The 60,948-nt window shown below is 38.2% G+C and overlaps 3 protein-coding genes across 7 annotated transcripts; all 3 read left to right on the forward strand.

Moving 5' to 3' along the window:
* The first annotated feature begins 25,720 nt into the window (after nucleotides 1-25,720).
* Nucleotides 25,721-40,121, forward strand: LOC124644973 (phosphatidylserine lipase ABHD16A-like). The gene is made up of 10 exons (XM_047184671.1): nucleotides 25,721-25,793; nucleotides 25,893-26,022; nucleotides 27,219-27,272; nucleotides 27,378-27,685; nucleotides 28,172-28,332; nucleotides 28,584-28,837; nucleotides 30,169-30,330; nucleotides 31,213-31,397; nucleotides 32,462-32,651; nucleotides 36,942-40,121. The coding sequence occupies exons 2-10, from the start codon at nucleotides 25,954-25,956 to the stop codon at nucleotides 37,044-37,046; spliced, it is 1,488 nt and encodes a 495-aa protein (XP_047040627.1). The 5' UTR covers nucleotides 25,721-25,793; nucleotides 25,893-25,953; the 3' UTR covers nucleotides 37,047-40,121.
* Nucleotides 40,122-46,675: 6,554 nt separating this feature from the next.
* LOC124644928 (atypical kinase COQ8B, mitochondrial-like) lies at nucleotides 46,676-55,410 on the forward strand. 4 transcript variants are annotated; one of them, XM_047184617.1, is made up of 9 exons: nucleotides 46,676-46,839; nucleotides 48,997-49,635; nucleotides 49,711-49,927; nucleotides 50,015-50,224; nucleotides 50,338-50,453; nucleotides 52,316-52,478; nucleotides 53,107-53,309; nucleotides 53,849-54,001; nucleotides 54,554-55,410. In XM_047184617.1, exons 2-9 carry the CDS (start codon nucleotides 49,000-49,002, stop codon nucleotides 54,836-54,838), a joined length of 1,983 nt encoding a protein of 660 aa, XP_047040573.1. In that variant the 5' UTR covers nucleotides 46,676-46,839; nucleotides 48,997-48,999; the 3' UTR covers nucleotides 54,839-55,410. The 4 variants fall into 4 exon arrangements, with proteins under 4 accessions (XP_047040573.1, XP_047040574.1, XP_047040572.1 ...); XM_047184618.1 differs by lacking the exon at nucleotides 46,676-46,839 and adding an exon at nucleotides 46,905-47,524; XM_047184616.1 differs by lacking the exon at nucleotides 46,676-46,839 and adding an exon at nucleotides 46,906-47,844.
* Nucleotides 55,393-57,964, forward strand: LOC124644929 (serine/arginine repetitive matrix protein 2-like). 2 transcript variants are annotated; one of them, XM_047184620.1, is made up of 2 exons: nucleotides 55,393-56,453; nucleotides 56,526-57,964. In XM_047184620.1, the coding sequence occupies exons 1-2, from the start codon at nucleotides 55,499-55,501 to the stop codon at nucleotides 57,296-57,298; spliced, it is 1,728 nt and encodes a 575-aa protein (XP_047040576.1). In that variant the 5' UTR covers nucleotides 55,393-55,498; the 3' UTR covers nucleotides 57,299-57,964. The 2 variants fall into 2 exon arrangements, with proteins under 2 accessions (XP_047040576.1, XP_047040575.1); XM_047184619.1 differs by having other exon boundaries at nucleotides 55,393-57,964.
* The last annotated feature ends 2,984 nt before the right edge of the window (nucleotides 57,965-60,948 follow it).

The raw sequence follows: 60,948 nt of genomic DNA on the forward strand, positions 1-60,948 counted from the left end.
TTTGCCGAGCCTTTCCCAACAACCACCCACCCACCTAACATTGTATTGAGGTCTGCATTATATATTATATACACTTTTTGTTTTCAGCATTAGCATAGGCTAGGCTCAATATAATGCAGACCTCAATACAATGTTAGGTGGGTGGGTGGTTGTTGGGAAAGGCTCGGCAAATAATGATGAATAAATGTGAACCACCACAGAAATCGAAAACAAAGTCGTGGAATAACAACATAAGATCTCGTAGATTTAACACAAGTACATTAAAGCAATGCATTTTTTACTGGAATTGATCAAAATACGATATTTAAAGCATTTCCGGTTGATATTACCAATTACCGCAGATACCGTGATTTTAAACCCTTCGATATTAGGTACTTCGGTGTCACAAACTTTCGATATTCCGTACATCGGGATTCAGAACAATCGCAATCACGTACTTCGCTATAACAAACTTTCGATATTCCGTACATCGGTATCATGAACATTCGCAATTCAGTACTTCGATGTAGCGTACATTCTAAGTCACGTGCATCGATCTTGTGTACTTTATGGCTTCAGTACTTCGGCATTTTGAACTTCGAGATTCCGTGATACAGTCCACTTTTTTGGTAGCTTAAAAAATGTGTCCAATTCATTGTAGGCTCAAACTGTTGGCCAGGTTTAAGTTATGAAAGTCGAGACAGATCAATACAATTGTGAAAAGTAGCGCGAGCGAAGCGAGCGCACAAATTTTTCAATTTTGGGACACAAAAAGTTAATAAATTTTTCAAAAGCGCTGTAAAGTAACAAGTAGTCGGAAGCGCAAACTTTTTGTGGTTTTGAGGACTCCATAAAAAACATCCTTTCTACATTTGACTTATAAAAGGTAAGACGGCGTGGACTTAACTTACGAAGTTATCAAGGTAATGTATGTATAACATTTCGCGAGCGAAGCGAGCGCGAAATTTTTCGACTATTGACCTATGACACAAAATTACCTGATCAAGTACACTGACAAGACTCACAAATTAAACTGGGAATTACGTACAAATAAAAAGAAAACGTGATTAGAGACCGAATCAATGAGCGACGACCGAGTCAATAAAAATAATAAACAATCAGAAAAACAGGACATACATTGTCATTTAACCGCGAGCGTAGCGAGCGAGAATTTTTTTACTTAGTTGGAGGATGTTAAAAGTAAAAATGATCAATCAAACAAAGCGAAGGCGACTTTTTTAGGAACTTCGCTTGTCAGTATCGTGATACAATGTGGAACTTCCTTATCAAACGGGTGTAATTTCATCCAAAATTCCTGGTGGTGGGGCGTCCCGGGGCGCCCCTGAGACCGAGGCGCCCGGGTTATTCGCACACCTTGCACCACAGGTTAATATGGCGCTGTAGGTAACTATTACAGTAATCTGTAATGTAGGATTTAAAATAAAAATAAATATGCGATATTCCTGGCTCATAGATGATCGCAAATAATTTTTTAGTTTGCTTTAAAACTTCGCCTCGTGATTAATAAATGTTCGTGCAGTCATGCAGCATGTCTCACTCGGCGCTCAGGGTATCGGTCAAGTTGATATGGCCATGAAATGGCTGTACTTGTGCTATTTTTATTTAACCGTTAATTTTTCCGTGGTCAAAATTAGTTATCCATTGGTCTGTGAAGTGTGAGTTTTGCCGCCCCCTAAATTTGCCGCCCGGGGCACAGGCCCCGGTTTGCCCCCCCCTAGATCCGGGGCTGCTTTTGCGATCAAACGGGATGCTGCAGAAAAAGGGATCCTGCAAAAAACTGGACTGCCGTGTGAAAGGGCTGTGAGTCAGTAACTTGTAGTGTAGTCGGGCTTACTATCGAGTTTGATTTAAAGACGGTTTTGGTGGTAAGTAAACTGTGTTTAATGGGCACATACAACACTTGTTTATGGAAAAAGGACCGTGGAAGCAGAAAAAAACAATTACAATTGCAGAACTTATATACTAGCTAGGAAATTTAGTGTGTACAATGTCAACTATCGGCACGCGAGCGGCGCGGCGTCTGTACGTCAACTGAGCGCGTGCGCCGTACTTCGCGTTTTCAGAGTCACTCTCGGGCACAGAACATATATAGGCCTCGGGCACGCGGCATCAGCCTCGCGGCTGTTCGTCTTTTTCTTTAATGTTATTGTCAAATTGATGCTTTACTGTTATTTTTTAAAAAGTACGCATTTCAGCAATTCATGAGCGTGCACATATCTGATATTTGAAACGTCTCCTTTCCCTGACTGCTGATAAAAAAGGATGGATTGTGGAAGAGCGCATAATTTAAAAGCCAATATGAAAAGTCTCATGAGGCAAAACCGTGAAATAGAAAGGGAAATAAGATTTTTGAAAAAGGTGGCTGAACAGAAAGAGGAAGAAAAGCAGGCCTTGTTGAGAGAAAGCCCATAGACGTAATATAGTAAATGCGTTTATTATCATCATCATCAGCCTATCGCAGTCCACTGCTGGACATAGGCCTCTCCAAGTTATATCAAAGATATTTGAGAAATACATTTATAAAGAACTGTATAATTACATGGAGAAATACGATATACTTTGTGAAGAACAAAAAGGATTCAGACATCACCGAACCATTAACATGGCAATCTTTGACTTTTTGAATAATATTTTTAGTAACATGGATAGACGAAACCCTATTTGTGCTTTATTCTGCGACATGACTCAGGCTTTCGATTATGTCCATTATAATATGCTACTCAATAAACTAGAAAATTATGGTATTAGAGGTAATGTGCTCAAACTTATTAAGTCATATTTAGAAAACAGAACACAAATTACTGAAGTTAGCCGCATTAATGTAGTCAATAAGCATGAAGAGATAGTCAGATCAAGTGAACGTAAAATTTCACTCGGCGTACCACAGGGAAGCGTTATGGGACCATTTTTGTTCATACTATATGTGAATGACATGCCGTTATCCCTTGAACAACCTATAACAATGTTTGCAGATGATAGCACAGTAACGATCCCTTGTAAAAGCATAAGCACATACGAAAATGATATTAACAACACACTTGACTCAATAATTAGATGGTTGGACAAAAATAATTTAAATATAAATTTAAGTAAGACAAAGGTAATGCACTTTAGACAGCGAACTCCTGGAGGAAGTACTCTACACATACATTACAAAAACAATAATATTGAGGAAGCAGGTGATACAAAATTTTTAGGACTGCAAATAGATTTTAGTTTAAATTGGAAAGCACATGTAGATATTTTGTGTAAAAAACTGAGCTCTTCCGCCTTTGTTTTGTATAGATTGTCCTCCATAGTGAATGACAAAGCGCTACTTACGGCTTACTATGGAATAGTTGAGTCCCATTTACGGTACGGAGTCATTTTCTGGGGGAACTCAACTGATCGAGACATAGCTTTTAAGGCTCAGAAAAGGTGCCTTAGATCCATGTTTAAGCTCAAAAGTACAGACAGTTGTGTGCCCTATTTTAAGCAATACAAAATCCTGACACTTCCATGTATCTATATCTTCGAAGTAGCTATGTTTGTTAAACAAAATCCGTCTCGTTTCCAACGTCTAGCTGATGTATGTCCGAGGAATAGACGAGACAATAGCAAATTATGCATTGTGCCGTGTCAAACGAGTCTGAAGCGCAACAGTATCTATTGCATGGCCCCAATAATATACAATAAGTTGCCAAATGCCTGGAAAGACTTAAGCACACCACTGTTTAAGAGTAAGTTACGCCAATTTCTGAATGATAAAATTTATTATACCATATCAGATTTCTTAGCAGAAAAAATATAATTGTATAAATATAAAATATAAATGTATTAGTAGTAAGTTAATTGATCTCATATAATATTGTGATTATAAATAGTAGATTAATAGTGTTTATAATGTTTATAATAGTAGGTAATAATGTTTGCATGCCGAATGGTAAAATATGGCTGAACTTTATAATTATAAGACCTTTTGTATACCCATATTTGCAAAATAAAAAATTCTATTCTATTTTATTCTATTCTAAAAAAAGTGCACTTGGAGAGGCACCTAAATGCGTTTATATTTCTAGAAAATAGCCATTTGACATATTTTACAGATATACACTTTCTAAGTATATCTTAGACACCATTGGCTGTGTTTCGGATGGCACGTTAAACTGTAGGTCCCGGCTGTCATTGAACATCCTTGGCAGTCGTTACGGGTAGTCAGAAGCCAGTAAGTCTGACACCAGTCTAACCAAGGGGTATCGGGTTGCCCGGGGTACTGGGTTGAGGAGGTCAGATAGGCAGTCGCTTCTTGTAAAGCACTGGTACTCAGCTGAATCCGGTTAGACTGGAAGCCGACCCCAACATGATTGGGAAAAGGCTCGGAGGATGATGATGACACTTTACCAAATGATGATAACTGCGAGCTGTCAGTGGAGTTAGGCCGCAGTGGTTCTTCACTACGGCTACGCGATCGTAGCGCTAGAACTGCCTATGTGGAACCGGTGGAACTATTATAACTCCGTTCATGGTTCAATTCATTGACATATATTCTAGCGATAGACAAGAACATCCATACAAATAATTTACCCGCTATGTCGTCTGTTGACATTTCGTTGACGTATTGTGACATGTAGTCATCCTCATTGATGTTAATTGCAGAAGTGTCGCTCGTATTTTGCCTACATTTTTCATTACTCAAAAAGTTTATATCTAAGTGAATTCAAAATCATGTAATATATCAAAAAGTTTATTTATATCTAATTGAATGCAAAATCATGTAATATATTAAGACCAGGAACTTATTTTTAGGGCTGGTCTTAATATATTACATGATTTTGCATTCAATTAGATATAAATAAACTTTTTGATATATTACATGATTTTGAATTCACTTAGATATAAACTTTTTGAGTAATGAAAAATGTAGGCAAAATACGAGCGACACTTCTGCAATTAACATCAATGAGGATGACTACATGTCACAATACGTCAACGAAATGTCAACAGACGACATAGCGGGTAAATTATTTGTATGGATGTTCTTGTCTATCGCTAGAATATATGTCAATGAATTGAACCATGAACGGAGTTATAATAGTTCCACCGGTTCCACATAGGCAGTTCTAGCGCTACGATCGCGTAGCCGTAGTGAAGAACCACTGCGGCCTAACTCCACTGACAGCTCGCAGTTATCATCATTTGGTAAAGTGTCATCATCATCCTCCGAGCCTTTTCCCAATCATGTTGGGGTCGGCTTCCAGTCTAACCGGATTCAGCTGAGTACCAGTGCTTTACAAGAAGCGACTGCCTATCTGACCTCCTCAACCCAGTACCCCGGGCAACCCGATACCCCTTGGTTAGACTGGTGTCAGACTTACTGGCTTCTGACTACCCGTAACGACTGCCAAGGATGTTCAATGACAGCCGGGACCTACAGTTTAACGTGCCATCCGAAACACAGCCAATGGTGTCTAAGATATACTTAGAAAGTGTATATCTGTAAAATATGTCAAATGGCTATTTTCTAGAAATATAAACGCATTTAGGTGCCTCTCCAAGTGCACTTTTTTTAGAATAGAATAAAATAGAATAGAATTTTTTATTTTGCAAATATGGGTATACAAAAGGTCTTATAATTATAAAGTTCAGCCATATTTTACCATTCGGCATGCAAACATTATTACCTACTATTATAAACATTATAAACACTATTAATCTACTATTTATAATCACAATATTATATGAGATCAATTAACTTACTACTAATACATTTATATTTTATATTTATACAATTATATTTTTTCTGCTAAGAAATCTGATATGGTATAATAAATTTTATCATTCAGAAATTGGCGTAACTTACTCTTAAACAGTGGTGTGCTTAAGTCTTTCCAGGCATTTGGCAACTTATTGTATATTATTGGGGCCATGCAATAGATACTGTTGCGCTTCAGACTCGTTTGACACGGCACAATGCATAATTTGCTATTGTCTCGTCTATTCCTCGGACATACATCAGCTAGACGTTGGAAACGAGACGGATTTTGTTTAACAAACATAGCTACTTCGAAGATATAGATACATGGAAGTGTCAGGATTTTGTATTGCTTAAAATAGGGCACACAACTGTCTGTACTTTTGAGCTTAAACATGGATCTAAGGCACCTTTTCTGAGCCTTAAAAGCTATGTCTCGATCAGTTGAGTTCCCCCAGAAAATGACTCCGTACCGTAAATGGGACTCAACTATTCCATAGTAAGCCGTAAGTAGCGCTTTGTCATTCACTATGGAGGACAATCTATACAAAACAAAGGCGGAAGAGCTCAGTTTTTTACACAAAATATCTACATGTGCTTTCCAATTTAAACTAAAATCTATTTGCAGTCCTAAAAATTTTGTATCACCTGCTTCCTCAATATTATTGTTTTTGTAATGTATGTGTAGAGTACTTCCTCCAGGAGTTCGCTGTCTAAAGTGCATTACCTTTGTCTTACTTAAATTTATATTTAAATTATTTTTGTCCAACCATCTAATTATTGAGTCAAGTGTGTTGTTAATATCATTTTCGTATGTGCTTATGCTTTTACAAGGGATCGTTACTGTGCTATCATCTGCAAACATTGTTATAGGTTGTTCAAGGGATAACGGCATGTCATTCACATATAGTATGAACAAAAATGGTCCCATAACGCTTCCCTGTGGTACGCCGAGTGAAATTTTACGTTCACTTGATCTGACTATCTCTTCATGCTTATTGACTACATTAATGCGGCTAACTTCAGTAATTTGTGTTCTGTTTTCTAAATATGACTTAATAAGTTTGAGCACATTACCTCTAATACCATAATTTTCTAGTTTATTGAGTAGCATATTATAATGGACATAATCGAAAGCCTGAGTCATGTCGCAGAATAAAGCACAAATAGGGTTTCGTCTATCCATGTTACTAAAAATATTATTCAAAAAGTCAAAGATTGCCATGTTAATGGTTCGGTGATGTCTGAATCCTTTTTGTTCTTCACAAAGTATATCGTATTTCTCCATGTAATTATACAGTTCTTTATAAATGTATTTCTCAAATATCTTTGATATAACTTGGAGAGGCCTATGTCCAGCAGTGGACTGCGATAGGCTGATGATGATGATAATAAACGCATTTACTATATTACGTCTATGGGCTTTCTCTCAACAAGGCCTGCTTTTCTTCCTCTTTCTGTTCAGCCACCTTTTTCAAAAATCTTATTTCCCTTTCTATTTCACGGTTTTGCCTCATGAGACTTTTCATATTGGCTTTTAAATTATGCGCTCTTCCACAATCCATCCTTTTTTATCAGCAGTCAGGGAAAGGAGACGTTTCAAATATCAGATATGTGCACGCTCATGAATTGCTGAAATGCGTACTTTTTAAAAAATAACAGTAAAGCATCAATTTGACAATAACATTAAAGAAAAAGACGAACAGCCGCGAGGCTGATGCCGCGTGCCCGAGGCCTATATATGTTCTGTGCCCGAGAGTGACTCTGAAAACGCGAAGTACGGCGCACGCGCTCAGTTGACGTACAGACGCCGCGCCGCTCGCGTGCCGATAGTTGACATTGTACACACTAAATTTCCTAGCTAGTATATAAGTTCTGCAATTGTAATTGTTTTTTTCTGCTTCCACGGTCCTTTTTCCATAAACAAGTGTTGTATGTGCCCATTAAACACAGTTTACTTACCACCAAAACCGTCTTTAAATCAAACTCGATAGTAAGCCCGACTACACTACAAGTTACTGACTCACAGCCCTTTCACACGGCAGTCCAGTTTTTTGCAGGATCCCTTTTTCTGCAGCATCCCGTTTGATCGCAAAAGCAGCCCCGGATCTAGGGGGGGGCAAACCGGGGCCTGTGCCCCGGGCGGCAAATTTAGGGGGCGGCAAAACTCACACTTCACAGACCAATGGATAACTAATTTTGACCACGGAAAAATTAACGGTTAAATAAAAATAGCACAAGTACAGCCATTTCATGGCCATATCAACTTGACCGATACCCTGAGCGCCGAGTGAGACATGCTGCATGACTGCACGAACATTTATTAATCACGAGGCGAAGTTTTAAAGCAAACTAAAAAATTATTTGCGATCATCTATGAGCCAGGAATATCGCATATTTATTTTTATTTTAAATCCTACATTACAGATTACTGTAATAGTTACCTACAGCGCCATATTAACCTGTGGTGCAAGGTGTGCGAATAACCCGGGCGCCTCGGTCTCAGGGGCGCCCCGGGACGCCCCACCACCAGGAATTTTGGATGAAATTACACCCGTTTGATAAGGAAGTTCCACATTGTATCACGATACTGACAAGCGAAGTTCCTAAAAAAGTCGCCTTCGCTTTGTTTGATTGATCATTTTTACTTTTAACATCCTCCAACTAAGTAAAAAAATTCTCGCTCGCTACGCTCGCGGTTAAATGACAATGTATGTCCTGTTTTTCTGATTGTTTATTATTTTTATTGACTCGGTCGTCGCTCATTGATTCGGTCTCTAATCACGTTTTCTTTTTATTTGTACGTAATTCCCAGTTTAATTTGTGAGTCTTGTCAGTGTACTTGATCAGGTAATTTTGTGTCATAGGTCAATAGTCGAAAAATTTCGCGCTCGCTTCGCTCGCGAAATGTTATACATACATTACCTTGATAACTTCGTAAGTTAAGTCCACGCCGTCTTACCTTTTATAAGTCAAATGTAGAAAGGATGTTTTTTATGGAGTCCTCAAAACCACAAAAAGTTTGCGCTTCCGACTACTTGTTACTTTACAGCGCTTTTGAAAAATTTATTAACTTTTTGTGTCCCAAAATTGAAAAATTTGTGCGCTCGCTTCGCTCGCGCTACTTTTCACAATTGTATTGATCTGTCTCGACTTTCATAACTTAAACCTGGCCAACAGTTTGAGCCTACAATGAATTGGACACATTTTTTAAGCTACCAAAAAAGTGCACTTTATTCGAACGTTCTTATTTATATTCCTTGTAACTACTGTAAGTACTTCAATACATAGTTGGCGCTCGGGTGATGATTGCACCCGAGCGCTACATGAGCTAGAGACGGCCCTGCCTGCCTACATATTGATAGCTAATATTATATAGATGATAAAGGTGAAAATAAACATAAGTAGGTAGGCGGGGCGGCATTTTTCAGTTTTTGCCCCGCCTAATAAAAATTGAAGATCCGGGGCTGCGCAAAAGATATTATATGTTAGTGTTCACACGAGCAAACCGCATGCATGATCCTGCAAAATGCTGATCCCTTCGGTTTTGTCACCGAAAACTGGATCCTTCGTCCAGTAAAAAGCGGGATCCCGTTTAATGACACATATATTTCTATAGCAGTATTCACACGGCTTCCTGCGTGCGGTTTTTTGCTGGACCCTGTTTTTTTGCCTGAAAGTGGAGGGGTGACAGCCCCAATAGACTATTAGCAAAGCATTCACGTTCATTTCGCCTGATCACTAGCGTAGGAATAGTCAAAAAACAGGATTTCACACGGCAGTCCAGTTTTGCGGGACTGGCCTTTTACTATGGATCCTGCAAAACAGAACTACGTGTGAAGACAGTGTCCGTTTTTGCAGGATCCAGTGAAAAGCCGGTCCTGCAAAACTGGACTGCCGTGGCGTGTGAAAGGGCTGTATAGTCACAAATTCGACTATTAAGGCTGATTTACATTGAGTCAGTAACTGACGTCAGTGTAGGCGGCGAAAACTGACGCGTGCTATTTACACGAACTATTATGGCTGATTTACATTGAGTCAGTAACTGACGTCAGTCCACTGACAAGTCAGTGCTGACCCGGCACTGCCATCCGCGTCAGTTTTCGGCGCATACACTGACGTCAGTTACTGACTCAATGTAAATCAGCCATTACATCTTTAGCTTGCTGCTTATCTGTGGTTTATATATTACCTGTGGTTCATCCCCGTCAGCCTCGGCGACTCGCACAGAGACTCGCACCAAAATGTTTTTGTGAAGTATTCATAATTTTTGAACATTATTTTGAAAGAAAACATTTTATTATTTGATTTTTATCATAATCGTCATGAAACATGTTTAAAGTAGTGGAAAAGACTGTGTTGTGCGTCTTGGTGGTTGCTGCAACCGTATCATGCAGGATACATAAACTGCATCTTTCGGTAAGCTGAAATTTTAATGATTTGTACTGAAAGCATAACACTGTTGCAAACAATTCGAACCATATGGTAATTGAGAAATGTACTATGAATGTCTTTGTTTAGGATTTTTGTAAAAAATATTTGTTCTTGTTTAAACTTGAAGGCTATTTACCTGTTACCTGTTACGTGGGCAACCCAACTCCCCTTGGTAAGACTAGTAGTCAGACTTTCTGGCTTCTGACTACCCTTTATGACTGTCAAGGATATTGAAGTGACGTCTGGGACCTGCAGTTTATCGTGCTTTCCTAAACACAGAAGAACTCGCTGTGACAAGATGGTCACCCATTTGTGGACCAAACTCCTGAAGCTTTGTGTATCTTTATGATTGATTGATCCCCTCGGCTGTGACTTAGCCACAAGCTCTTTCATACGTAGTTTAGTAATTACAATGTTATAATAATTAATATCGGATGCCTTCCAGATTAAATTGCCAATTGGCAACCACTTAAATGGTAATTCAGTTAAAAATAAGGAAATGCTAGACATTCAACATGTACGGTCCAGAATTTAAATGAAAATCTTTTTATTGGCGCCTTCATATTGATAAGCATGTGTGTTTATGACTTAAGGATCACACTATCTCAAATAGAGAATTTGACTATCATTGTCTTATCTTGGTACTGAAATGTGTAAATGTTCATGTTCACTCTTGGTCTAAAGAATATTAACTAACTATAAGTCGGTCTGTACTTGCCTTGCACCCATTCTACAGATATAATTAGTAAATTAGCTTTCTACAGATATAATCTTGTCCTCTAGCATCAAAAACTACGGATGGATAGATTATTGGGAACTGCTGTTTGAAAGTACATTATATATTATTCATTTGTTTTGTTGGTGTTCATGCTCAACAGTGTCACTGAACTGATGTTTCTTTTTTATGAAAGCTGGCAGTAATATAGGTCAGAATAATATATGGGCTACTTTTTATCTGGGTCCGAGGGGTGGTTCCATCAGGAAGTGGTTGAAACCGCTGGCTTGTACAAGAATATTTGTATGAGTTCAAGTTTAGGTCAGGCAAATAACATTACAACTTTTTGTAGTAATATGTACTTTCTAAAGGAGATAACTAAACCATAACTAGACAAGGACCTTGCTCAAATCATAGATTTTGACAGATCAATCGTGTGCAGATTATTAGGTGCATTTCTTTGGCTCTTCTCTTCGGGTACAGTTGAAACCATGGATAACAGCTAGTTCATTATGATTGTGATTTTGGAACCAAATAAGTACGTAAATTCACCCAGTTATGGTTGCCATAGTTCCATAAAAAAAATATATTAAATGAGTTACTATGCAAGTTACAATAATTGTTTAGAAGTAGGAAGTTTAAAATCAATATTTTTTAATATGTCACAATCTGATTAAAGCATACATTAATTGGGATAATTAGTTGAAATACATAACTTTAACAAGTTGTTCAATTAACAAATGACCAATTAGCAGTCAACTGATATTTAATAAAAAAATGATTGTAACAGTTTGCTGTGTTTCTGACAGTTGTGGTTAACAAATTTTATATCTCAGAGAATATACTTTGCTGGAGAAAAAAATATTAAAAAGTAAAAGTAGAGTATGCTAAAACTAACAAGACAAAAAAGTCTCATGACATTATAACTAAAATAGTTTTTAAATTTGAATTACTTACAGTAAGTTTACTTGTAAGTGTAAATACAGGCTAAAGTTAGTTAAATAATTTTTAAGGAAGCATCTTACAAATGTAAAGGTGGAGTTATAACTTCGCTTCCATTCTCACTCGCGTCTGTAGCAGCACTAACACTATAGTGGGTGTGTTTACCAATCGCGGGGGGTCGTCCTTGTTGCAATGGTGGATACGACTTCATATTATAAATAAGTTGCGTACCCGTTGCCGCCACCCGCCTCAGATGTCCTGCGGGGGTTTATTCTAATGATTAGTGAACCACGTTTAACTTGACGTCACTCTGATACAGCTCATTACCTACATGTGTTAGGCTTTGTGTGCTGAAATTCCAATACTGGTTCCAAGAAAAGGTATACAACTAATTGTTTCTTGTGGGTTAAGTTAATGATTTTTCCTGTTGTGTCATATATCCCTGCCTTGAGGAAACTAGCTACTGCAATTTGATATAATTGCAACTTGATATATCCAATATGTCATTTTAATGTACATCAGCTGTTTCACTACAAAGTTTCATCAAAATCCGTTCAGTAGATTTGACGTGAAGTAAAAAAAAAAGAAACTAACATCACACACAACCCAACCTACATTCACACATTTATATTATTTTTTCTAAGCCCAAACTGGATGGCCTTGATTAGTGGGAACTTCATAGTTCCCACTAATCAAGGTTGTAGGCGTCCAGATCTTCCCGCCATCTTTTCCGGGGCCTACCTCGTCTGCGTATATATATCTTCACGTATATTATGTAAAGTTTGTATGTAGTTAGTTTATCTATACTAATATTATAAAGCTGAAGAGTTTGTTTGTTTGTTTGTTTGAACGCGCTAATCTCCGAAACTACTGGTCCGATTTAAAAAATTCTTTCAGTGTTAGATAGCCCATTTATCGAGGAAGGCTATAGGCTACTTTTTATCCGGGTTCGTGCAGAGGTTCCCACGGGATGCGGATGAAACCGCTGGCAGAAGCTAGTTTATAATATAGTGTGATTGTCATACTACTTATTGGCTTCTTGAGTTGTATTTAGTAAGTATTGTTCAGCGCTTGTAGCGCTTCACTGACATACTACTTGTATGGATTACATATTTCTGTGGCCTTGATTTACGGCTTTACAAATTATTTGAAATATCCTTTCTTAGCTTTCTGAAGAAAAAACAGAATTCTAAATTCTAGTGTGTATGTACATATGTATGGTAATGGGAGAGATCAATAGTTGGCTAATAACATCGTGGTGGAATCGCACCCTTGTTCATTAATTGGTTTATTTGACGTTACGGGACTCGCTTATAACGAATATTTATATGTATAACGTATACCAATCACAAATCAAACATATTGTATACGTCAAAGTCAAAAACGTTTATTGAAAGTAGGCTAGTTTTTAGCACTTTTTCACGTCAAATTAACAAAAGGACAGCACCCCAAAACGCCCCCCTTTCACAACTTTCTAGTGTTATGGCTGGGAAGAAGAAGTGGTGTTCTGATAACAAGCTTTATATATACATATAAATTCAGCATCAATCAGTGCTTATCGTTTTAGTTACAATTTATGGTGAGTTGCAGATTGTAGCAATTAACTATAACGTTAACCGATCCATTTCCAATTGTCGAATCGCCGACTCGACCAATGGGCGGCAAGAATACGGCTGGTTTTGGTTTAGTGTGCCTTCACATTACGTCGCAAGCAGTGCGGCAGCAGCGCGGCAGCAGCGCGGATGCCTTCTCATTACAAATACAGTCGCGCGACTTAGGGTGGCCAGTTCATGTCTACAGTGGACTCCAAATGGGAAACATCACTGTTGCCGCGAGCTTTTACCTGTAATATAACGTTACAGATTCGAACATTCGAAGACAATAGAGCGTCAAATTGCGCACTTTTATATTACATTACAGGTGAATGCCCGCAGTGAGCTAATGCGATGTTTTTCATCCATTCGTATAAAAAATGTCGTATGTACCTGCTGCACTTTTCTCTGGCCCGGTTTTATTACTGAAATTTGAAATAAACAATTCACATAATTCATTCCAGTTTTTCTTTTTTATGGTCCTGTTAGTGTACCTAATCATCAGTCCTCGAATCCCACAAAGCTGGACTTGTTTGAATTTGCATGATAAATTGCTTCGTGTCAAATTCGCTCATTGTGAAAACGTACGATTGCAACACTGGCTCGAAGCCGACTGACAGCACGCGGCTGCCGCCGCGCTGCCGTCCAGTATGGACAATCACGTGTCGCGCAGCTGTCGCGCGGCTGTAGCGCCACTCTGTTTAGTATGGAATTTAGCCGCTTGTGAACCGCGCGTCTGTCGCGCTGCTATAGCCGCGCTGCTGTCGCACTACCTGCGACGTAATGTGAAGGCACAGTCATACATATAAACTCTTTTGCAAAAAAAGCGGGCACCTATGCGAAATCTTGGTTTTATGGACTTAAGGTGTGTTACAAATGGTTTTAATGATTGGAATATGTTACTAGCATCAAAAGGGATAGCCAACCAAAATTTTTGAAAAACTATGCACATTTGGTAAAATTTTCGCCCGTACCAAATGGTCCATACTGATGATTGATAGCAATGTTACGAGTTTCGGTATTTTTGAGTAAACTGTTTTAATATTGTACTCGAGTGTTTTAAAATATCCCCTTCTTTTCATTAAACATGATTTAGAGGTGTATCAGTACTTTGGGCTGCGACAAATCCAATTTTAAGTTTGGAGTACCGATCACAACTCGTCTCCTATTAGACTTTGACATTTAAAAAATACCAAATTTGGTCACAAATGCAAAAATAACAATATGAAAAATAATGAGTAGGGTTAAAGCTATTCAAAAAGTTAAATTATTGCCTCGTAGAAGCTCTCGTTAACTCCATAGTTGTCGATTCATTAAACGATCATTTTGCTGAAAGGGACTCATACATTCAAAACTATTGGTCATAGGTATGTTTCTTCAGAAATTATCAGGTAGCCCAATATTGTTATGATTTAGGCTGGACAGTGCTGTAAATACCAGAAAACCTCAGTGCAGACAGGTTTATTTAATAAAATGTAGGTGGAATGAAAACCCGCTATTTGAATGCTCAGACTCATAGAAGTTCCGGAGTTTCCCAAGAGTCGACCTTGGATAAGAATTGTGATTATGAAACCTAAAAGTCTCGTGTTCATAGTCTATGCGATAATTTCTGTATTTTGCATTCTGTAAAGATTTTTTCAAAATGTCAAAGTCTGATAGGAGACGAGTTGTGATGGGTACTCCCAACTTAAAATTGGTTTTGTCGCAGCCCAAAGTACTGATACACCTCTAAATCATGTTTAATGAAAAGAAAGGGATATTTTAAAACACTCGAGTACCATATCAAAACAGTAAAACAGTTAAAAAACAAACTCAAAAATATCGAAACTCGTAACATTGCCATCAATCATCAGTATGGACCATTTGGTACGGGCGTTTAGTAAAGTTTTACCAAATGTGCTGCATAGTTTTTCAAAAATGTTTTGATGAAACGGAAGGGTATAACAATCACTTATTAAAACTGCAAAATCAGTTTTCTGAAAACTGCAAAATCAGTTTTCTGAAAATCACATCAATAAGTTTTCGAAACAACAACAAACTTTCTGCTAAGAATTTGTCTAAAACAAGGTTTTAAAACTTTCTTAGCAATTCTCCGAAATTCAAATTCAGAATACACTCTTACGCATGCTTGGCTATCCCTTTTGATGCTAGTAACATATTCCAATCATTAAAACCATTTGTAACACACCTTAAGTCCATAAAACCAAGATTTCGCATAGGTGCCCGCTTTTTTTGCAAAAGAGTTTATATGTATGACTGTGCCTTCACATTACGTCGCAGGTAGTGCGACAGCAGCGCGGCTATAGCAGCGCGACAGACGCGCGGTTCACAAGCGGCTAAATTCCATACTAAACAGAGTGGCGCTACAGCCGCGCGACAGCTGCGCGACACGTGATTGTCCATACTGGACGGCAGCGCGGCGGCAGCCGCGTGCTGTCAGTCGGCTTCGAGCCAGTGTTGCAATCGTACGTTTTCACAATGAGCGAATTTGACACGAAGCAATTTATCATGCAAATTCAAACAAGTCCAGCTTTGTGGGATTCGAGGACTGATGATTAGGTACACTAACAGGACCATAAAAAAGAAAAACTGGAATGAATTATGTGAATTGTTTATTTCAAATTTCAGTAATAAAACCGGGCCAGAGAAAAGTGCAGCAGGTACATACGACATTTTTTATACGAATGGATGAAAAACATCGCATTAGCTCACTGCGGGCATTCACCTGTAATGTAATATAAAAGTGCGCAATTTGACGCTCTATTGTCTTCGAATGTTCGAATCTGTAACGTTATATTACAGGTAAAAGCTCGCGGCAACAGTGATGTTTCCCATTTGGAGTCCACTGTAGACATGAACTGGCCACCCTAAGTCGCGCGACTGTATTTGTAATGAGAAGGCATCCGCGCTGCTGCCGCGCTGCTGCCGCACTGCTTGCGACGTAATGTGAAGGCACACTAAACCAAAACCAGCCGTATTCTTGCCGCCCATTGGTCGAGTCGGCGATTCGACAATTGGAAATGGATCGGTTAACGTTATAGTTAATTGCTACAATCTGCAACTCACCATAAATTGTAACTAAAACGATAAGCACTGATTGATGCTGAATTTATATGTATATATAAAGCTTGTTATCAGAACACCACTTCTTCTTCCCAGCCATAACACTAGAAAGTTGTGAAAGGGGGGCGTTTTGGGGTGCTGTCCTTTTGTTAATTTGACGTGAAAAAGTGCTAAAAACTAGCCTACTTTCAATAAACGTTTTTGACTTTGACGTATACAATATGTTTGATTTGTGATTGGTATACGTTATACATATAAATATTCGTTATAAGCGAGTCCCGTAACGTCAAATAAACCAATTAATGAACAAGGGTGCGATTCCACCACGATGTTATTAGCCAACTATTGATCTCTCCCATTACCATACATATGTACATACACACTAGAATTTAGAATTCTGTTTTTTCTTCAGAAAGCTAAGAAAGGATATTTCAAATAATTTGTAAAGCCGTAAATCAAGGCCACAGAAATATGTAATCCATACAAGTAGTATGTCAGTGAAGCGCTACAAGCGCTGAACAATACTTACTAAATACAACTCAAGAAGCCAATAAGTAGTATGACAATCACACTATATTATAAACTAGCTTCTGCCAGCGGTTTCATCCGCATCCCGTGGGAACCTCTGCACGAACCCGGATAAAAAGTAGCCTATAGCCTTCCTCGATAAATGGGCTATCTAACACTGAAAGAATTTTTTAAATCGGACCAGTAGTTTCGGAGATTAGCGCGTTCAAACAAACAAACAAACAAACTCTTCAGCTTTATAATATTAGTATAGATAAACTAACTACATACAAACTTTACATAATATACGTGAAGATATATATACGCAGACGAGGTAGGCCCCGGAAAAGATGGCGGGAAGATCTGGACGCCTACAACCTTGATTAGTGGGAACTATGAAGTTCCCACTAATCAAGGCCATCCAGTTTGGGCTTAGAAAAAATAATATAAATGTGTGAATGTAGGTTGGGTTGTGTGTGATGTTAGTTTCTTTTTTTTTTACTTCACGTCAAATCTACTGAACGGATTTTGATGAAACTTTGTAGTGAAACAGCTGATGTACATTAAAATGACATATTGGATATATCAAGTTGCAATTATATCAAATTGCAGTAGCTAGTTTCCTCAAGGCAGGGATATATGACACAACAGGAAAAATCATTAACTTAACCCACAAGAAACAATTAGTTGTATACCTTTTCTTGGAACCAGTATTGGAATTTCAGCACACAAAGCCTAACACATGTAGGTAATGAGCTGTATCAGAGTGACGTCAAGTTAAACGTGGTTCACTAATCATTAGAATAAACCCCCGCAGGACATCTGAGGCGGGTGGCGGCAACGGGTACGCAACTTATTTATAATATGAAGTCGTATCCACCATTGCAACAAGGACGACCCCCCGCGATTGGTAAACACACCCACTATAGTGTTAGTGCTGCTACAGACGCGAGTGAGAATGGAAGCGAAGTTATAACTCCACCTTTACATTTGTAAGATGCTTCCTTAAAAATTATTTAACTAACTTTAGCCTGTATTTACACTTACAAGTAAACTTACTGTAAGTAATTCAAATTTAAAAACTATTTTAGTTATAATGTCATGAGACTTTTTTGTCTTGTTAGTTTTAGCATACTCTACTTTTACTTTTTAATATTTTTTTCTCCAGCAAAGTATATTCTCTGAGATATAAAATTTGTTAACCACAACTGTCAGAAACACAGCAAACTGTTACAATCATTTTTTTATTAAATATCAGTTGACTGCTAATTGGTCATTTGTTAATTGAACAACTTGTTAAAGTTATGTATTTCAACTAATTATCCCAATTAATGTATGCTTTAATCAGATTGTGACATATTAAAAAATATTGATTTTAAACTTCCTACTTCTAAACAATTATTGTAACTTGCATAGTAACTCATTTAATATATTTTTTTTATGGAACTATGGCAACCATAACTGGGTGAATTTACGTACTTATTTGGTTCCAAAATCACAATCATAATGAACTAGCTGTTATCCATGGTTTCAACTGTACCCGAAGAGAAGAGCCAAAGAAATGCACCTAATAATCTGCACACGATTGATCTGTCAAAATCTATGATTTGAGCAAGGTCCTTGTCTAGTTATGGTTTAGTTATCTCCTTTAGAAAGTACATATTACTACAAAAAGTTGTAATGTTATTTGCCTGACCTAAACTTGAACTCATACAAATATTCTTGTACAAGCCAGCGGTTTCAACCACTTCCTGATGGAACCACCCCTCGGACCCAGATAAAAAGTAGCCCATATATTATTCTGACCTATATTACTGCCAGCTTTCATAAAAAAGAAACATCAGTTCAGTGACACTGTTGAGCATGAACACCAACAAAACAAATGAATAATATATAATGTACTTTCAAACAGCAGTTCCCAATAATCTATCCATCCGTAGTTTTTGATGCTAGAGGACAAGATTATATCTGTAGAAAGCTAATTTACTAATTATATCTGTAGAATGGGTGCAAGGCAAGTACAGACCGACTTATAGTTAGTTAATATTCTTTAGACCAAGAGTGAACATGAACATTTACACATTTCAGTACCAAGATAAGACAATGATAGTCAAATTCTCTATTTGAGATAGTGTGATCCTTAAGTCATAAACACACATGCTTATCAATATGAAGGCGCCAATAAAAAGATTTTCATTTAAATTCTGGACCGTACATGTTGAATGTCTAGCATTTCCTTATTTTTAACTGAATTACCATTTAAGTGGTTGCCAATTGGCAATTTAATCTGGAAGGCATCCGATATTAATTATTATAACATTGTAATTACTAAACTACGTATGAAAGAGCTTGTGGCTAAGTCACAGCCGAGGGGATCAATCAATCATAAAGATACACAAAGCTTCAGGAGTTTGGTCCACAAATGGGTGACCATCTTGTCACAGCGAGTTCTTCTGTGTTTAGGAAAGCACGATAAACTGCAGGTCCCAGACGTCACTTCAATATCCTTGACAGTCATAAAGGGTAGTCAGAAGCCAGAAAGTCTGACTACTAGTCTTACCAAGGGGAGTTGGGTTGCCCACGTAACAGGTAACAGGTAAATAGCCTTCAAGTTTAAACAAGAACAAATATTTTTTACAAAAATCCTAAACAAAGACATTCATAGTACATTTCTCAATTACCATATGGTTCGAATTGTTTGCAACAGTGTTATGCTTTCAGTACAAATCATTAAAATTTCAGCTTACCGAAAGATGCAGTTTATGTATCCTGCATGATACGGTTGCAGCAACCACCAAGACGCACAACACAGTCTTTTCCACTACTTTAAACATGTTTCATGACGATTATGATAAAAATCAAATAATAAAATGTTTTCTTTCAAAATAATGTTCAAAAATTATGAATACTTCACAAAAACATTTTGGTGCGAGTCTCTGTGCGAGTCGCCGAGGCTGACGGGGATGAACCACAGGTAATATATAAACCACAGATAAGCAGCAAGCTAAAGATGTAATGGCTGATTTACATTGAGTCAGTAACTGACGTCAGTGTATGCGCCGAAAACTGACGCGGATGGCAGTGCCGGGTCAGCACTGACTTGTCAGTGGACTGACGTCAGTTACTGACTCAATGTAAATCAGCCATAATAGTTCGTGTAAATAGCCCGCGTCAGTTTTCGCCGCCTACACTGACGTCAGTTACTGACTCAATGTAAATCAGCCTTAATAGTCGAATTTGTGACTATACAGCCCTTTCACACGCCACGGCAGTCCAGTTTTGCAGGACCGGCTTTTCACTGGATCCTGCAAAAACGGACACTGTCTTCACACGTAGTTCTGTTTTGCAGGATCCATAGTAAAAGGCCAGTCCCGCAAAACTGGACTGCCGTGTGAAATCCTGTTTTTTGACTATTCCTACGCTAGTGATCAGGCGAAATGAACGTGAATGCTTTGCTAATAGTCTATTGGGGCTGTCACCCCTCCACTTTCAGGCAAAAAAACAGGGTCCAGCAAAAAACCGCACGCAGGAAGCCGTGTGAATACTGCTATAGAAATATATGTGTCATTAAACGGGATCCCGCTTTTTACTGGACGAAGGATCCAGTTTTCGGTGACAAAACCGAAGGGATCAGCATTTTGCAGGATCATGCATGCGGTTTGCTCGTGTGAACACTAACATATAATATCTTTTGCGCAGCCCCGGATCTTCAATTTTTATTAGGCGGGGCAAAAACTGAAAAATGCCGCCCCGCCTACCTACTTATGTTTATTTTCACCTTTATCATCTATATAATATTAGCTATCAATATGTAGGCAGGCAGGGCCGTCTCTAGCTCATGTAGCGCTCGGGTGCAATCATCACCCGAGCGCCAACTATGTATTGAAGTACTTACAGTAGTTACAAGGAATATAAATAAGAACGTTCGAATAAAGTGCACTTTTTTGGTAGCTTAAAAAATGTGTCCAATTCATTGTAGGCTCAAACTGTTGGCCAGGTTTAAGTTATGAAAGTCGAGACAGATCAATACAATTGTGAAAAGTAGCGCGAGCGAAGCGAGCGCACAAATTTTTCAATTTTGGGACACAAAAAGTTAATAAATTTTTCAAAAGCGCTGTAAAGTAACAAGTAGTCGGAAGCGCAAACTTTTTGTGGTTTTGAGGACTCCATAAAAAACATCCTTTCTACATTTGACTTATAAAAGGTAAGACGGCGTGGACTTAACTTACGAAGTTATCAAGGTAATGTATGTATAACATTTCGCGAGCGAAGCGAGCGCGAAATTTTTCGACTATTGACCTATGACACAAAATTACCTGATCAAGTACACTGACAAGACTCACAAATTAAACTGGGAATTACGTACAAATAAAAAGAAAACGTGATTAGAGACCGAATCAATGAGCGACGACCGAGTCAATAAAAATAATAAACAATCAGAAAAACAGGACATACATTGTCATTTAACCGCGAGCGTAGCGAGCGAGAATTTTTTTACTTAGTTGGAGGATGTTAAAAGTAAAAATGATCAATCAAACAAAGCGAAGGCGACTTTTTTAGGAACTTCGCTTGTCAGTATCGTGATACAATGTGGAACTTCCTTATCAAACGGGTGTAATTTCATCCAAAATTCCTGGTGGTGGGGCGTCCCGGGGCGCCCCTGAGACCGAGGCGCCCGGGTTATTCGCACACCTTGCACCACAGGTTAATATGGCGCTGTAGGTAACTATTACAGTAATCTGTAATGTAGGATTTAAAATAAAAATAAATATGCGATATTCCTGGCTCATAGATGATCGCAAATAATTTTTTAGTTTGCTTTAAAACTTCGCCTCGTGATTAATAAATGTTCGTGCAGTCATGCAGCATGTCTCACTCGGCGCTCAGGGTATCGGTCAAGTTGATATGGCCATGAAATGGCTGTACTTGTGCTATTTTTATTTAACCGTTAATTTTTCCGTGGTCAAAATTAGTTATCCATTGGTCTGTGAAGTGTGAGTTTTGCCGCCCCCTAAATTTGCCGCCCGGGGCACAGGCCCCGGTTTGCCCCCCCCTAGATCCGGGGCTGCTTTTGCGATCAAACGGGATGCTGCAGAAAAAGGGATCCTGCAAAAAACTGGACTGCCGTGTGAAAGGGCTGTGAGTCAGTAACTTGTAGTGTAGTCGGGCTTACTATCGAGTTTGATTTAAAGACGGTTTTGGTGGTAAGTAAACTGTGTTTAATGGGCACATACAACACTTGTTTATGGAAAAAGGACCGTGGAAGCAGAAAAAAACAATTACAATTGCAGAACTTATATACTAGCTAGGAAATTTAGTGTGTACAATGTCAACTATCGGCACGCGAGCGGCGCGGCGTCTGTACGTCAACTGAGCGCGTGCGCCGTACTTCGCGTTTTCAGAGTCACTCTCGGGCACAGAACATATATAGGCCTCGGGCACGCGGCATCAGCCTCGCGGCTGTTCGTCTTTTTCTTTAATGTTATTGTCAAATTGATGCTTTACTGTTATTTTTTAAAAAGTACGCATTTCAGCAATTCATGAGCGTGCACATATCTGATATTTGAAACGTCTCCTTTCCCTGACTGCTGATAAAAAAGGATGGATTGTGGAAGAGCGCATAATTTAAAAGCCAATATGAAAAGTCTCATGAGGCAAAACCGTGAAATAGAAAGGGAAATAAGATTTTTGAAAAAGGTGGCTGAACAGAAAGAGGAAGAAAAGCAGGCCTTGTTGAGAGAAAGCCCATAGACGTAATATAGTAAATGCGTTTATTATCATCATCATCAGCCTATCGCAGTCCACTGCTGGACATAGGCCTCTCCAAGTTATATCAAAGATATTTGAGAAATACATTTATAAAGAACTGTATAATTACATGGAGAAATACGATATACTTTGTGAAGAACAAAAAGGATTCAGACATCACCGAACCATTAACATGGCAATCTTTGACTTTTTGAATAATATTTTTAGTAACATGGATAGACGAAACCCTATTTGTGCTTTATTCTGCGACATGACTCAGGCTTTCGATTATGTCCATTATAATATGCTACTCAATAAACTAGAAAATTATGGTATTAGAGGTAATGTGCTCAAACTTATTAAGTCATATTTAGAAAACAGAACACAAATTACTGAAGTTAGCCGCATTAATGTAGTCAATAAGCATGAAGAGATAGTCAGATCAAGTGAACGTAAAATTTCACTCGGCGTACCACAGGGAAGCGTTATGGGACCATTTTTGTTCATACTATATGTGAATGACATGCCGTTATCCCTTGAACAACCTATAACAATGTTTGCAGATGATAGCACAGTAACGATCCCTTGTAAAAGCATAAGCACATACGAAAATGATATTAACAACACACTTGACTCAATAATTAGATGGTTGGACAAAAATAATTTAAATATAAATTTAAGTAAGACAAAGGTAATGCACTTTAGACAGCGAACTCCTGGAGGAAGTACTCTACACATACATTACAAAAACAATAATATTGAGGAAGCAGGTGATACAAAATTTTTAGGACTGCAAATAGATTTTAGTTTAAATTGGAAAGCACATGTAGATATTTTGTGTAAAAAACTGAGCTCTTCCGCCTTTGTTTTGTATAGATTGTCCTCCATAGTGAATGACAAAGCGCTACTTACGGCTTACTATGGAATAGTTGAGTCCCATTTACGGTACGGAGTCATTTTCTGGGGGAACTCAACTGATCGAGACATAGCTTTTAAGGCTCAGAAAAGGTGCCTTAGATCCATGTTTAAGCTCAAAAGTACAGACAGTTGTGTGCCCTATTTTAAGCAATACAAAATCCTGACACTTCCATGTATCTATATCTTCGAAGTAGCTATGTTTGTTAAACAAAATCCGTCTCGTTTCCAACGTCTAGCTGATGTATGTCCGAGGAATAGACGAGACAATAGCAAATTATGCATTGTGCCGTGTCAAACGAGTCTGAAGCGCAACAGTATCTATTGCATGGCCCCAATAATATACAATAAGTTGCCAAATGCCTGGAAAGACTTAAGCACACCACTGTTTAAGAGTAAGTTACGCCAATTTCTGAATGATAAAATTTATTATACCATATCAGATTTCTTAGCAGAAAAAATATAATTGTATAAATATAAAATATAAATGTATTAGTAGTAAGTTAATTGATCTCATATAATATTGTGATTATAAATAGTAGATTAATAGTGTTTATAATGTTTATAATAGTAGGTAATAATGTTTGCATGCCGAATGGTAAAATATGGCTGAACTTTATAATTATAAGACCTTTTGTATACCCATATTTGCAAAATAAAAAATTCTATTCTATTTTATTCTATTCTAAAAAAAGTGCACTTGGAGAGGCACCTAAATGCGTTTATATTTCTAGAAAATAGCCATTTGACATATTTTACAGATATACACTTTCTAAGTATATCTTAGACACCATTGGCTGTGTTTCGGATGGCACGTTAAACTGTAGGTCCCGGCTGTCATTGAACATCCTTGGCAGTCGTTACGGGTAGTCAGAAGCCAGTAAGTCTGACACCAGTCTAACCAAGGGGTATCGGGTTGCCCGGGGTACTGGGTTGAGGAGGTCAGATAGGCAGTCGCTTCTTGTAAAGCACTGGTACTCAGCTGAATCCGGTTAGACTGGAAGCCGACCCCAACATGATTGGGAAAAGGCTCGGAGGATGATGATGACACTTTACCAAATGATGATAACTGCGAGCTGTCAGTGGAGTTAGGCCGCAGTGGTTCTTCACTACGGCTACGCGATCGTAGCGCTAGAACTGCCTATGTGGAACCGGTGGAACTATTATAACTCCGTTCATGGTTCAATTCATTGACATATATTCTAGCGATAGACAAGAACATCCATACAAATAATTTACCCGCTATGTCGTCTGTTGACATTTCGTTGACGTATTGTGACATGTAGTCATCCTCATTGATGTTAATTGCAGAAGTGTCGCTCGTATTTTGCCTACATTTTTCATTACTCAAAAAGTTTATATCTAAGTGAATTCAAAATCATGTAATATATCAAAAAGTTTATTTATATCTAATTGAATGCAAAATCATGTAATATATTAAGACCAGGAACTTATTTTTAGGGCTTTTAATATTAATTACGATGTTTTTTTTCTTAAGAGGGCTATCACAAATTTTCGCGAATTTAATTATTTTTTCTTGAAAGTAAGAACATACCATGACAAAGTGAAGTCTGTTTTCATTGATATTTTACCTACTGCTAGTTTTATGGCACATCTGTTTCTGCACGATTTTCTTAATCCATAATTCAAGATGGCGGGCGGGAACAAATTAATGCATATTTGTAAAATTGAATTGTAAATGAAAAGTATGATATACAAGCGTTGTAATAGCATGAACAGCGTGTAATTTTACTAACTTGACTCTCGAATAGTTTATATGTGTAAGTTTATACCTTGATATGTATTTTCTATTTTATAATTGTAGTTTCATAGACATCCATCTGACGCAGGTGTCAAAATCGCTCTGATTTGCCATTTTGGGCACTGCATAGTCTGCAGTGCAGTTCAGTGTGGTAAGCTTTTTGTTCGGAACGTTCTATCTAGTACGTAGTACATATATATCGATGGTTCAATTTGACTTGATTTGACTGGATATCTGATGGATATCTGTAGCTTGCTGAACTTGTTAGTAATCTGTGGCCCGTAATATTTTTTTGCGTGGAACAAGGCTCTGAAAAGAGATCTTATCGATTTTCTTCAATTTAGTTTTTGGTCGAATTGTGTGGACGTCGCCGGCTATAATTTTGTAATACTAAAAAAATATTTAAAAGTAACCTTCAAACGTTAAATGCATTGAAACTGAAACATTAATCTTTTCTCCGAACTGAGACCATAAGTATTTCAGGTTTACTCAGGAGTAAAAGTGGTATTTCGAGAGCGAACTAATTCTAACATCGTAAGTCGTCATGAAGTTGGTTTGGCAGTGTATGTTTTCTCCTCGCCTTTACAAAGTATACCGGGATGGAGCAAAAGACGTAAGTGTTTTTCACCTCATATGTTTTTAGGGTTACGTACCCAAAGGTTAAAACGGGACCCTATTGTTTTCGCCCCTCTGTCCATCAGTCCGTCTGTGCGTCTGTCACCAGGCTGTATCTCATGAACCGTGATAGTTAGAGATTTGAAATTTTCTCAGATGTTGTATTTCTGTTGCCGCTATAACAACAAATGCTGTAATCTAGAATAAAATTAATATTTTGGGGGGCTCCCATACAACAAACGTGGTTTTTTTGCTCATTTTATAAATAATGGTATGGAACCCTTGGTGCGTGTGTCCGATTCGCACTTGGCCGGTTATTGTTTTCTAAACTCATTGAATTTTACTACTCCATGTTACAAGTTTTTTTCCCTATGATAGTATATTTTATTATAATTTAATTGCATGGTTTGTTTTGCCAGTGAATTAGAATTAAAATACAAGTCTTGTACTGATAAAGCAAAAAATGTAGCCCCTAAGACAACCCACTGACCAAACATTTAGTTGTTCCGTTTTTGCAATATACAAATGAAGTAATAACAAGTAGGTGCTATAAAAGGGATCCTAAAACATTGTCTGCTATTGTCCACTTATTGCCACATTTTATGGGGTAACATTTGCCTAATGTCTTCCTCCAATGGAGCGTTGATCAAGTCATACCTACACAATGTAATCGGTTCCTAATCACATAGATTTTAACATTGTAGACATGGAACTACCATTGCATACAACAGATTGGCAATATGAGACAGAAAACTATATGTGGTACCAGTCCAAAACATGGACAAGTTAGGCTGTTAGCAAATAGACTGCACAACAACCGCAAGCAGTTGCTAAGTTCAACTGCAAGCAGTTGTCTGCAGTCGGATCTGCCTTCACGCAGTTGAATAGAAATTTTACGACCTATAACTGCCAAATAATAAAAGCCTCTAGATTGGTTGACTTGGGTGGCTGTAAATTATCCAGAAGCCTTAATAAAGAATCCCTAATAAAGAAATGAAATCAAACTAGATGTATTGTCTGCAGATTTCAAATAAACAAACAATTATTGACCCACTTGGGGTTCCTGAGACGCTGTTGTAAGAGATCCTCCTACAAAATACCAGGATTTCTGAGGATAGTTGTGTGGTCATCAACATAAAGATTTGTGGTCAAAGAAACTGCATGCTTCCAAATGTTCTATTTCTTTTATTCCAGACGATGTACCAGCCTGTACGACTGGAGAAATGGGGTGACAAAGTTGTGTCCACGGTGAGATTCTTTCCTCTGTTTTAAGGCTTTACTCTATATTTATTTTCTGAATAAACTGTATTTGGATTTAGTTAATGCCCCTATTGATGATGTAAATATTTTTAGGCCAACACTCTATTGAATATAAGCCTGTACACATCACCGTTCATATGTATGTACATATACAAGCGAGGGTTCTTTACGATGGACGAGATGAAGTCACTTGGACGTCTTGTCAGTGGCCTTACTTGTCTCCTGGCCTTCTCCCTCTTTCTGCGAGGATGCGGAAGATCGTCCAGTACTAAATATGTTCAGTTTGTGAATGCACTCACAAGCCCGATGACTGACAAGAAGGCATATTTGAATGAATTGAGGAAGTATGACTTTGAAGCAAGTGCTTGGCCCACTACTTACAGTGTTGCAACCAGAGAAAGGTTAGTGCTATTGAATTAGGTAGTACACATATGCTGAATATTCCACATTATTAGCTGCTTAGAATACTATAAAATGTAATTTGGGTCATACTGTCCGTGGCAGAAATATTTTCAAAATATTAAAAAATTAAAAATAATCACTACATAGTATAAAACAAAGTCGCTTTTTCTGTCCTTTGTACGCTTAAATCTTCAAAACTACGCAACGGATTTTAATGCGGTTTTTTTCAATAGATAAGGTGATAAAAGAAAAAGGATTACAATATGTATAATAACATACATTAAATAGTGTGGAAATACTCTTATCCCGTGCGAAGCCGGGGCGAGTCACTAGTATCATATATTCCAATATTCTTAACGGGACATTTGCTATGTTCCATAGAAGCACACACCTGCTATATAACATATACCTGTATTAGACTACTTTGTAGTCAGTCAGTAGAACTTGGTCTAAAACTCACTAAGCAATAAACGTGCCTCTCTTAGGTCATCATGGATGGACCGCCTCCCGTTCAAGATGTGCGCCAACCCCGATCTGCCGATTTACAAGCGGTTGCCGATCCAGCTCCTAGCCTTCATAGCCACGCATACATTCGGCCTGAGACTTATCTACCCTGGATCATTGAGCGTTGTCCATACTCTGCTGTGTAAGTACGCAACTTATGCTCAAATACATAAAAACGGAGAGTTTTGAAAGCAAGCTGCCTACTGCACTAGCAGAGACTAATACATGAAAAATATGTTAATATCTGAAGCTGCTGAACATAATACTTGTAACTTATACAGGTTATTTCTTGACACCGTGTATACATATATGAAACTGTGATGACTAGGCATTTTTATATTTTTTTGTTCTGCATTGTCATGTTCAAACATAAATCAAACTTCATCCCCTCAGGGGGTGCACTGTTCCAAGGAAGAACTATACTGGTTGAGGACCACGACGGGCAGCGTGCTAAAGTAGGAACAGCCGATGGAAACGCCATAGACACTATGTTTGTAGACAACCGAGCTCATTCTCCTCGAGGCAGAATATTGGTGATTTGCTGCGAAGGGAACTCTGGGTTCTATGAAATGGGGATCGTGAACACGCCCATCAGGGCCGGATTCTCTGCACTGGGCTGGAATCATCCAGGATTTGCTGGCAGCACTGTAAGTTGGAACTGGCTACTATCGTTTTGTGACTGTTGCTATCTTCATGCAATTATTTTTTTGGGAGTTCTTCGCGATGAATTAAATAATTAGAATTTAAAGAACGGAATATCAATTGAGTTGATGTGATGCTTTCAGTCAATAAATTTAATTTGAAGATTATAGATTATAGTTGCACTATTTAATTGTAACGATGACCAGACCATAACCCGTTCTGTACTTGCCGCCAATTGGTCAAATCAGCAATGTGACAACTGATAGACAAAGATTAATTATGATTACAAAACCTATGTTACGTATACTAGGACTATAGTTCGGCCATTCAGAGAATGCGTTCCTGACACGTCGCGATTGAACTGACGACGTAACTTTGCAATGGCGTTGCAGTTACGATAAAAATATTTTTGCTGGTTGTTTACCGTTTTAACAATTGAGGAGCATTAAAACAACATTATTATATCAATAATCAATGAATGTTATAATTTTGTGCCAAACTGAGTGTCAAATAACTTGGTAAACAATATTTTTCTAAATCTATACTGCGCTATTACAAGGTTATGTCAGCGGTTTATATTTTGTAGTGCTGTGCTAAAAATAACAGGCAAGTATCGTAATCTGTTCTTATACAGTTATAATATAAAATAATACGTTTTGATTTTCTTTTTAAGAATTGGAAAATAATGGACTATAAGACTTAATTATAACGTTTATGAAATATAAAAATAAAACTATGACCAAACCGCATTTTTATACTTAGATTAAAAATGGTAACCCCAAATGGCGTTATGGGCCGCCATTTTGTGACGCTAAAACAGTCGTCCGTTGTCGTTTCGTGCGCATAGACCACGTTTTTCAAGTGTTTTCGATCTGTTTTTATTTGATTACCCGGCTTTTGTTAGACCGAGATATCAGGATTGATTCTGTTATTGATAATAATATAATTATACATGTAGGCGAAGATGATGATGAAGACACCACCTCCTCAAGCAAATCGGAGTCTGATTAATATTCTGTTCGCACATTCAATTCAATGTACTTGTAACAAAGAATAAATAAAACAATTTTATTATATGAATATTACCTTTTTTTGGTTTCCACTTAAATAACTAAAATATAAAACAAATGATTCCGCCAATTTAAAACGAAAATAATCTTAAAATAATGCGGCGGTTCATTTTCAAGGAACGGTAACGAACTCAGTGTTATGTTGTGCCCATCACTATATAGTCGTGACTAACTGATAGGTGTCAGGAACGCATTCTCTGAACGGCCGAAGTATAGTGAAATTGGAAGAGCCAGTCTAAGAGATTATAAAACAGTTGTTGTCGTAGGGGCTTCCGTTCCCGTCGCAAGAACAAAACGCCATCGACGCGGTCATGCAGTATGCTATTAACGAGCTGCGGTTCCGACCTGATCAGATAGTACTGTTTGGTTGGAGTATTGGGGGTTACACTGCCACCTGGGCCGCTGTTAATTATCCCGTGGCTGCTCTGGTAAGAATAAAATATATTTATGCCGTCTTAACAGGTCTTATAACAATATAGTAAAGTATAGCTTAAGTACCTTCATTGGTCATTGCGAATTTGAAGGCTCATGTAATTATGTATGTACGTATTTACTTACCTACGCTTAATTTGTAGTAGTTCATAAAATGTTCTATGAGTATTTAGTTATTAATATTTTATAAGAACAATACTTATAATGTGAGATGCGCCCATAGAAATTACCCCGATTTGTTACAATAGGAACCTTCTTACGTATGACATGTATTATAGCAGCAACTTCCTTATGTGCTAAGAAATTACTTTTAGCGACTTACGGTGGGTTTCAGCAATTTTATTGTAGTTTAATAACGTAAGCTACTTACCTCAGTAAAACTTGTTTAAAGGCCTTGTGCCATTTATGTCTGTGTAGATTCATAACTGCTGTGCTTTCTACTAGGGATAGACTTACCAAGGGAATTTGTTCTAATGTTAGGAATTAATCTAGCAATGTTGTCGTGCATATGGCTGCTGAGCTCCTGTTTTTTAATACTGGATAAGTCAGTATCTGCAACTACTGCTGGCGCTATTTATATAGACATTCAACATTTTACATATATTTTGTTTACAAGAAATGTAATAGCTAGCGCTTTTCCCGCCGTTTCACCCGCGTCATGGGGGAACTTCTTCCCGTACCAAGATAAAATATAGCCTATGTTCACAAGGTGTAATGTAGCTTCTAAACTGCGAAATATGTTTTTAAATCGCTTGAGTCTATTCGAAGCCTTTGGGGTAGTAACAAACAAAACAATTTTGCCTCATTATTATATTAGTATAGTTATAAAAGCAAGTGTTTAATTCATACGTCACAATTTCACATTTGTATGATACCAGATCCTGGACGCTACATTTGACGATCTGCTGCCGTTAGCTGAAAACCAGATGCCATCATCCTGGTCTCTCCTCGTGAAAGAAGTGGTGCGGTCCTACGTGAACCTTAACATTTCTGAAATGATGGACAAATACGTTGGCCCCTTTAAACTCATCAGAAGGACTGAAGACGAGATTATTAGCTTGCGGTGAGTTTTGTTTTCAGTTCTTGGATAAAGCTTTGGTGTTATGTGCTTATTTTGTTACTAGGAAACTCTTGGTTTATTATTAAATTACTCTAAGACGAATAAAGCAGTTATGTTTTTAAAAGAACCGCAAAATAATAAAAGAATATCTTGACGTGACAAATAATTTAAAAAAGAGGTCGCGTTCACGCTCTAGGCTGCCTGCGCTCTTATTTAAGCATGCAACCAACAGTCAGCTATTAAAGTTCATTAATATGATCAAAATTGCAAATGACTGAACGGAAACCTTAACTGCGGATTACAATCAGCAATCTATCAGTGGTTTTCAGATTAGAAATTCACATAAATTATGTCCCAACCTATAATCGAAAACCAACATATGGATCGGTTATTGTAATCCACATATCAGTCATCACATTGCATGAGTAATTTTCACGACTGCAGATCAGAATAACGTGTAATATATTCTTTCGTTTTGGATATTTCAGATTTTATGGTTCACATATTTTGTAGTTTTGATGTAGTTTTTTGCCAACTGTAAATAAATTCAGCTTCTCAGTTATCAAATCTGAAATTAGTTGCGATGTTTTCATTTCACAACCCATTGGTATTGTTACATATTATGTTTAAAAATTCATTTGCATCTTTTCATACACGCTCGCTTTTCACGGGGACTGCCATCACAACCTATTCTATAGGTTAAACAGTCGAAAGTAAGTGCACATGCTTTCTATGTCATATCCTACTAATCCTACAAATATTATAGAAGTGAAAGTTTATGAGAATGTATGTTATTCTTTCACGCAAAAACGGCCGGACCGATTTGGTTGAGATTTGGTATTTTATATTTTATTAGGAAAACAAACAGTTTTACAACAACCACTTAAACTAAAATTTATAATAACTACTAATTTTACTAACACATAATGTTCTAAAACTTTCCTAACGTATTGTGCGGTGGCTTTTGAGGATTTTTGCAAATAAATAAATTCAGAAAAATGTTGAGTGTGTTCCATCTTACTTTGTTGATAAAGAATTCTAATTTCTAATGACTTTGTGAATTTCAGACAAGGTCTCCTGGCAACGAACCGAGGCAACCATCTGGTTTTGAAACTCATCTCCCAAAGACACCCAAACGTTGTGGAGAACCCCTTTGCGAAGGTCGCTCTCTTGAAGCTGTTGTCTATGGCGGATCTGCAGCGAAGTGCCATTGATATGACTAGGATTGAGGATTATGAACGACCACTGTTACCATTGGTAAGAATTTTATTAAAGAAGTAATAATAAATAAAATAGGTTCATGAACCATAACATTTCATGGTTCATGAAATGTTATGGTTTCATGGTTTCATGGTCAACATTTCATGTACTTAAGATTTATAAATAAAGAAAAATCTATCATTTGTAAAAATAAACTACTAAATTTAACTACTAAAATGAAGAATTATGAAAAAAAGGGCCCGAAAAAAAATGTGTCAAAATGTGACAACTGTCAACAACAACAATAACAATATTATGAACAAATAAAATGGAAATTAATGGGAAGAGATGATCACACGAGCAGCGTCTAGACGGAATGTACGCCCACCACCCCCGGAATCGTCGCTCAGCTCCGCCTCGCCGCCGCCGGACCCCGGACCACCAGTGATACCGGCGGCTGCAGCTGCGTCGAGCTCGAGCGACGAGTACTTCTCTCCGCCAACGTCGCCACCACCTGTGCGTCGGCAGGGGAGACGCCGGCCACCGACGGGCTTGGGATCGGGGGACCAACAGGTCCCTAGCAGGGTCCCCGCTACCGGTGGTTGTGTGCAGCGCATGAGATGGACTCAGAAAATGAACGAGAACGTCATGCGCGCATACTACGGGTCCACAGAGGGAGGAACTAACCTCACTGCGTACCGTGATAGGATGCTGTCTCTGTTTCAGGTACTAGAGCCAGCCGTCAACGTCTCTGCCCAACGACTGTCGGATCAGGTGCGGGTTATCCAGCGCAATCACAGACTGGACGACGCCGCACTTGATCGGCTGCGCTTAGAGATGCTGGGCAGCCCTATGGTCACCACCTCGTCACAGGCCGCGGTACCACCGCCACCTCCAGGCGAAATCACGCCGCGGTCCGATCTTGTTGAACGGAATGAGGATGATAGGGTTGAAACGGTAAGTACCCAGTGCAATGAACAGGTGAGGAGTGCTCTGGAGGATGCGATTCTGGAGTTTAGATACTCACCCGTCGAAAGCCGACCACGACTACCACGCTTGCCTATGCACAGACAAAATAGGGCGCTGGTGTGTGCTCTGGATTCGCTGTTGGAAAAATATTTTGAAAACAGCGAAGACCTCCTTGATACACACTCAATTATGTATTGCGCGGCTGTTGCTGCATGTCGTGTGGCTAATGTCAAATTCCCTGACAAGGACAGAGCCACACGACCAAAGTTAGCGGTACCAGCCTGGCAATGCAGGATTGAGCGTCGTATCGAGGGGGCCAGAGTACTCATTGGCAAACTATATTGCTTCAGGGAGGGTAATACCCGACCACGGGTGATGCGCTTTGTGAGGCGTGCATTTGTGGGGACTGGACTCAGTCCTCATGAATATATGTCACGTGTCACAGAGCGCATCGACTTCCTGAGGCAAAAAGTCTGTGCATGGGCGAGCCGTATTCGAAGGTATAAACGACGGGTAGAACGTTACACCCAGAATCGTATGTTCCAGAGTGACCAAAGGTGGGTATATAGAACTTGGGAGCAACCTGAGCAATGCGTGATGGACGGGAGCCGACCGGATGATGATGCCACAAACATGTTTTGGCGCAACCTCTGGTCGACGCCCGTCTGTCACGAGGAGGGTGACTGGACACGTGATGTTGAGCGAGAGTGTGAAAAAATACCAGAAATGGAAGAGGTTAATATTACCTCCTCCGACGTAGCCTATGCAGTCCGTCCGATGCAGAATTGGAAATCACCAGGGCCGGACGGACTGCACAATTTCTGGTTAAAGTGGCTGCAAAGTTCGCACCCCTGTTTAGCATCACAGTTTCAGTCATCCTTAGAAGCCGGGTCGCTCCCACAGTTTCTAACAACAGGGATTACCCACCTGCTCCATAAATCAGGTAGTACCGCGGAACCCAAAAATTATAGACCGATCACTTGTTTACCGACGGTCTATAAACTTCTTACATCTATTTTGAGATTAAAAATAAATCAACATATTGAAAAATATTCAATTATGTCAACTTCTCAAAATGGATGTAAGAAGGGGTCCCGTGCTACTAAGGAGCTGCTCCTCACTGATATGGTCATCAGCCAACAGGTTCGGCGATCCCGAAAGAATTTGTCGACATGTTGGATAGACTATAAGAAGGCCTACGACTCGGTCCCCCATACATGGCTTAAGAGGGTACTGGAGTTGTATAAAATAAACTCAACTCTACGCGCCTTTCTTGCGTCATGTATGGAGCAATGGAGAACGGTTCTTCACTATCCAGGATGTCGAGAAATTGAAGGGACCGGCGATCCTATTAAGATCGAGCGGGGAATTTTCCAGGGTGACAGTTTGAGTCCACTTTGGTTTTGCCTGGCCTTGAACCCTCTGAGCACATTGCTAGAGGGCTCGGGGTTGGGCTATCCTTTGCGGAGAGGGGGTCAGGTTATATCCCATTTGCTTTACATGGACGATCTGAAACTGTTTGCCACCACAGAATTGCAGCTGATGAAGCTACTGAAGGTCACTGAAACTTTCAGTAGTTGCATCAGGATGGAATTTGGTGTGGACAAATGTGCAGTCATGCATGTAAAGCGAGGGGGAATTGTGGAATCTGAGGGAGTACAACTCTCAGATTCTATAAACCTGAGATCACTCTCCGCAAACGATACATATAAATACTTGGGTATGGCGGAGGGGTTAGGCATCAATGTGGCTGTCATGAAACAGTCATTACGGGAGCGTTTCTTTGGCCGCCTGAATAAGGTCCTGAAAAGTTCCTTATCGGGAGGCAACAAGGTTCGCGCCTTTAATGGTTGGGTCATGCCAGTCCTGATGTACTCTTTCGGCATACTCAAATGGACTCAAACTGAATTGGACGCCCTGGATAGGAAAGTCCGCACACTGCTGACCGCAGAACGAATGCATCACCCACGATCGTCAGTGATGAGACTGTACATCCCACGGAAATGTGGAGGCCGAGGCTTTTTAAATGCAAAGACGCTCCACAACCGCGAGGTGTGCAGTCTCAGAGAATATTTTCTCAAAAGCGACGTGGGTATGCACCGTGATATGGTGGCAGTGGACAGAGGACTCACCCCGCTGTCGTTGGCAAATGAGAACTGGCGCAAACCTGTCGTATTAACTACCCACGATCGCAGGGAGGTATGGCAGAGCAAACAGCTACACGGACGCTTCTTCGGGGCTCTTCATGGCCCCGATGTAGACTTCAAAGCGTCCGTATCTTGGCTACGCTTCGGTGACTTGTTTGGAGAAACCGAAGGGTTTGTATGTGCAATTATGGACGAAGTTATCCTTACGAATAACTACCGGAGATATATCGTGAGAGACGGGACGGTTGACATATGTCGGGCATGTCACCATCCGGGTGAGTCTATCAGACATATTATATCTGGTTGTTCTCGTTTGGCTAATGGTGAATATTTGCACAGACATAACCAAGTGGCCAAGATCATCCACCAGCAGCTTGCTCTGCAATACAACCTTGTAGACCTTGAGGTACCGTACTACAAGTATGCGCCCGACCCAGTTCTCGAAAAGGACCATATCACGTTGTACTGGGATCGATCTATCATCACTGACAGGACTATTGTAGCCAATAAGCCTGATATTGTGGTGATAGATCGATTAGCGCGCCGCGCGATGATAGTCGATGTCGCCGTTCCGCATGACGAGAACCTTGTGAAAGCTGAGAAAGAGAAACAAATAAAGTATCTCGACTTAGCGCACGAGGTTGTCGCCATGTGGAGTGTCGACACGGCTGTTGTTGTGCCGATTGTCGTTACGGCCAATGGTTTAATAGGCAAGAGCCTCGACGAACACCTCAGGAGGCTCTCGTTGGGCGGCTGGATCAAGGGACTGATTCAGAAGGCAGTACTCCTTGATACGGCACGTATTGTGAGGAGGTTTCTGTCTCTGGGACCCTAACCACCGGTACCTTGGACCCTGTGCCCGATATCGGTGGCAACCTATTTTTTATATTTTTAAATGTTTTTTATTTTTATAGTTAATATTTAAAAATGTAAATTATATGTTCTAAATAAATAAATGACAATAAAATAGTAGTTTTATAGAGACATATTAAGGTAATAAACCCATAAAATAACGGGGGTTTAGATGTGTTCATGAATACCATTCCTAGATTTAGTTCTCAGTCGCCTTGAGTCGCTAACCTGGTCCGAATTGACGGTCAATCAGATGTACCAACCTTAACCGTTGGTAATAAGTAACAAGACATAAGTATTGATATGAGCCGATAAACTTAAAGTAATTCTGTTCTGTAGTATATTGGACAACTTTGATAGATTCAAAAATTGTTTACAGATTTCCAAATATCTCCACGACTACAAGTCTTCGCACTGCACTCCGCTTCCTGAGACTGATTTTATCACAATAATGGAACGGCTGACTGTCCTGAGGCAAGACTAATGTCTCCCCTTACGATTTTATATCGTACCCGCAGGTGTTAAAGGAAACACACCCATCGTTCATCAGAACACTCCCAGGGCACCACCCCTAAGCGTACTCATTGAAATCTGACTTTACAAAATCCGTTCAGAATTCTTGTTTTTTTTTTCATTAAATATTGGTGGTGACTTTATAACTACTAACACGCATTGCCAGTGATATTGCCTAACTAAAAGGCTTGTGTAACTACTCTAAACACATTTAAAGCTGCAATTCAATTTTCTCAACGAAACTTCCGAGAAATTCCTACTAGAATACGGTGATTTCAAATGACCACATCATTCTAAATGAATTTTCATTAAATGTGTTTAGTGTTCGAGCCCTTAGTTAGTGTGAATTAACGAGCTTCTGTGGTGATAATATTCAAAATTATACTGTTAAATTTTTGTATATCGTATTTTGGATGTCAAAAATAATGTATCTAATAAGTAGTCTATCGTCGCGCTCATAACCCAGTCAAATAAGCACGAAGAAAAATTTACTGGGCTGAAGTAATGTAATCTAAATGATTGAAAAGACAATCATTTTTAAGTAATTTGCAAGAAGTCCTCACTAAATATTCAAATATAAAGATAGTGTGGTGCTTTGCATGAAAATTGCATAAACAAACATTACCTCCATATTTCCAAAAGATTTGGACGGTACTTGATGACGGAGACGATAGAAAATCAAGGGAACTTCATATCCATCACCATGTACTTTATGACGACTATGCTACTATCTAGTCTTGATAAAACAGTTTTACAATGACAATTGACAATTTTACTAATCAATTTATATTGCATTTCAATATTCATGTAGATTTATATTCGACCCTGCAAACAGATTAATGTCTAAAAGATATTAAATCCTTTTGTCTATCACGATTTTTAAAAACTTCTACTTGCAAAGCTCTCAACGTCCCAACAGTGACATCCCGGTACAAGGCGACAAGTAAACTAGGCCAATAGTAGTTGTAATTATGTAAAAAAAAAATTAACTTTTTCGCCAGAACTGGTAAAGTCCTTTCCGTCATTTACAGCGTTTTCGTTGATTTTTGGGACACCCAACATAATGAAACATAATATTTAAGATGTCCAATATCAATATACCTTTTCTATTATAAATATGAACTATGAACTCTAATAATATTTATCAATAGATACATTAAATGTTTGTAGCTGTATATTTAATCCGATAATTAAGATAGATATTAATGATTTTTTTGTTTGTCTGGAGGGCAATTTTTAATTAGTTAGAACATTGGGTCATAAATTTAATAAACGTAATTTTTCCTTGGGCTTTCAATGCCTGAGACTGTCCAATCCCCTGGAAAAAGTTTATGTGGAACGAATTAAAAATGACTCTCAATCCAGATGAACAAAACAATTTTGTATCTTTTATAATTTGAATATAGTATAATATTGTCATACAGTTTATCAAAAAAATCATGGCTTTTTTTTGGTATGGCATCTCGCAGTTCAGCCTAGGAGGCCGTGTACTGCTTAACCGGACCTTAAAATCACCGCACTGCATATTGCGAATAAATATTTTTCTCATGCATGTAAACACCGTCATAATCATAACACATTAAAAAAAACTTGAACTACTGTAACTGCACAAGTTGTTGTATGCTGTCACTTAAAATGTTTTTGGAACGAAGTTCCTTATCGCACGTTGTGAAAGGGGGCTAGACGGAAAAAATTCTTACGAAAAGTTGTCACGACACTTTTTGCTATTGTAAGCTGTGCGGCGTCGCATGTTTCTCTGTCTGTCTGTCTGTCTCTCTCTCTCTCTCACTAATTAATCGAAAGGAAATTCGTTCCACCCGGGTGTCCCTTGACACCTCTCAAGTTTTTATTATTTTATTATCTTGTCAAATTCTGTACACGGTATAGTTTTAAAGTTACCATGTTTCTTTGAAGTACCCCTTCAATTGTTGCCATGAGTTTCTTGACAAACTGTACACATTTTTATATCTCAGTCGGTGAAAAGAGTCTTAGTAGTTCAAGTGTCAGTCAGTATGTCCGGCAATACACGGACCGCTTGAAGCAGTCAGGGGCGACAGCTTCAAGCTGTCGGCCGCCCGAATCAGTTGCAACTGCTCGAGCGGTTTGTGTACATGTGCGTCCATAGAACTCTGCAGTTCACTTTGCAGTCGACAGCTTGAAGCTGTCTCCTATGACTGCTTCAAGCGGTCCGTGTATTGTAGGCCTATATCTCCCTCTTTTGTCGGGTACACCGGTTTCAACCGGTAAGAGTCCAGGGGGTACGCCCGCCTCACCCCAGGCCAGACGAGGAGGGGTCACGTCAAACAAAAATACGATACAGGTTTGTTCAGAAATTGGTTATTAGGTTGTGGGTAAAAACGAATGAATGGTGAATGCATTTAACTGACAAAAAAAAAGGACTGAGGCAAAAAATGGTAACTTGATTTTGATAATATATTGTGATTGATAGTCGTGTTTAGAAATAAACAAAAGTTTTTCCACAACGTGGGTATGGGATAGGCAAGTGATATACCTATTTATGATTTTTTCTTCATAACGATTTAATGAACTAAGCATGTGTATTTTATTAAATGGATTTATGTTTGATTTGTAAATTAAATCGTCTCTAATTTATACATTGTATTTAAATTAATTATATGTATACTTATTTATTGCACTTAAAAAACAACACTATAATAAATATACAGATAAATTATTTCCATTGCGTATTTTTTTTTCGTCACTTTCCGACTGGACATTTGTTTTCCGTCGTGTCACAAAAACTTTTAAACGTCTGTTGATCACGTGTGTAACGTTGAAATAAAGTCCGTTTTTTTGGTAACATTTTTTTAGTCAAGTGATCAACAGGTGTTTAAGTTTTTGTAGTAAGGCTTTATGTATTTATAAAGGCTTCAAATGTTTTGAAATATGCATTTTATTTAATTTTAATAGAAAAATATGTTTAGTTAATTCACAGGAGGTTATTAAAGGGTTCGGCATTTTTACATTTAATTTAAAAGGATTTTAATGTGAAATAGTATTAAGAATAAAAAATAATTTGATGCAATCTGTGTTTTATTGAATGTAGCAGCTTCTGATATTCTAGAGCCGCGACTCGCCGAAGTGTTGAACAACTACAATAGCATATTTATTCGAGGGTAACCCACGACTGACACCCATTGCTAGAAGTTCATTATCCCCGTGTTACGCGAACGCAAACCTTTTCAAAATATAGCAACGCTAAATTGAAGAGTTCGTTTACTTATCTATATCACGTGATAAAAGCCTCGTTATTGATGTGAAGAAAAAAAAAATCTGAAACTTGACAGTGACATTAATTGAGACAGCTTGACATGTTGGTTCGTAACATTGAGATAGGAATTATATGGAGGCGCCGTGTTGTTATCATAGATATAATATTACTAAACAAGATTGCGCACGCTCAAAATATATATTTACGAAAATGAACTCTATTCTAACGCAATAAGGTACTAAATTGGTTGCATAATACACAGAGGCAAATCCGAGCCGAGAGGGATAGTTCGAACGGAGGCTGTTTGTCTCTTTCTAACACCTTGGCAGCATAAAAAAATGTTGTGATCAAAAGTTTTGTCTTCCCAAAAACAATTGAATCACTTATATTTTTATCTTATTTTAACAATTGTAAGTCAACAAATTAATAACAATCGCATTAATTTATTCGTATTTATTATTAAAACATAAACAACATAAATTTTTATTTTGCTTTTTTTTATTTTCTAGCGGTAACCCTGAACATTCTTGGCGCGTAATCAGCATTTAAAATGTTGTTTATATTTTTTTGTATTAAATCAATTTAAACTATTAAAATGGTGAAAAAGTGTTGCGTTTCTACTTGCAAAAGTGAATCCTATGGTGGTTGCAATATATCGTTCCACAGGTTAGCTAATAATAACATTTTCGTAAACCAAACAACTAGGGTCAAAATATGGGTGATGGATTTTAAAACTGTTGTACTATTGTTATAGCTTCCCAAAAAATGAAGAAAGGCGACATAAATGGCTCAGCAGTCTATATATGAAGTAGAATTACAAAAAAAAAACAGTCTTCACTTCGAATCTTTCTGCTTTTATACTGCTAATTTCCGCTAATTATTAAAAGCCTTTATTAGTATCTTAAGGTCACAAACTGCGTAAGTTAAAACTTCAATACTAATCTGTGTTTAATAATCTTAGCAAATTCGGATTTGTCTCACATAGCTTAATCTCATAGTCACCCTATTAGAAAGGGACAGACAGCCTCCGTACTAACTGTTTCACTCGGCTCGTTTTTTGGGTTTATATGCGCAGTCCTGTTTACTAATATTATGTCTATGGTTGTTATAGACGTATCTATAGGCACCGTGCGTAGCGATGACCCTGCCATCTCGTGACTTATATCCGAAATTTTTCCCTCAAGTGTCAAAAATTGTACTGTCAAACCATGGAAAAAATTCTGAATATTCGTGTTAAATTTTGCTAATTTAAGTTATCAAAATGTATTGTTGTATTGCTGGATGCTGTAATACATCCAAAAACAACTCCAAGGGTGTAAAATTTTACTATTTCCCTACTAATAGTACCCACATGCCATGGCTTAGGGATAAAAGAATTAAATGGATAAATGCAGTTGTAAAACACACGTATAGTTCGGCCATTCAGAGAATGCGTTCCTGACACGTCGCGATTGAACTGACGACGTAATAACATTCATTGATTATTGATATAATAATGTTGTTTTAATGCTCCTCAATAGGGTTGTTTCCAATTTTCGGAAATCTATTTAGATAGCTTCTAAATAATTTTAAGATCACCCTCTCTTTCATTTTTCGTCTCAAATCTTTTTATTTTTTATGTATTACATGTTTTTCTATTTGTCTTAAAAAATTGCTCAGAAAACGCTAGATCACGTGACTGTGACGTCAACGTTCTCTGTTCATTCCTTTACATTTTAAAGCACATCTAACGAGAAAAAACTAACATACCAACTAATGGATTTCTTAATTTTAATAATGTATTTTTATAAAATAGCTACAAAAACTATAATATTTTATACATATAGATTATTTTTATACATTTGCACAAAAATAAAATACCTCAAATGTTTTGAGTTGTGTACGCGGAAAAATGAAATGGTGCAAAGAAACGTAAAGTTTGTGTTTATTTATATTGAGGTTATGTTTGTGTCCGCGTTCGAAAAGATTTGATGCTTTTTCAAAAAACTTAAATTAAATGAATGTCTACAAGGTTTGTGTTGTGCGAGACTGTGGAAATACGACCATTAGTGCTCTAAATAAACTGTTCATCCACGTACCGCTGAATAAAAATCTTGGTTATTGGCAAAGAATTGAGCGACCATAAAAGAGTCTACTCTTGGCAGATTGGAACTATCAGCTTTTATAAATCCTTTCTCCATAATTCTTTAGCAGTTGTATCACTTAAATGCAATTAACACACAGAACTTCACAGAAGCAAATAAACAAAACATTAATTCTGAGGTTATTTCGATATATCTGTCACTGTCAAATACTTGTCATTGTCAAATATAGAAAGGATGACGTCATCGGTCTCTTCTCGTCGTTTTTAATGGCGTGACGTCACAGGCTCAAAATTAAAATTTCATAAATTAATTAAAAAATATATGGTCAGTTATAAATAATATAATATAGCTTATCGTGTTTCTAGTTTTGTGAACTTTCGGTGCATTTATTTAATTTTAACTAAATGAATACTAGGAAACAACCCTATTGTTAAAACGGTAAACAACCAGCAAAAATATTTTTATCGTAACTGCAACGCCATTGCAAAGTTACGTCGTCAGTTCAATCGCGACGTGTCAGGAACGCATTCTCTGAATGGCCGAACTATAATACTTTAATACTTATTGGTGGAGTTGGAAATAACTCTGCCATTGTCACTCCTTTATCATAACCCAGTAACTGTCGGTACGTTGGTTTGCCCCATTGTTGTGCATAGCTGGTTTTCGATTCTGCAGAATTTACGTAATGCACTAAGGCACAGACATGCTTACATTGTCCTGATAGACCTGCCGTGCAATTACAAGTTGCACTTTTAATGTTTCTATTGCAATCAAGCTGAAAGGACAGAGATAAAAATTAAAAATAGAAATAATGATTTTCTAAAGATATTGTAATAACAATTAATTTAAAAAAGGTACTTACTGTTATCTTAACATCATATACATTTGAAATTTTTGTCTGAGCAACAATTTTGCCAGTTAATATTGTTTCTTGTTCTTGGCCAACTGTTTCTATGACATCAAAACATGGCCCGACTCGAATAGCTTTTGGCCTTTTGATATATTTTGACCACGCTGTCGATCATTGTTTATTGGTAGAAAACCATATTTTATAATTTTAATCATTGTATTTTATATTTTATATTTTTATATAATCATTGTAAAATCACATTTACAGACTAGACAGTGACAACCAATGGGTCTGGAAAGTTTCTTTTTTTACTCGCACGGTGTCTCTACTGTCGGGATTATAACGCCATCTATAGTTTCCGCACGGTGCCTATAGTTAAAGAAAAAGGTTCACCCTTGTCGAACAACGTTTAAGAAAATCATCACTTTGTATAATATCGTTGGACCGAATTTTCAGTTCGTCGAATATGTATTTGCTATAACAACATTTGCGCTAATGATCAAATGGTATAATGTTCATTTGATCTAATGTTTAGATGTTATAACATGTATTTTAACAATTGAAATGAAATTAGTTCAAATAAATAATTATGCTAAATAAAAATTTACCAATTAATTATTAGGTCAAATGAATAATTATGCGAAATGACTATAGTTAAATTAAAATTCGGCGAAGTGATTTTCGACGAAACGTTGTTCGACCAAACAAGAGTAAACCATAGAAATATGGTTGAAATATGAAACAAGCTATGCAACATAGTTCTGTCTCACTGCTCACTCTTTTTAAGCAGATGTGTAATGTATTTGAAAACAGGGATAACAATATTTTAGTGGTTGCGAAAATTGGTAACATTTAACCTCAATTTAAGTTCCAACATCCTTAGCTCATAATTTCCTTTACTATTTCATCTCCAAAGATTTGGTACCTATGTAACTTTAAGCAATATAAAAGCACTCAGAGCCACAAGATACAAGCTGTGCTTAGTTTGTGGCTCAACGGTAACTACCACAATGTAAAGTTGCTTTTTTGACAATAAACATTTTTTTTTTTTTTTTTTTTTTTTTTATTTACTTTTGACATCCTCCTGTTTGCAGGTGCGTGCCATGTCCGTCATCTGCGCCAGATTTCAGGTAGTTGTGCTGTCAAATCGGTGTTCTCAGTGATTTATCATTGCGTTTTTATAGAAAACCACTTGTCTAAATATTATATATATCATCTAGCTAGTAATTATAATATGTACTCAATTTGGATAAAGTGATAATTGACACAGAATTGATTACATTAACTAGTAATTTTATATAATATCTCCATAGACTTGGATAATGTAATAAAACAAGTAGGCACAAGATTATTATTTCATGTTAACTAACCAAAATGTCTGGTAGCTGACCTTAATATAATTCTAAAAAGGCTAGTTAGCCCAGAACAGGGCACGCCATAATATTAGCGAAAAGTGAAAAGCGGCGACCTCTCGTGCCCGGCCCTGGTTCAAGCCATAGTAAAGTAATGGGATGCTGTCGTCTCATGCAGACGCTAGAGAAGTTTACAGCTCTCAGCCCAGCTGCAGCCATGGACGTGAAAGACACCACGGGCGCCCCGGGTGTCGAGTGACATCTCCCGGTCATCGTAGGCGTGGGTTTGTGGGCGGTTAGTCTCGGGTGGCTCATCGACCTTCCGTCTCTTAGAAGACACGGGCCCGACTCGGCAGCGCGCCTTGTTCCACGCGCTCCTCGAAAAGATTCAGCAAACCCCAATGGGTTTAAGTCACTAACAGGGGCCCGATTCTCCTAAGTTAATAATGTCAAAATCGAATAGAAATCGAATCGCAATATGATCGCAGCAGTTTTAACCATATCGGGCATTCTGTTACTAATAAAAGACCAATCGTATTCGATTGACATTTGATTGGTGAGCGATTGGTCTGCTATTTTGGTGATTTTGGTCTATACGGTAGTTTGCTGTACAATCATTTTGCAATCGTAAATCATTTGCAGACAAAATGATTCATTATTGAATGACAGAAAAGGATAAAAACGTTTATTTCAAAGAAAAAATAGCGGAATGCCACATACGCTTCAATCGTAATCGAGTCGGGATTGGATCTCAGTCGAATCGAGTCGAACGCGAATCGTATGTCGCTTAAGTAAAATTAGGAGAATCGGGCTCCAATCTGATACTCTTCACGTTGGTAAACTACAGCGGGAGGATTCATTTGGTGCATCATCATCCTCCGAGCCTTTTTCCCAAGTACGTTGGGGTCGGCTTCCATTGATTTTTGTTGATGATTTATCATAAAAAAAAACTCGACAATAACTTAGACCGTTTTTAAGAATTAGTCAGTACTAAGTTGGTTATACCTACCATATTTATTACTTTGGCTAACTTTGATCAGCTATTATGAATAATAGATACAGTAATTAATTTATCACATTTTCAAGTCAATTTGGGTATTATATATAATGACATTTAATCACTATGGCTGTAACATATATATATCCTTGATTTTACAGATGAAAAGTTTTGAAATGCAGTTAAAAACATTTTGATTAAAAAGGCGTGTTATAAAATTCAGGATTCTTAGTTACCGAATATTATTTCTCGAATTTTACAAATATTTTTTTCTTTGCACTAAAATTGTTTTGTACAATTGATTATTACATAATTAGCTCCATTTGCATTATTTAACTTTCTCATGAGTAGCTTGAAAACGATTGTAGGTAATTGTATTTTTTTAAAGAGAGTATCTAAGGCGTTTCTTGCGGATTCGTCTTCATAAGACCGAATTTTTGACAGTTTGACAAACTGCAACTAGTCTGACGTTTCGAAAGAACTTTCATAGGGCTATTTGAAATAAAAAATAATTACTTTGATTTTATACCCTGAATTTGATTTGATTTTGAATTTGATTGTTTGAATTTGATTTGATACTGAAATGACTCCTCCCAGTTGATTTTATGTTATTTTTATCAGTGAAGTTAATGTGATAGTTAGTTCTATGACGAAAAAATTAATTATACTCGGTTATTTTTATGCACCTAGTAAGACTCGTACGTACTCCTAACTAGAATACAATATCGATACTTGTTGAATCCGGTAGCGGTACAACCCTATTGCTAGGGACTTAGGGACTCATCACAGCCATTTTATGCGCCACTGCAGATTGTAGCTGTATGCACGTTTTTTCGTAGGTATAGTTATCGGCACGGATATTGAGCCCTGACTTAAACTGACTTTCACCTGTGCAGAAGCAAGTTATTGGTTTAGTGCCTTATGTGTACAGTGCGCAAAGCGATCCCCACTCTTCCGCCGAGAGCTCAATATCCGTGCCGCTAACTATATTTCCAATCATGGAGGAAAATAATATATCTGTTTCCAGTCCATATAGTTTATAAGTCAATGGTTCGTAGCTCGAGTCAAAAATAAAACGTATATAGTGATTATATACTCTCTGTCAAAAAGTCAAAACTCAAATAGCTGTAAGCTTAACCGATCCGATGATGGATGTAGTTTTATTTTATGTTTGTAGAAAATAGTGAACTTAAAATAAATCTACACGAGTATTTATATTGTTTTGTATTTTAGAGGCAGTTCAATAATAGTAAGTACTTTCAACTGTTTTTTCGTTAGTAGTGTACGTATAGAGAGAAAAACGTGTGATTTTCAGTTATAAAAATACAATTTAGCCTTGAAGGGAAAGGGAAGAAAAATCTCCATTAGAAAGTATTTTTGAAATTATTCTCATTACGACATAATTTCCGGGATATTTATGTTATGCAATATATGGTATGTGTAACCTTGAAATACAAGTTGCTGGCTCCTACACTTTCCTGCAAAGTTAATGAATCACATTCTTATTAAAGGCAAAGGTAAATTTAACACATGTTAGCAAGTTTATTGTAATCTACTTAATATGTAACCCTATATAATTTTTAAAATCTATTTGATTATACTGCCAATGGGTTGTCTACTGTGCAAGAACTTAAACTTTTTCTTATTTTATGCTAAAAATTGTATACAGAAAGTTAATTTAGAGTTACTAACGGAAATAACGTCATTCATAAACTGCATACAGAACTGTCATGTCAGCCAAATATAACCTTAGTTCTGAAATTATTACATCTTATAGATAGATAAATAAAATAGTGTGACCACTTCCTAGACTGGAAATAATTTCTACCTAGTCTGTGCATCTGGAGTAAGCTGCTCTACCTGTAGTATGGCAATTAAAAAACTGCAAATGTCATTAACCCACCTACCTAGTGAGACAGTATTGATTTTTGAAGGTGGGTAGATCTCAGGTGCACTTTGGCTGTAGTTACATTATTTCTGTATTGAGGTGAAATGTGCCATGTGCTTTTTGTGATCTGGTTGGATTGAACTAGGATCTTTGTTCAGCTTGAAACAATTTGGCATTATTTAAAAAAATATGAAATTATGCCAAAAGTGTACAAACTTGTTGCATGTAGTATTTGAAATCCAATTTTAATGTACATCATGGCTGAAGTGAATCAACCAAATTTAGCTGAAGTTATTATATTTATCGAGTTACCTGCTGAGCGTCCTCCACATCCAGTGCTGTATATTGACTATGCTATAGAATCAGGTATTTAAATATTTTCTATTTGAAGTGAGTCAATATGAAGTAGCACATGGGTAACAAGTTGGAAGTATGTACATGAGTCATCATCTCCTGAGCCTTTTCCCAACTATGTTGGGGTAGACTTACAGTCTAACTAGATTCAGCAGAGTACCAGCGCTTTACAAGGAGCGACTGCCTATCTGACCTCCTCAACCCAGTTACCCGGGCAACTTGATACCCCTTGGTTAGACTTTGATTAGAAGTCCATGAGTGCACACAGCAAGAGAGTGAATACTCTTCATGATCCGTAAGGTCAAAACTGAGTTTATCAAGCATCAGTGTTACAATAAAAGACTGAACATTGAACCTGCTTGTTCTCACATTCATAAAATATGATGACTTGTAAGTGAAGAACTTAAACAAGTGGTTCAAACTAGTGCAAACTTTTGATAGAAAATTGTGTACATGCAATTCCATAGGGTTCTATTATGTTGTTTGATGCTGTAAAAAATTGAAAAGAAATTATTTTTTATGGCTGTTGAAACTTTTGCAAGCAGTGGGTAGAAAGATATAGTGAATATCTGAATACAATTTATCTTGTTACAAGTTTTTGACTGACTTTAACACTTTTTGTTGACCATTATATAGGTACATGCAAATCTATAGGGTTCTATTATAAACAACATAATTATGATGCTGTAAAACAATTATTGGAAAGAATTTAATATTAATGGCTGTGGAAACTTTTGCAAGCAGTGGGTAGAAAGATATAGTGAATATCAAGTTGTACATTTTTTAATACACTTATCTTGGTACAAGTTTTTGACTTCACATGTGACTGACTTTGACACATATTGATATCTTGAATGTATTATTTTTCTGATTACTTTTTAGGAAATGTAAACATCTCAAAAAGTGTCTGATATATAATGTAGGTTATGTCACACATTTCTGTATTGAATATATGAATTGTATAAGTAAAATGAATTACATAGATTTCCACTAACATGTTTAAAGATTTTGAGATTCTGAATAATAATTATTATAGTTTTGTACATTTATGGCTTGTTCTCTAATTCATCTTCATTATTCTAACAATTATATTATTTAACTGCAACCCTCAATGAATCTTTTAATATATTTGTATCTATGTATATAACCAAACTAATCTTTCAGGTCATGTCTCACATTAACGACTTGATAGGCGTATTGAGAGGTCTGCGGTTAGTGGTGGAAGCGGGGGTCAAGGCACAGGCTGAAGCATCTACCCTAATATGGAACACCTCTAGCTTAAAGCCATTGCTGTCCAACTGCCCCACTAACCCATTAGCCATGAACCCCAACCCACCATCCGCTAAAGAGTTAATGGAGAGGGCGTTTGTAGTCGCACATGGCTTTAGACAGTTTGCGGCTATGCATGTTCCAAATGTGAATGCCTCTACAGCAAGCCCTGAGATGGATCAACAGACGAAAGACGAAATTGACGAGCTGAACAGGGAGTTCAACAGGACATTTGATACTTTGAAAAAAGTTCAGACAATGGAAAACTCAGCTGCGGTTTCTGCCAAAACCAATGAATTCCGGCAGGATAAAGTACAGATAATGGCACCTATTGATGATTTACAAAAGCAATTGAAAGAAGACAAAGAAAAGAGGGCTGATGATATTCTTCTGGCTGTTACGTCCGCTGAATCGGCGGCAGATGTGCCTAGTCCCAGGCCAAAGAGTCAAGCTGGCCTTGCATCGCCGACGCCTATGTCCCAATCTGTGTCTGCATCGCCGAAGCCTGTGGCTAAGAAAAAGATTAGAGTTGCTGTAAGTACTTTTACTAAGCATCTGCTGTGCATACATGACTTCGTTTCCTAATTTTTCATTTACTTATGTTCTCAGCTAAGCGAGAATTCGAAAGCCCGCGTTGTGCCTTCTTCCCGCCTCGGCCGTATGTTTTCATTTGGATCGCTGGCAGCGGGACTTGGGGTAGGGACAGTTGCTCAATACGCTCGGAACACGTTCCAGCAGGTGACTGGTAACGTTGACGAGTCCGCCAACTCGTTCCTGTCTCCGGCAAACGCGGAGAGGATCGTCGATACGCTTTGTAAAGTCAGAGGTAAGTAAGAACGGAGAGAAAGTAGATCCAGCTGTGTATACATGGAGAAGCAGAATGAGGATGCTGATTTGCTGTTTTTATAAACAGGTGCTGCTCTAAAGCTTGGCCAACTGCTAAGCATTCAAGATGACTCGATGATATCTCCAGAGCTGCAGCGTATTTTCCAACGCGTGCGCCAGTCTGCCGACTTCATGCCGTCGTGGCAGGTGGAAAAGGTCATGAGTTCACAACTTGGGCCCGAGTGGAGGTACAGGGTCGCGAGCTTCGAGGACAAGCCATTTGCTGCTGCCTCTATTGGTAAGTGCTATTTGACATTTAAACAGGAGATAGTTAAAAATTGGGCATGGAGTAGCCACTTTTGGGGATAATGCTTTTACCACAGGTTAATGTATCATCAATTTACTGTGTAGGGCAAGTCCACCTGGCGGTGCTACACGACGGCAAGGAGGTAGCAGTCAAGGTCCAGTACCCAGGCGTCGCTAAAGGCATCAACAGCGATATCGACAACCTCGTGGGAGTTATGAAGGTAACATCACTTATTTACAAAACATATGAACATAATTATAATGCGAAATATTTATTTAACATCCTTTGATTTTGAAATGAAAGTAACTTTCTACTAGGTTAGGAATAATATTTTTCCATCATCTTCCTAGCCTGCGACTCCTTGTCTGATGCCTTCAACCCAGTTACCCAGGCAACCCAGTGCCCATTAGTACTACTGGTGTCAGACTTACTGGCTTCTGATTACCAGTAACGTCTGCCAATGCCAAGGATGTTCAATGATAGCCGAGACCTACAGCTTAACGTGCTATCTGAAACACAGTCATTGGTGTCTTAGATATACTAAAAAAACTACATAAAAACTTAGAAAAGTTGCATTGGTATTTTCCTGACCTGGAATCGAACCCACGCACTTACATATACTTGAGAGGTTGGTCCTTTATCCACTATAGTTCGGCCATTCAGAGAATGCGTTCCTGACACGTCGCGATTGAACTGACGACGTAACTTTGCAATGGCGTTGCAGTTACGATAAAAATATTTTTGCTGGTTGTTTACCGTTTTAACAATTGAGGAGCATTAAAACAACATTATTATATCAATAATCAATGAATGTTATTACGTCGTCAGTTCAATCGCGACGTGTCAGGAACGCATTCTCTGAATGGCCGAACTATAAGCCACCACGACTTCTTTCGTTAGGAATATTTTTTTTAAGTTATGATTTAATGCAAAAGTGAAAATTAACAATTTCTATACTTCGGCCGTTCAGAGAATGCGTTCCTGACACCTATCAGTTAGTCACGACTAGTGATGGGCACAACATAACACTGAGTTCGTTACCGTTCCTTCAAAATGAACCGCCGCATTATTTTAAGATTATTTTCGTTTTAAATTGGCGGAATCATTTGTTTTATATTTTAGTTATTTAAGTGGAAACCAAAAAAAGGTAATATTCATATAATAAAATTGTTTTATTTATTCTTTGTTACAAGTACATTGAATTGAATGTGCGAACAGAATATTAATCAGACTCCGATTTGCTTGAGGAGGTGGTGTCTTCATCATCATCTTCGCCTACATGTATAATTATATTATTATCAATAACAGAATCAATCCTGATATCTCGGTCTAACAAAAGCCGGGTAATCAAATAAAAACAGATCGAAAACACTTGAAAAACGTGGTCTATGCGCACGAAACGACAACGGACGACTGTTTTAGCGTCACAAAATGGCGGCCCATAACGCCATTTGGGGTTACCATTTTTAATCTAAGTATAAAAATGCGGTTTGGTCATAGTTTTATTTTTATATTTCATAAACGTTATAATTAAGTCTTATAGTCCATTATTTTCCAATTCTTAAAAAGAAAATCAAAACGTATTATTTTATATTATAACTGTATAAGAACAGATTACGATACTTGCCTGTTATTTTTAGCACAGCACTACAAAATATAAACCGCTGACATAACCTTGTAATAGCGCAGTATAGATTTAGAAAAATATTGTTTACCAAGTTATTTGACACTCAGTTTGGCACAAAATTATAACATTCATTGATTATTGATATAATAATGTTGTTTTAATGCTCCTCAATTGTTAAAACGGTAAACAACCAGCAAAAATATTTTTATCGTAACTGCAACGCCATTGCAAAGTTACGTCGTCAGTTCAATCGCGACGTGTCAGGAACGCATTCTCTGAATGGCCGAATTATAGGTACGGTAGACTGCACATCAGTGGTAACTGTCATGCACCTTATCTCAATAGTAATAAGTACGATTTTCCTATAAAACTGTTACCACTGACCTGAAGTTGACTGTACATATTTTTTCAACCCATTCGCTACATTGTTTATTTATCAACTGTAATATTCCCAGGTATGGAACATGTTTCCCAAAGGGATGTTCATAGACAACATAGTGGAGGTTGCTAAGAAAGAGCTGTCATGGGAAGTGGACTACATACGCGAAGCCGAATGCACCAAGAAGTTCAAGAAACTGCTCGCTCCCTACCCGGAGTACTTCGTGCCTGATGTTATTGGTAAGGAATATTAATGTGATGTCCTCCTAGACGATTATCGGCTATGGCGGCTGTTTTCATGTAAGAAGATTAGCCAACTGCGCAGAACATATTATAGTGCACAAGCATATGCGCAAACACAGGTGCACTTTCTATTCCGTCACTGTCATGGCCCCATGGGATGGCATTCTGACACTACCGGAGAGAGATCAGGTGCAGGACCGACGTTAATGTGCTGTCCGATGTGGTGTAGGAATCACCAACTTTTAGGCTTCGGGTTGCTTTGTTGAAGTTTCTGAAACCCAGAAAGCGATTTCGGCCCAACCCAGGAATCGAACCAGAGACCTCGTGTTTTATAATAATTATGTTTAGTACATTCATGTTATATGAAGAGAGAAGATAAAGTTCTTGGTGGTTTATAAGATTGGTCTTGACTGATTGATGACTTTGTTTAGAAATAATTTGCGGTTTCTATGGTAGGCGTGTAAGGGCAGTTAGTAACGTCCCTCTTCCCCCGAACACCCGCATTTGGGGGCGCCACTTTCTTAGGAGATTTTGCGTTATGACATCTCCATCCTCATCATTATTTAAACATGCAATCAACCGGGTGTTACAAAAGAGTATCTATCTCTATCTATCCTTCTTTCAGACGAGTTATGTGCCCCAGAGGTAATAACAACTGAACTGATTGACGGAGTGCCGCTAGACAAACTGTTTGACGCAGCGTACGAAGTTCGCGTTGATATAGCCTACAAGATCATGCAGTTGTGTCTCCGAGAAATGTTTGTACTGCGGTGCATGCAAACTGACCCCAACTGGGCCAATTTCTTCTACAACCCGACTACTAAACAGGTGCCTTGTTATTTTATACAATAATATCTGCCTAACCTTCTCCCATTTATGTTGGCGTCAGCTACCAGTCAAAACGGATGCAACTGAATACCGGTGTTTTACGCTTGAGGAGCGTTTGCCTATCAGACCTCCAGAAATGACATCCGGGAACCACCAGTTCAATAACCACGATCGATCGATCCGCCATCTTCAATGAGGGGTCAAGGCGTCTTCCGAAATTTCAAATTGTTGACTGTAAAATTGATAAATGAAATCTATATATATAAAAGAAATGTTACACGTGTTAGTTATTTTATAACTGAACTGAATGGCTGAGTTGTTCAAGCTGAAAATTTGAGGGAAGGTAAGGTTAGACCCGGGAGAAGGACTTAGGATAGTTTTTGTCACTATCCGGGACGCGGGTGAAACCGCGGGCATAATCTAGTCTCTTACTAAATCTCAAATTTATATAATAGTTTTTACAACAATTTCATCAGTTGTTAACAAATGTTACAACTACACTAAATAAAGCTTATAGTTTAATACAATATTTTGCGCAGGTGATTCTACTGGACTTCGGAGCCACCCGGGAGTACTCGAAAGAGTTTATGGACCAGTACATTGAGATCATTCACGCGGCGTCTCTGGGTGACAGGGATGCTATACTGCGCATGTCAAAGGAGATGAAGTTCCTGACTGGTTATGAATCTAAGGTTTGTATACTTACGGTGCGTTGCACCATTTCACTATAACGGTAACCGAACCATTTTCAGTTGTCAAATCAGCGTTATGAACAATGGACGGCAAGTATACGGCTGGTTACGGATAGGTTATCGTTATAGTAAAATGGTGCAACTCTCCCTTAGTATTTATTATGTTGGCTGACTAACAAGGCATTTGTAAACATTTGAGAGTAAATATTATATAATATAGTTATATGGTATATTGTACATCTCTCTTTGTCCTGATGGTGGACTGGTGGTGTCCGCTAATGAACCATTTTTTGTGCATGAAGTATAAATAAATGAATACGAAATTGATTCGAATGAATGAATTGACGTCGATTTGATAGGCTCCTACTTTTTGACAATTTGGTCATAAAAAATCTAGATAATAATCTGGTTTCTATTTGTAGTTGACTATCATTGAAACTTTTCTTAACTAACAAAAATTTTACGAAATAAATAAACTGGCCCTAATTATTTATAACACAAGCTCACTATAAAAGCAAGAAGACTCGCACATAACGCAATGTTCGGTCACAGATAATGGAGGAGACGCACGTGGACACGGTGATGATCATGGGCGAGGTGTTCACCGGCGGCGGCGGCGCGTTCGACTTCGGCACGCAGCAGACCACGCGCCGCCTCCACGCGCTCGTGCCCACCATCCTCGCGCAGCGCCTGTGTCCGCCGCCCGAGGAGATCTACTCGCTGCACCGCAAGCTGTCCGGCGTCTTCCTGCTCTGCGCCAAGCTCAGGGTCAGGATGGACTGCACCGCCATGTTCCAGGAGATCTACCAGCAGTACAAAACCGACAGCTTCAGATAGACCTTAGCGTCCGTGGCTCAGGCGTGGTCCCACTTCACCTACACGATCTTCAACGGCGACTTCATCACTAACTTCAAGTAATTCATTGTACATGTTTTCTATAAGTGTGTGCTAACCTCAAAGTGCCTCTGCGAAGCTCAAATACATTTTGTGAGTGTCTGCGTTCAGTTGAGTTTATGAGCCCTTAAACTTTTGAAAGGGACACCCGCATAATGTGACAGTCCAGGTTAAGAAATATTGGATAAGTGATGTGTAGGAACATTGAAGCTACAATGTAAATGCATTTTATAAAATGGAGGAACCCAAAGGCCCAAGGCCGCGTTACAAGGCTAATTTGGTCGTAAGTTAGAGTACCTGGGTGGGTTTTAGGCTACGTTCAGATGAGAAGCGCACAACACGCGTTTACAACTACATACATTTTATTAAGGCTGTACACATTTTGTACTATACTGTACACACTGTACGCCTGTGCCCAGCAATGGGACGATAAAAAGGCTGTAACAGTATTATATTAATAGTCTATTTCATAGCCATATTTTTTACATAAAGAATTTCGAATATCGATATTGAAACACACGATGCAAAGCTTCGCGCATCACAGGACATCACTACTAGCTTCAATTATTTTCATTATGGTATTTGTGATAAAACTTGAATACAATGTCTTCATCAGACTCGGATGATGATTGTTACGGAAATATAGCACAAAAACTACAGTCAATAAAAAACAGCTTTATAAAAGAGAGAGATGAAACTGATGTCACGAGCAACAGAACTGACATCGGTCCAAGTAGCTCAACATTACCGACCGTACCTGTTGATGAAGAATTAAACAGCACTGTGAACAGTACGGATAACAATACGAAGGCAAAACCGAGGCGAGGCCGTGGAGGTAGGCGCAAAGCTTCTAGTAATAGCTGTGGCTCCAGTAACGGAACTGACGTCGGTCCAAGTAGCTCAATATTACCGACCGTAACTGTTGATGAAGAGTTAAACAGCACTGTGAACAGTACGGATAGTGATGAATACACGTTAGACGCGATTATAGCTAACAATACGAAGGCAAAACCGAGGCGAGGCCGTGGAGGTAGGCGCAGAGCTTCTAGTAATAGCTGTGGCTCCAGTAACAGAACGACCAGGACTGTGCGAGCTAGATGGTCTGCCAGCCAGAGTACTAGCAATTCTAATGAAGATGACACTTTTGATGAAGAAGATGCTCCTACAACCTCAAGAAGGGGCCGACGTGCTGCCAGAGGGCGGTCTACTAGTGCTGGCAGAGGGCGGTCTACCCGTGCTGGCAGAGAGCGGTCTACCCGTGCTGCCAGAGGGCGGTCTGCCCGTGCTGGCAGAGGACGGTCTACCCATGCTGGCAGAGAGCGGTCTATCGGTGCTGCCAGAGGGCGGTCTGCCCGTGCTGGCAGAGGGCGGTCTACCCGTGCTGGCAGAGAGCGGTCTACCGGTGCTGCCAGAGGGCGGTCTGCCCGTGCTGGCAGAGGACGGTCTACCCATGCTGGCAGAGAGCGGTCTACCGGTGCTGCCAGAGGGCGGTCTGCCCGTGCTGGCAGAGGACGGTCTACCCATGCTGGCAGAGAGCGGTCTACCGGTGCTGCCAGAGGGCGGTCTGCCCGTGCTGGCAGAGGACGGTCTACCCATGCTGGCAGAGAGCGGTCTACCGGTGCTGTAAGAGGGCGGTCTGCCCGTGCTGCCAGGGTGCGGTCTACCCGTGCTGCCAGAGGGTGGTTTACCCGTGCTAGAATCAGGGGAGAGTCCTCCAGAGAATGGGGACGCACGGCAAGAAATGAGTTAATCGAAATATTCGACGATTTTTCTTCCCCAGACAGACGTTCTCCAGTCACTTCCAATAATTGTCCTATAATTAGCATTGGTAATACGGATGAGTATCCAGGCCAATGTGAAAATCAGCAGCTGTTCTCGTCAAATGTGAGACGTCCTAGCGATGATGTTGAAATTGTAGACATGGACTCTCTAGAAGATGATAATGAAGAAATGTCCGTCAAAGTCTACTGGCGGAGTTTACAAATATTCAAATTCAATATAAGAAAGTACCAGAAAATAACTCAATTATTTAATTATTTTAGTGAAAAAGAAGGTGTTAGTAGTAACCAATTGCTTTTTACTTATAATGATAAGATATTAAAAATGAACGATACACCGGATTCTATAAACTATAATATTGCTAAGTTTATTAATGGAGGTATTGTTAATCAGGATGTGCGAAAGTTAATTGCGGGGAATAATGAAAATAATGAATCCAGTGGCTTTAAATTAAAATTCCAATGTCAAAATAAGAAGAAACCATTTGATACATTTATGAATCCTCATGAGAAATTAATGTTGGCTATGATAAAATGTGCAGAGCATTTAGAAACACCTTTAGAGAGACTTAAGTTTTATTTCGATGGAGATTTAATATCAAGTAACAACATAAACATGATTTGATAATGCATAATTAACACAAAATACGCAGTCGCAGATAGCCTACAAAGCCGTCAGCACAGCTGCGACAGCAATGCCGGTTCCGGGACGCTCGCGCAGGCCTAGGAAACCTGTCTGTTATAAGGAGAAGCCACTGAACACTGTACTATGGAATCTCGAGGTTCAAAATGCCGATCTATTGTATCCATAAAGCATACAAGTTCGATATACGTGACATAGAATGTTTGCCAAGACGAAGTATTGTATTGAAATGAAGTGAAAATATTTAAATGAAAATATTGGGAATTTTCATGATCCTGATGTAGGGAATATCGAAAATTTGGGAATCATAGCATACGTTCTAAGTCACGTATAACGAACTTGTGTAGTTTATGGATCCAGTACATCAGCATTTTGAACTTGGAGATTCCGTAGTACAGTCGCCACTGAACACTAAACTAAGAAGTGATTAATGCTGTTATTCAAGCAATTTATATCTTTAGTATTATAATTTATAATCTGTAGACAGGAGCTCTAACATTGTGAATTTCCTAAACTTGGCCTTGGGCTCGATGGGTTTCTCCTTTACGTTCTGAATGTTGGCAACTGTAGTACTTATAGTGGAGCTAAATAAACAGTACATTTTGTTGCGATTTACAACGAAACGGGTGATATTTATTAGAAGAAAGTTTAGTTTTGTAGTAGAAACAGACTAAATCAATTTAAAGATAACATATCTTTAAATTGATTTAGTCTGTAAAGCATTTTGTTTTTGTTACCATTTTTTGTATCTTTATACCAATAGGTATATTTTATATCAATGTTACACTAATAATTTAAATAAACTAAATAAATAAACTGCGTACATTAGACAACAATATTTTCAAGTACCTAAACTTAGTACAACATAGATTTTATACAAAGTACATCTGACCAAACGCGTTTAGACAGACTTGAAGGTTGTGATACGCAGATTGTACTAAAAAATATCGTAAACATAATAACGTGAAACGTCAGCTAATATATTAAAATACACTCTTTTGAAAAAAAAGTGGGCACCTATGCGAAATCTTGGTTTTAATTATCAAAACTGCATTATCAGTTTTCTGAAAATTACATCAAAAACTTTTCAAAACGTCCACGAACTTCCTATCAGGAATTGGTCCAGAACAAGGTTTATCGCTTTTCTTAGCAATTCTTCAAAATTCAAATTTAGAATACACTCACGCATACTTGACTAACCCTTTAGGTACTAGTAACATGCTACAGTCATTAAAACCCTTTGAAATACACGTAAAGCCTTTAAAACCAAGATTTCGCACAGGTGCCCGCTTTCTTTGCAAAAGAGTTTATATTCTACTGATTCTACAGATAGTTTCAAAAATTATCTGGCCTAAGTGGATAACCAATTTAAATAACATCGTCCATTTTTGTGTCACATGTTGACAGTAGACTAAATAAAAACTTCCCTTACAATTCGGGATGCGTCAAAACTAAAAAAATGCTCATGCATCTTTTGCATTTTTTCAGTACTAGTTATTTTTTCAATTTCAGTAACGTAATTGCATGATAGCCGATGTAAGCATTAAAGTTTTCATGTGAAATTGGCAGACCACTGAGAAATATTACAATATATCTATTTATTTGAATGTTTACTTCGAAGGTGCTAATCGTAAACTCTGAAGAGTTGCACAAATGATTTGTTGCTCCGTATTCATGAATTTGTAAAACTTCGTACAGATTAGTGGTTTGTAACACATTACCAAAGAGGGTTCCGACTATTATAACAGTCTATGTTAAAGAGAAGCAGTGTACATTAAAACCTATAACAGTTTTTATTAGGGTCAATTTATACTATAGTTCGGCCATTCAGAGAATGCGTTCCTGACACGTCGCGATTGAACTGACGACGTAACTTTGCAATGGCGTTGCAGTTACGATAAAAATATTTTTGCTGGTTGTTTACCGTTTTAACAATTGAGGAGCATTAAAACAACATTATTATATCAATAATCAATGAATGTAGTTACGTCGTCAGTTCAATCGCGACGTGTCAGGAACGCATTCTCTGAATGGCCGAACTATAGCGCATAATCGAAGCGCATCGAAGCGTCAAATTCTTTACAACTAAAGCGAAGCCGCACGATTGCGCGCGTATTCGTTATCAACATCGACGCAGGCCAATTTCCGATTGATGTCGCGCAGGCTCGCTAGTGTGCGCATGGATGCGCGAGAATGCACGCGCAGCAGTCAGCGTTGTTGTCGCGCAGACTCACGAATTCTGAAGAATGCGCGCGACTTTTTAAAATCTCAGAGGTAATGTGTGCGTTACGCTGTGGTGTTAAGGTTGAATTTGTTATGTCCAGTTTTGAAAAGTCGCTTCGATGCGCTTCGACTCTGCGCTAGTATGAATTGACCCTTATTTTTTTGGCGTTTTCGAAATATAAAGTAATTTTGAGATTAAGCAGTAGTGGTACTTCTCGATTTAAATATATGTGTCGTATAATAAATAACATTTAAACGTATGGATATTGATGTCGAAGTAATTACATGTTCTTTAAAAACCTGAGCCACGAATGTTTCCAGTTGAACTACCTCTTCTAAATCTATCTTATAAGGCTAAATTGTGATCGTATTTGAAATTTAGTATTAGCTATTACACGTTGTGTAGAAACACTGTTTGTAAAATAAAGTTAATTCTATAACTAAATAAACTCGTTGTGGAATATTGGATTGTTTCTGTTTAATGCCTTTTTATAGTAAAAAAACCTGAATAGTCGTGTACACATTAAAGTTCGAATGACTTGACAACACATTTTTTCTGTCGATGGATTTTTGTGTCCTACTACCGTAGTCATTTCTAATATTTTTAGGCATTAAGGATGGAGGAATTGGTGACGTTATTACTATTTCAGAAGATTTTACTTGAAACAACAAAATTAGGCGTCATAGTAGTAGCCCCCCCGCCAGTCCTGTCGGCTGTCACCATCACGCGGCCTCCTGTCATCGACCCCGCTGCGAATGGGAGTGTCTTTAACGACCATGCCAGGCTTTTTTTTAACGACTTCAGGAATCATCAAATGACCCCTCCCGCTGTGGGTTAGCAGCGGCGAGGGAGTGTCAGACTCTTACTGACTAAAAATCGTCGTGTTCCGTCGTAGGCCTTTTATGTACCAGGGCCGCGGTAACTCTTTCGAACAATCCCGCAGCCCCGGTAGACCTTGGCCCTGTTGGGCCTCGTTGGGGAGATGACCTTGCCAGGCTGGAGTAAGAACTAGTTCCAATATAAAATATTTCCAATTTAGGTACTGTTTATATGTATAAGAAAGTTTGGTTAATGTCGTCGCTCGTCAGACATTTTCCTTCAAGAAATATCTTTCATCTCATCTATCAAAATAATTTATAGATTAGGTACATAGAACTCGGCTCAAATAAACCTAACATTAATCTTTATTTGATATGGCATTGCTGGCTGATAAATCTAATATTAGCACTCAAAAACTCTACTTTGGTCGCTTAAACTTATTTGAGATCAATGAACTGGACTGAAAAGTTGTGTAGAAACTATTGCAAAACTAGTCTTTGACGAGTTTATAGCGGTTTCACACTAGCTAATTTAGTCGCTCGTTTTGGCTTACATAGATAGACCCACGGAAAATTATGTTCATATCAGC

This window comes from Helicoverpa zea, chromosome 31 (genome assembly GCF_022581195.2).
Source record: "Helicoverpa zea isolate HzStark_Cry1AcR chromosome 31, ilHelZeax1.1, whole genome shotgun sequence".
NCBI lineage: Eukaryota > Metazoa > Arthropoda > Insecta > Lepidoptera > Noctuidae > Helicoverpa > Helicoverpa zea.

Excerpts from the sequence above, each read along its gene's own strand:
- LOC124644973 (XM_047184671.1), top strand. The coding sequence starts at position 25,954 with ATGAAGTTGGTTTGGCAGTGTATGTTTTCTCCTCGCCTTTACAAAGTA. Across the intron at positions 26,023-27,218 it reads ACCGGGATGGAGCAAAAGAC|ACGATGTACCAGCCTGTACG; the intron begins GTAAGTGTTTTT and ends CTTTTATTCCAG. Across the intron at positions 31,398-32,461 it reads GACGAGATTATTAGCTTGCG|ACAAGGTCTCCTGGCAACGA; the intron begins GTGAGTTTTGTT and ends TGTGAATTTCAG.
- LOC124644928 (XM_047184615.1), top strand. The coding sequence starts at position 48,970 with ATGTATATAACCAAACTAATCTTTCAGGTCATGTCTCACATTAACGAC. Across the intron at positions 50,225-50,337 it reads ATTTGCTGCTGCCTCTATTG|GGCAAGTCCACCTGGCGGTG; the intron begins GTAAGTGCTATT and ends TTTACTGTGTAG. Across the intron at positions 54,002-54,553 it reads TGACTGGTTATGAATCTAAG|ATAATGGAGGAGACGCACGT; the intron begins GTTTGTATACTT and ends GTTCGGTCACAG.
- LOC124644929 (XM_047184619.1), top strand. The coding sequence starts at position 55,499 with ATGTCTTCATCAGACTCGGATGATGATTGTTACGGAAATATAGCACAA.